General features: G+C 37.2%; 6 protein-coding genes and 1 pseudogene across 10 annotated transcripts; 4 read left to right on the top strand and 3 right to left on the bottom strand.

Annotated features, from left to right (window-relative positions):
* The first annotated feature begins 2,577 nt into the window (after nt 1-2,577).
* Nucleotides 2,578-5,788, top strand: LOC131796073 (uncharacterized; annotated as a pseudogene).
* Nucleotides 5,789-10,952: 5,164 nt separating this feature from the next.
* LOC131796077 (uncharacterized) lies at nt 10,953-13,428 on the top strand. The gene is made up of 4 exons (XM_059113725.2): nt 10,953-11,494; nt 11,627-11,669; nt 12,290-12,425; nt 12,759-13,428. The coding sequence occupies exons 1-4, from the start codon at nt 11,035-11,037 to the stop codon at nt 13,263-13,265; spliced, it is 1,146 nt and encodes a 381-aa protein (XP_058969708.2). The 5' UTR covers nt 10,953-11,034; the 3' UTR covers nt 13,266-13,428.
* A 707-nt stretch (nt 13,429-14,135) lies between these two features.
* LOC131796074 (cation channel sperm-associated auxiliary subunit gamma 2) lies at nt 14,136-31,052 on the top strand. The gene is made up of 24 exons (XM_066170357.1): nt 14,136-14,459; nt 15,279-15,472; nt 16,256-16,483; nt 17,119-17,338; nt 18,000-18,104; nt 18,399-18,453; nt 19,043-19,186; nt 19,342-19,425; nt 19,903-20,022; nt 20,773-20,838; nt 21,269-21,407; nt 21,791-21,908; nt 22,623-22,766; nt 23,248-23,746; nt 24,411-24,535; nt 25,280-25,360; nt 25,990-26,046; nt 27,204-27,345; nt 27,834-27,993; nt 28,460-28,543; nt 28,862-28,954; nt 29,067-29,172; nt 29,633-29,852; nt 30,169-31,052. The coding sequence occupies exons 1-24, from the start codon at nt 14,268-14,270 to the stop codon at nt 30,243-30,245; spliced, it is 3,453 nt and encodes a 1,150-aa protein (XP_066026454.1). The 5' UTR covers nt 14,136-14,267; the 3' UTR covers nt 30,246-31,052.
* A 30-nt stretch (nt 31,053-31,082) lies between these two features.
* LOC136282541 (large ribosomal subunit protein uL30m-like) lies at nt 31,083-31,466 on the top strand. Its single transcript, XM_066170195.1, has one exon. It carries the CDS (start codon nt 31,083-31,085, stop codon nt 31,464-31,466), a length of 384 nt encoding a protein of 127 aa, XP_066026292.1.
* Nucleotides 31,467-34,292: 2,826 nt separating this feature from the next.
* On the bottom strand, nt 34,293-46,213 carry LOC131796075 (polypeptide N-acetylgalactosaminyltransferase 2-like). Its single transcript, XM_059113722.2, has 15 exons — nt 45,948-46,213; nt 45,508-45,701; nt 44,212-44,313; nt 43,673-43,740; nt 43,037-43,102; nt 42,309-42,430; nt 41,636-41,723; nt 40,935-41,022; nt 40,330-40,433; nt 39,003-39,129; nt 38,038-38,130; nt 37,585-37,668; nt 36,546-36,675; nt 36,139-36,258; nt 34,293-35,497 (listed from the first exon to the last, which is right to left on the bottom strand). Exons 1-15 carry the CDS (start codon nt 46,131-46,133, stop codon nt 35,348-35,350), a joined length of 1,722 nt encoding a protein of 573 aa, XP_058969705.2. The 5' UTR covers nt 46,134-46,213; the 3' UTR covers nt 34,293-35,347.
* Nucleotides 46,214-47,432: 1,219 nt separating this feature from the next.
* Nucleotides 47,433-50,495, bottom strand: LOC136282279 (uncharacterized). The gene has a single exon (XM_066169684.1). It carries the CDS (start codon nt 50,183-50,185, stop codon nt 47,747-47,749), a length of 2,439 nt encoding a protein of 812 aa, XP_066025781.1. The 5' UTR covers nt 50,186-50,495; the 3' UTR covers nt 47,433-47,746.
* Nucleotides 50,496-54,995: 4,500 nt separating this feature from the next.
* Nucleotides 54,996-58,543, bottom strand: LOC136282275 (uncharacterized). 5 transcript variants are annotated; one of them, XM_066169666.1, is made up of 3 exons: nt 58,292-58,543; nt 56,846-57,786; nt 54,996-55,552 (listed from the first exon to the last, which is right to left on the bottom strand). In XM_066169666.1, the coding sequence occupies exons 2-3, from the start codon at nt 57,655-57,657 to the stop codon at nt 55,384-55,386; spliced, it is 981 nt and encodes a 326-aa protein (XP_066025763.1). In that variant the 5' UTR covers nt 57,658-57,786; nt 58,292-58,543; the 3' UTR covers nt 54,996-55,383. The 5 variants fall into 5 exon arrangements, with proteins under 5 accessions (XP_066025763.1, XP_066025761.1, XP_066025762.1 ...); XM_066169664.1 differs by having other exon boundaries at nt 54,996-56,951; nt 57,039-57,786; XM_066169665.1 differs by having other exon boundaries at nt 54,996-56,951; nt 57,063-57,786.
* Between the last annotated feature and the right edge of the window lie 2,405 nt (nt 58,544-60,948).

Here is a 60,948-nt window from a genome sequence, read left to right as displayed (position 1 = left end):
CCTGCTTTGTTTGATGAACATCAAGAAGCAAACTTCTTTAGGTAAATTCAAGTACAATTTGAATTAAACTCCCATGCCGCTCCTGTTTTGTAAACCTTTGAATTGAAAGGCTCGGCAGAAGAAACTTTGGCGAACCAGAATGATCCGCGTATGAGTTCAAAAATTCAGTCATTGTTATTCTTTAGCCGAGTTGCTAACAGGTTCTCCTTAGTGGTTCAAACACGAACGCACAAAAGAAAGAAAAAATACATTTTCTATCTTTCTCGCGCATTGGCTCACCTCCAGGCCCCACACACCGCTCAGGTTAGCCATGTCATTTCATTCTAAGTACCCAACTCAGGGAGCTAAATTTGATTCGGTTCTTCAAACACGATTAAAACATGCGATGCAACATAAATGGTGTGGCAGAATCAGTCTCTAACTTTATTATAGAGCAACACATTCATGGTTATTTTTGGGTAACTCATGAGCCACAATAGGGGAAACAGGTGGAATGTACATGAGCTAGTTAATCTCCTTCCAATATTCCCTTTGTTTACGTAGGAAAATAAAAAAAAGAAATTATCGTGGTTCCTACTGTATTTAAATATTTTTTTAGATGTTGTCAATGTCGCCTCAGTTCAATGACATTTTTACAGTATATACCGATGTTTCTATTCTCGTGATGTAGCGTAGACAAAGCGTCAAAGAAAGAAAAGGTGATCACCATTTATTAACATAACTTTAGCGACAAAGAGATAATCAAACAGAGTAAGTGGTAACTCTGCCTCAAATAACAATATAAGCGAGTAGCATTTTTATCTCCAATATAACAATTTTAATGGAGCTATTAGAATTAAGTCTAGCCAAGAACAAAATGTTCTCGCAAACCAAAGTAACGCAACGAGAGTAAGGAACTTTCACTTACAAGAATATGTTCTGAATAGTTCATGGTTTCATATTTTTACTAAATTTGTTATTGATTTCCTTTCCATTTTATAAATAATGACGCCTCTTGGCAAACCGAGTCGTATACCATTATATTGCAAGTCGGCAAATAGACAATAGTTGTCTGTTGAAGAAAAAAATTCGTAAACAAAATTCGGAGAAAAAAGCAAGAAGTAAATTATTTCCTTTTTGTTTTGTAAGAAATTGTTACCCTAAGTCTTCCGCTTATTTTTTTTTTTTTTTATATTTTTAAGTTTCACTGAGCATCAGTATTTTTACTGAGTAGATTTGTATCTACAGGAAGACGACTTATTTTCTAAAAACTGACTGAAATTGTTACTGAGCATGCTCCTATGTGTCTTGGGTAACTTCAGGTAGAATGCAAGGAGAAGAAGGGAGCGAGGCTTTATGTCAATAAGGAAGGAGAAAAAAAAATGGTTAAAATTGTAATTTGCAGCTTCGAATAATTTCATTTGTTACATGAGTCATAATAAAAAACGATATCACTCCCTTTTCTGAAACAAGATCCTGTCATTACCGCCCACGTTGAACATATATGCTACTAAGCACGATGCCTTCATTTTGACCGGGTGGATCAACATGGTTCTTGTGCTTTTCACAAAAGGCTTTTGATAATTTGCCTTCATCACAAGGGTTTATAACACTTTTTTTACTTAGCACAGGTTTGGCTTGCCTTATTAAAATAGAAATCCGAGAACCACTGTCACTTAACAACATAGTGTCTGAACTTGAAACAAAAGGCCTTTTATAATTTTCATTCATCAGGAAAGTTGAGAGCAGGTTTTTTCCTTTGGTTTTTATATTTTATTCATTTTTTTTGGATGAGGGACCGGTTTTGCTAGCTTTATTTAAATGTATGAACCGGAGACCACACAAGTAAGAGACTCGTTCAGCGTTTATTTACTTAATTAATTAAAAAACAAAAGCAAAACACTTTCTATGGAGCTCAAAATTACTTCATAAAGTCGGCATTAACATCAAATTTAAGTTACATTCATTTTCAGCGTCGTTGTATATTAGAAGGATCCCTAAAGATGCTCAACTTCCTGGCCCCTCAGGTGTGCGTCTTCATCTAGGAGAATCTGTTTGTCATCGAGCCGTCCAGCAATGGAGCGGACACTTCGTTCCCGCTTTCCGTTCGACTTACCGTTACAACTCTATAAAATTTAAAATAAAGTATAATTGCAACCATACCTTCTTGAAACATGAAGAGCTCCTAAAGATCAGAATAATTTTTGCTTTTCAAATTAAGCTAGTTTTTTTCGCTCGTGATTAAAGGGCACCAAGTAATTTTTTGCTATAATTCAGTTCTCTCTTTACCAATTTTACTTCCTGCTTTTTTTAGTCCAGATTAAAAATATAAATCGTAGTTTCTTATGTATTTATCGGCTTACCGTCCTTGTTTGTGCAGGACAGTACACCTTCGGTTCCTTCGATCAGAAGAAGTGACAAGAGAAAGAGAAAACCCAAAGACATTTTTGTTTCCATTTCTTTGTTGAGGTATTTTCGGATTCAGTTTGCTCGGTGCGTTCGTTTGATGTGGAAGGGTAGTACAATAAGTTTTTATAGTGGAAAGATCTTGGATCATCTGCGCGATATGCGATATGACACGCCCACAATGAGAAAGCAATGACGCTGGTAAGACTACATCTTCGTCGTTGTAAAAAGTTCTCAGCATGCAGCTGAACGGGATCAAATTCATAGCAGCCTTGGTGATAACATTAAAATTTTGATAATTAACCCAAAGAGCAAACCAGAAAAGTGATACTTCCGTGGACTCTCCTCTCGCTTCTCCTTTCGTTTCTTTGCTCTCTTTTACCTTTTTTTTTTTCATTTTTTTTTTTCATTATTACATGATTTTAGGTCCTTCCTTCACTTTTAGTGTGTCTGTTTTTGTTAGTTGTTTAATGGAACTTGATATAACACTACTTAGGCATTATGAAAAAAAAATTGAAAAAAGTTTTTCCTTCAGCTGGATCAGAATTTGCATGTTATTCCAACTGCCTTGTCTTAAAAAATACCAATTAACGACTTACTTATTGAAATTAAAAGGTTTTTTACACGTGCGTGTCAAAGTCTCGTGGCACTTCCGTTTAGACAATTATTAATTTAAATCGCTCGTTTCGACCATGTAGAGGGAAATTGTCGAACGAGTATGATCAGCGCAAGTTTTCTCTTTACCCGAGCTTTGAACTGATCCCCTTCGTGGTTCGGACGAAAACAAACTGTGAACGGGAGAAAAGACTCAACTTAAACAAAAGAAGGAACAAAATTTGCTCCTTCTTCTGCCTGCTTTGTTTAGTGAACATCAAGATGCAAACTTCTTTGGGTAAATTCAAGTGTAATTTGAATCAAACTCCCATGCCGCTCCTGTTTTGTAAACCTTTGAATTGAAAAGCTCGGCTAAGCCATGCAGAAGAAACTTTGGCGAACCAACATGATCCGCGTACGAGTTCAAAAATTAAACCATTGTTATTCTTAAGCCGAGTTGGTAACAACTTTTCCTTAATGGTTCAAACACGAACGCTAAATTTGATTCGGTTCTTCAAACACGATTAAAACATGCGATGCATACATAAATGGTGTGGCAGAATCAGTCTCTAGCTTTATTATAGAGCAACACATCCATGGTTATTTTTAGGTAATTTATGAGCGACAACAGGGGAAACAGGTGGAATGTACATGAGCAAGTTAGTCTCCTTCCAATGTTCCCTTTTTTTTTACGTAGGAAAATAAAAACAAGAAATCATGGTGGTTCCTACTGTATTTAAATATTTTTTTAGATGTTGTCAATGTCGCCTCAGTTCAATGACATTTTTACAGTATATACCGATGTTTCTATTCTCGTGATGTGGCGTAAACATTCAATTCAATTCAATTTATTTTCTTTCTTAGCTCACGCGTTAGTAAAACTGCTGACACACGCCTCGTAACTTTCATTTCATTTCATCGTGATTTCTATTTATTCAGTAGATTTGAGAAAATTAAATTTCCTCACGGCGGTAATACAAACAGGGACATAAGTAGTCGGGAAAGTGATCAGCCTCAAAAATTTTAATTTCAACGCTTACTGAAAAAAATAATAAATCAGAGCTTAAAACCTGTCTTTTTTTTCTGTCTCTTAGAAATTCAAGTCAACTCCCTCCAGCTTAAGCTTTATATTTTCCAAAAATGGTCATCCCTGAGTCTTTATAGTTTGGAGCATATAAGTGCTGAACGAAGACTAGCTATGTCCATGTAAGAGATCTGGAACTACACCTAAGTCAGACAAAGCTTCAGCAGCCTGTGCATTTTTCGGCCATGATACAGTTTTCTTGCTGTTCAGTATAATTTCATCCCTGTCAATTGGCGAAATTACTGCCAGCAAAGTCAATTACAAGAAGATGAATGTTTCAGACTCTGAGGGAGCCTCGTCTCACGGTCCGCACATTACTTACCGTTTAACGCGACTCATCGCCCTGTTCATTCTGCAGAGGAAAGTTAGTACGTCATCGGTCCGTCGCGGTGACGATTATAAGAAGCAAGACGAAAGTTTAGAGCAAGTGAACGATGGATTAACGAAAGTGCTTGGCTTGTTTCAGGACATCGCTGGATCTTCGTCGAGTATGAAGAATGACGATGTTAAGAAACTCATCAAAGACAAAACAAGGCTAGGATGGCATGGATCCCGAACAAAGGTATGAGATTGTTTTTCAGCGCGCAATTTCATTCTTGAGTCTTGAGTTTTAAAGAAGGTTGTTTCCAATAAAATAAATAAGGGAAATAACTAAATAATAAGATTCGGATAGTTACCGTACGTTTGTTCATGGAAAATTATATTAATGTATATGTGCGACCTAAGTCCAATTTGTGGCATAAAGAGATGTTCCGTAATATATCTCAGGAGAGGAAAAATCGAATTATATCTTAGCCAAAAAGACATATCATGCCAAAGGGGAGCAATTAAGGCCCAAATGAAATCGGTTATCGTATTTTATTTTATTTTATCGTATTTTAAAAGACCAGAGGTTATTAAGGTTCTCCTCTTCAGCTAAAGCTAGCATTTTTCCCTTAAAGCCAGCTTCAGCATTTTTTTATTATTATTTGCCTGTTCCGTTTGATTTAAAACATGAACTTTCGTTCAGGTATCTATTCAAATACTACGCTTTGATTAACCAACTGTCAAGATCGACTCCAACTCTGTTTCCATATCAGGTTTCTGGAGGACAGTGCTTACCTGCTTCTGACGGATTGTGGGTATGTCCCTATTTACTGTCACATGACCAGCTCTGGCATGAGCGCATGTAGAGGAGGTGGATGGACGCTGGTCATGAAGATTGGCGGCCAGAAGGTAGGTCCTTTGTAAAGCGCAGTAAAAGGAAGGGAACTATGTTTGCTGCCGCCTAGATTCATTTATCGTAGGGAGGCTGCTTCACTCAGGATATTAAAATTTATCATATTTTACTGAGCACAAAAGTTCAAACTCCATGATCGCACCCATCAATCGGAAAAACTGTGATCAAAACAAACAACAGGATAAAGGATATTAAAATCCGATAATGGCAATACGTGAAGTTGACATTTTTTATCCTAAAGAGTGTCCGAGCGAGCCTGAAACAGTATTTGTCGACTACAAAACTGTTTTTGCGTGACGAACTTACTTTCTTTTGTTTTGTTCTCACAGCGGACTTTTCACTACGACTTAAATTACTGGAGCAACAAGGAAAGCTACAATTTAGAAGGAGGAATGACTGGATTTGACAGACAAGAGACCAAACTGCTAACCTACTGTAACACACCCTTCTCCCTTCTCATGAAGTTGACATTTTTTATCCTAAGAAGTGCCGCGCGCATTTTTTGAGTGGAGGTAAGTTCAACATAATTATTGGCTGAACTTAGAACATTAGAACGAATATATTCAAGTCAGCAATTGCCACTCAACATTGTCCTCTACGACAGAATTAACTTTTCCTCGCAACGAAAGAAAGATTTCGAAGGAATATCCAACAAGAAACAAATACAGGATAAGATTTAGCATTTACCAAATGTAGAAAACTAAAGGTCGCTCTTCGATCGTTCATCTTCAGAAAATGTCTTTTTAAACTTCCTTTAAAAAATCGAGGATCCATTTTCTGGCTTTGGCGTTCAAGAGTAAAAAGGTTTTCGGTTTCTTAAAAACCCTCATGCGCGTCGGTGAGTAAATGAAAACAACAACTTGGTAGTAAATCGATACTGTTATCAAATATAGCTTGATAACGCAAGGCAAACTACCGAAGCTAATTTGAATTTTAAACGGTTTTTTAGTCGTTTTTTTGCTCAGACCAACGGATTACACTCAAAACGATAACCTTAAAAAGATGGATGACAGATGGTAACCTAACTTGATCTACTTGTTGTTGATAATCACCTCATTGTTTGTAAATCAACTTAGCCAAGCAGCTGATGGAGGACGGTATCTTCAAACCGGGTTAAGTGGTAACTCTGCCTCAAATAACAGGATCTGCGAGTAGCATTTTTATCACCAATGTAACACTTTTAGTGAGCTATTCGAAGTAAGACTAACCAAGAGCAAAATGTTCTCGCAAACCAATGTAACGCAACGAGAGCAGGGAACTTTCACTAACAAGAATATGTTTTGAATAGCTCATGGTTTTGTATTTTTAAAAAAATTGCTATTGATTTCCTCTCCATTTTATAAAAAATGACGCACTTTGGCGAACCGAGTCGTATACCGTTATATTGCAAATCGGCAAATGCACAATAATTGTCCGTCGAAGAAAAAAAATTCGTATTTTATTCGTAATTTCACGCGCGCTATGATAGAATAAGAATTATAAAATAATTCAAATAGTACGCGCGCTCTGATTGGCCATAAAAACCATTTTACATGAGCGTATGCAAACCCGATTTTCGTTCCTCTTTCATTAGTTATTTTATAAAAGAAATGTAAAATGGTTTCCGTGTTTACATAGCCTGATGTAAACACGCGGGAGGTTGGGAGAACACTCGATAAGCTGGATAAACTAGATAAGTTTGGAGAGCACTCAAAAAGATAGAGTTGCTCTCGGCTGCGCCTCGAGCTACTCTTACGCATTTTTCGTGCTCTCCAAACTTCCCAAGTGTATCCATAACTCGATATACGCACGCTAAGCATGGACAAATTCTTAGTTTTCCTTGGTTTTTACTTTTTATTCGTTTATTTTGGATTAGGGACCGGTTTGGTTAGCCTTCTTAAAAGGTATGAACCGGAAGCAACCGAAATAAAAGACTCGTTCAGCATTTATTTACTTTATTAATTAACAAACAAAAGCAAAATACTTTCCATGGAGCTCAAAATTTCTTCACAAAGTCGGGCATTAACATCAAATTCAAGTTACATTAATTTTCAGCGTCGTTGTATATTAGTGGGATTCCTAAAGAGTCTCAACTTGCCAGCCTCTCAGGTGTGCGTCTTCATCTAGCAGGATCTGTTTGCAATTGAGCCGTCGAGCAATGGAGCAGACTCTTCGTTCCCGCCCCTTGTTCGAATTACAAGCCTATAAATTAAAAAAAGAATTTTAATTGCAGCCATACCTACTTGAAATATAAAGAGCTCCTAAAACTCAGATTAATTAAAAAGTTAAATCGAAGTGTCTGGCGTATTTACCGGCCTAGAGTCCTTATTTGTGCAGGCCAGTACACCATCGGTTCCTTCGATCAGAAGAAGTGACAAGAGAAAAAGAACACCCAAAGCCAGTTTTGTTTCCATTTCTTTGTTGAGGTATTTTCGGATTCAGTTTACTCGGTGCGTTCGTTTGATGTGGAAGGGTAGTACAGGGGGTTTTTATAGTGGAAAGATCTTGGATCATCTGTACTTTAAGCGATATGCCACCCACAATAACAAAGCAATGACGCAGGTAAGACTATATCTTCATCGCCGGAAAAAGTTCTCAGCATGCAGCTGAACGGGATCAAATTCATACCAGTCTTTGTGGTGACCTTTCAATTTTTACAATTAACCCAAAGAACAAGCCAGAAAAGTGATACTTGCGTGGACTCTCCTCCCACTTCTGTTTTTGCTTGTTTGTTTTCTTTTGCCTTTTTTTCTCTCTTTTTTCCTCTTATTTTCCATTATCATAGGCTTTTAAGTCCCTCCTACACTTTAAGTGTGTAGGTTTTTGTTACTTGTTTAATGGAACTTGATATAACATTTCTTTGGCATAATGAAAACAAAATTGGGAAAAGGTTTTCTTATTCCAAATACATTCTCTCAAAAATACCGATGAATGACTCACTTAAAAGTTTGTTATATGTGTTTGTCAAATTCTGATGGCACTCCCGTTTAGACAATTATTAACTTGAATCGCTCGTTTCGACCATGCAGAAGGAAATCGGCGAGCGAGCATGATCAGTGCAAGTTTTCACTTTACCCGAGCTTTGAACTGGTCCCCTTCGTGGTTCGGACGAAAACAAACTGTGAACGGGATAAAATTACTATGATACGGAGACTAAACTTAAACAAAAGAAGGAACAAAATTTGCACCTTCATCCACCTGCTTTGTTTGATGAACATCAAGAAGCAAACTTCTTTAGGTAAATTCAAGTATAATTTGAATCAAACTCCCATGCCGCTCCTGTTTTGTAAACCTTTGAATTGAAAGGCTCGGCTAGGCCATGCAGAAGAAACTTTGGCGAACCAGCATGATCCGCGTAATGAGTTCAAAAGTTCACTCATTGTTATTCTTAAGCCGAGTTGCTGACAACTTCTCCTTAGTGGTTCAAATACGAACGCACAAACATGCGAAGTAAACTTTGTCGCAAAGTGAGTGCTCAAATAAACGTCCCTAATAGACTGGAAAGTATTTTATCACTTAAAACCAAGGAATCGCTATATCGTTCGCTCATACTACCAAATTTTTATCACTGTAATCACGTTTGGTACCACTGCGGAAAAAGAAACACTACTAAAATCGAAAAAGTCAACGAAAGGGCATTGAGATATGTCTATAATGATAAAACATGCATCCTATCAGCATCTCTTGGAAAGGATAAGACTACCCTCCATGGAATCTCGAAGAATTCGAGACATGTTATTGAAAATACATAATAGTATCTCGAACAAAGCACCACAGGCAATTAGGAATCTTATTAATTTACGCTCATTTAAGTACAATCTCAGGCGCCAAGAATATGCTTTTATCTTTACCTAAAGTTAACACTACCAGATATGGACTCAAGTCATGGAGATATTTTGCAGCTAAGAAATAGAATGAGCTATCAAATGACATTAGAACAAAAGTAGGCGCCAATGAAAAAGTAAACAATTAGATTGTTAAATTTCAGGGATTAGTAAATTTGTAATATTAGTTTTCACTAGTATTTTGACTGCGGCGGTAACGTTGTAAGAATAGTTTTAAATAGTTTTAAATCAATATTTAATTCGTGATTTTGTATGTATGTGTGTATGTATGTATGTATGTTATGTATGTATGTATGTATGTATGTATGTATGTAACATAAATGATGTGGCAGAATCAGTCTCTAACTTTATTATAGAGCAACACATTCTTGGTTACTTGTAGGTGACTTATGAGCGCCAAAGGGGAAACAGGTGGGCTGTACATGAGCAAGTCAATCCCCTTGCAATGTTCCCTTTGTTTACGTAGGAAAATAAAAACAAGAAATTATGATAGTTCCTACTGTATTTAAATATTTTTTAGATGTTGTCAATGTCGCCTCAGTTACATGACATTTTCACAGTATATACTGATGTTTCTATTCTCGTGGTGTGGCGTAAAAATTTAGCGTCAATGAAAGAAAAGGTGATCACCAGCCGCTAACATAACTTCAGGGACAATGAGATAAATTTAGAGCGAGGAAGTATTTTGCTTTTCATTTTTTTAGCATCATTACTTCATTAATAATACACATGAAAAAATTACTCGGTTCTGATTGGTTAAGATAAATGCAGTTTTCAGGTTATTTAGTGTAGAAGAGGGTTAATTCAGTACAAAGAAGTAACAAACCAGACATTCTGATTGGTTAATAGTCAAAGAAACCCACAGATAGCCAATCAAGTGCGAGCCTTGGATGTCGCAACATTTGGATAAGCTGAAAATTTTGCGAGCGAAACAATGGCTGGCGTTTTAAGTAGGTTTTCTTTCGCCACCGCAACAACAATGCAGCAGCTGAAAAACAGCTCTAACAACGGAAACACTGTAAAAAGCACTGCTCTTTGCTCTTGTAGATGTTTAGGAAAGGGAACTGCCAATAAAATCGAAAATTACGAGCCGACCCAGCTTAACACTTTACTCGAGCGACTCTACGCCGAAATTAAAAATAAACATGGTAAAACCTCGCAAACGGCGATTCCATTTTATCGAAAGTGATTCAATTCCTTGAACTGTTTAGCCGAACTTTGTACTTTTTTTAGTCTTAAAGATGTGAAGATATCAATGTATATTATTGTTTTGATCGTGCGCGGTTGTTTTGACCGAACGCACTAAGTCTGCAGGGTTTGAATAAATTAATGCACGCGCTTTGCTTCTGCATAATCATTATAAGCCATCTCGTATTTTTTCATGTACATTATTAGTACGTAATCACATGATTTTTCTCGTGCAGTTTGGACTTGTTAATTTTTTCAAAGACCACAAATTGCACGTGCCCGTAGGGTGAGTGCAATTTTGTTAGTCTTTGAAAAAATTTATTATATTTTTCTTCTTAACTCACGTGTTAGTGAAACTGCTGACACGTGTCTCGCATTTTTCATTTCATAGTGATTTTTATTTATTCGATGGATTTGAGAAAGTTTAATTTCCTAACGGCGGAAATGCAGACAGGGACGTCAGTTGTCGGGAAAGTGATCAGCCTCAAAAATGTTAATTTCAATGCTTACTGAAAAAAAAAAAGAAATCAGAGCTAAAAACCTGATTTTCTCTTTACTGTCGCTTAGAAATTCAAATCAACCCCCTCCAGTATAAGCTGAACATCTTCCAAAAATGGTCTTCCCTGAGTCTTCATAGTTTTGAGCATATAAGTGCTGAACGAAGACTAGCTATATCCATTTAAGAGATCTGGAACTGCACCTAAGTCAGACAAACCTTCAGCAGCCTGTGCATTTCGGTCATGACACAGTTTTTTTTGCTGTTCAGTATAATTTCATCCCTGCCAATTGGCGAAATTATTGCCAGCAAAGTCAATTACAAAGAGATGAATGTCTCAGACCCTCAGGGAGCCTCGTCTCGCGGTCCGCACATTACTTACCAGTACATAGACCAAGCGACGTTCACCAATGAAGGGACTAAGAAGTTGGATGAAAAGATTCAGCGAGTAGACGAACGTTTAACGCGACTCATCGCCCTGTTCATTCTAAAGAGGAAAGCTGGTACGTCATCGTTCCGTGGTGGTGACGACTATAAGAAGCAAGACGAAAGTTTAGAGCGCGTGAACGATGGATTAACGAAAGTGCTTGGCTTGTTGCAGAACATCGCTGGATCTTCGTCGAGCATGAAGAATGACGATGTTAAGAAACTCATCAAAGACTCTCTACAAAACAAGGCTGGGATGCCATGGATTCCGAACAAAGGTATGAGATTGTTTTTCAATGCGCAATTTCATTCTTGGGTCTTAAGTTTTAAAGACGGTTGTGTTAAATAAAAATTTGGAAAATTCATGAATGTTCAACTTAAGGGTTATCATCCTTTCTGTCTCCTTTCAGAAAAGGTAGCATCGTCTTGCAAAGAGATTTATTCAAAAAACAGGTGAGAACTGGTTGAAATGTTACAAAATTAAAGGCCTTTGGGTTTTAGTCTTGAGAAAGTCTCCGGGATGCGCGGTGATAGTTTTAAGCGCAAAGCTGAAGACCCTCAGCAGACCTTGAGAATTAGAGACAGGAGATAGCAAAAGAAGAACATTTTGTCCCAAGGTGTCTCCAGGAATAAGGGAAATAACTAAATAAAAAGACAGCTACCGTTTGTCCATGGAAAATTCTTTAATGTACGTGTGTGACCTAAGTCTAATACGTGGCATAAAAAGATGTTCCGTATTATATCTTAGTAAACGAAAAATTGCAAAATATCTTAGCCGAAAAGAAATTTCATGCCAAAGAGGAACTATTGATGCCCAAATGAAATCGGCTATCGTATTTTAAAAGAGCACAGATTAATAAGATTCTCCTTTTCAGCTATAGCTAGCATTTTCCCCTTAAAGCCAGCTTTAGCAATTTTTTTTTTTAATTTTTTTTACTTGCCCGTTCCGTTTGATTTAAAACATGAACTTTCGTCCAGATTTTTATTCAAATACTTCGCTCTGATTTATCATCTGTCAAGATTGACTCCGACTCTGCTGTGGTCATTAATCATTTTGCTCCTTTCGAGATCAGGTTTTTGGGAAACAATGCTTACCTGCTTCAGACTGATTGTGGGTATGTCCCTATTTACTGTCACATGACCAACTCTGGCATGGGCGCATGTGGAGGAGGTGGATGGACGCTGGTCATGAAGATTGACGGCCAAAAGGTAGGTCCTTTGTAAAGCTCAGTAAGAAGGAGGAAACTGTGTTTGCTGCCGCCCAGATTCATTCATCGTAGGGAGGCTGCTTAACTCAGGAAATTAAAATTCATCATATTTTACTGAACATAAAAGTTCAAAATCCATGATTGCGCCCATCAATCTGCAAAACTCTGAGCAAAAGAAATAAAAAGAAAAGGGAAATTAAAATCCGATAATGGCAATACGTGAAGTTGACATTTATTATCCTAAGAAGTGTCCGAGCGAGTCTGAAACAGTATTTGTCGAGTACAAAACTGTTTTTGCGCGACAAACTTAATTTCTTTTGTTTTGTTATCACAGCGGACTTTTCACTACGACTCACAATACTGGAGCAACAAAGAAAGCCACAATTTAGAAGGAGGAATGACTGGATTTGACAGACAAGAGACCAAACTGCCAACCTACTGGAACACACCCTTCTCCAAGATCTGTCTCGGAATGAAGGTCGGCCTCCAACCTGTTAGATTCATTGTCATGAACACCCACGCCAATTCCTTGCATTCATTGATTGCCAACGGAGGATATCATAACACTTCGTACGGGCCTGACAAGTGGAAGGCATTGATTGGCCCCGAAGCCTCATTACAGAGGACCTGTTACAAGGAGGGTTTTAATGTTCAACCTGATTCTTCTAACTCCAAAGCTAGAATTGGCATAGTTGGTGGCCAACAATGCTATTCATGGTATATGACTTCCAGAGTTGGTTTTGGTACTGGAGGTCAGCCTGATGATAGCAGCTCGTGTGGCAACGAGGATCAGCGCGGCGGTAAACATCTAAAAGCGATGGGGTACATCTTTGTTCAGTGACATATCGACTTATAAACGCTCGAGCCTTTTAGCACTGTTTAAAACTGGTTAAAATTTAATGAAGCAAACTGTTCGATTGAAGATTTACACCGAAGGGAAATTCGGAGATGTATCTATAATGATAAATTAAAATAAACGATGAATGAATGAATAATCAAATAACTAAAACAAATCAAATGCGTTGTTTGATTTAGTATCTGTTTTCTATCTTTTGAGTGTAGATCTGTGGAAATTTTTTGGCAAAAACTGATCACTTAAGGTATCACTTCCTATGTGCTGGTGGGTTCTTTCATTAGCTTTAAAGTGATGAGATATTACGAAGAAATCAAAATTTCGCTGTTTTCGAAAAGTTTTCGAATAAAAAAACGCAAATGTTCATAACCAAGGTACTAATATTTGAGGCTCTCTTTGGTAAGAAAGGAAACATCTTACAAAAATGAATACAAAAACCACTCGAAACTGAAAATAATCTAAAGTCATCTCTTCCTCGACTGGAATATCGCAAGAAAAAGTTTCATGATGTCATTACGAGGTCTATTTAATTTCATAACTTCCATTTCAACTCCACTTTCGATAAAGGCACAAGCCATTTAGATTACATGGTTTGGGATTTCTGGACATCGGAGAAGTTCTCAGAAACCCATAGCTTTTACAGTTCTAAGGAAAATTAGCCCGTTTGGTGATCAAGAGCCGCAAACACCGGAAAGTACTGTACAGTTGTGTGACATGTCCATAAGACACTTGCGTTACTGTGCGTGAAAATGCACTAATACCGGAAAAGCCTGGAAACTATTATATAGCACATTGACAATAATTACGAAGAAACGTACATCACCCTAACTTTACAAACAAGGCTGAATGGCTCTTTCTAGAAAATACCAGGTTTAAAGTACGACCCACTATTGATGAAGCTGTAGTTTTCAATATCTTTCGCCACTAAAGTAATCGAGCTCAGCCATGAGACTATCAAATTAAATGGTCAGGACATGAAAAAGTCATAGTATGATGGAGAACTGGAAGTACTTTGCCATCTTTATCGTCCTCGTGCTCAGCTTCACACCCTGTTCTGCCTCAAAAAACCCATGTTGGTGGGTGCTAGATGCAGTGAATAAAGAAAATCCTGTAGAGCCGACGCCTGTTGTTATTCCGGGTGGACAGTATTTGTTGAGGATTCGAATTAAGTGCGACAACATGGTGAGAATCTTGATTTTCAATCTATTTGTTAATTCTTGACAAACTTCTCTTGTTTTCTTTTAAACCGCGATGACACCCCTCGAAATGTCATTTTGATAGAATTAAGCAAAGAATATATAAATAATTCTAAGGGAAACTTAATAGATGTATTTTCAATGCCCCTAGGGCGCCATCATCACCAGGTTAGGGTCGACTCTACAAAACTTCCTGAAAATGGAAGGAAATCGCAATGCATTAACCCCATTCATCATTTTTGACACTCTTTCTGGGAGCAGCTAGAGATGAAAGAAAAAAGAATTTCTCCATGCAAGTGGACCCTGATATTTTATCGGATTGGAATTTTTTTCCTTATTTTTTTTACTGAATTTTAGACCCACGATTGATTATTGAAGCAACTAGAGAAATCAACATAGTAATAATCACTTGATTCATTAAACTTTTAATCCCTTGGAGTGACTGGCTTCTAATTTCTCCATACATTACCCCTTTTGAATCAAATGCAAAGCTCAGGAGAATAAAGGAAATAATCACTGATATAAGAATACCTTGATTGTTAAACAAATTCTCCTTGTCAGTCCTTTGGAAATGTATCAGGAGCAGTGTGGAGGAAATGAATACTGATGTTAAGGGTGTAAAGAGTTATGGCAAAATGGATTAAGTGATCATATTGGATTAAATTATTCCTCTTTTTCTTTATTGTACTCTAGTGAGTATTTCACTAAGGAAGGAAATCAAATTTCTTACTTAATTAATTTAATTTCTTACTTAATTAGTGTTAGTACTATTTTTGGTTTGCATTAATTTTTTTCCTCCATACAGATTGACTCCAAGATGGTGAGGTCATTGATAATGACAGGTGTCAATCCCACTGTTCGCATTGAAACAGAACCATTTGGCCCAAGCCAGCATAAAGCCAGGAGATTTTCATTCTTGATATCATCATTGTTAGTAGAAATGGGAGAACAAGACACTTGTGGATGTTACTTCATCAATAGAACCAAAAACAATGACAGGTGCCTCCAAAACTACATGTAATAATACTACTCATTCATTATTATCTTCATTACTTTTTTAAATAAATCTTCCACCCTGGAATGCAAATTCAAGGGCTGCAGGTACAGCTGTCAATAACTTCTAGAGCATCTATTAAAGTTACTTTGGAGATATAACCCATAGCATTGCAATACATGGCCAAGTGCATGGTGACAGCAAGCGAGGCAAGATAAAGTGAGCTCAGCCCTGACAGGTGTTATGGGTTACAGTCCTTACTGGCAGTCTTGGCACAGATAGTGGTAACCTGAATATTTTCGAATTCCACATGAGGCTCTTATGCTTAAGTTTAATGCCCAATTCCAAAAGTATGATTTAAGGGCTTGTTTTCACCTGGGAAGTGTGTTTATCATGATACCTCTGGCAGCTCAGAGAAAAAGAGAATTCAGAGAGAATGTGTATTAAGAAACAACCCAATAATGTGCATTTTTTTCTTTAATTTTTATACATTTACCCTGTTGATTGATTTTAGAGCTTACTTGCCTGCTAGATCAATTGACAGATTGACTAAATAAGTTTAATTATTGACTTGTGTTGCTGCAGTCAGGACATACAAAGGTCTCCAATTGAGATCACTGTCTCTAAAGGATCAAATATCTGTTATTCTGCCGGAAAGGTTGAAAATACAGTTAATAATGAAGACAAAAAAGAGAATCAAAGTATGAAGTGCTGTAGACTGGCCTATTGTGGCAGTCTGTCAGCACTTATTTACATAAGCCATAAAAAACTGCTACATTGCATTCCAGGTTAAGCCAATGCAGTTGTGATGGTGCTCTGCCCAGTTGTTTGTACTCAAAGGATGTTCAACTAGTAGAAGCTGGAGTTGAATGCTGCAAAGTTGAAACTAACTGTTCAAGTTTCATAGAACTGTGTAACCCAGCCTGGCTAGTTCCTCTTCACATCCCTGAAATGGTACTAACTATGCACTGTGAGGTTGTCTACAATGGCATAGGACCATACTTAGAATCTCACAGGTGGGGAGATAGTTTTACTGCTAAATAATTTTTTAATACAATCAACTGTTGTTTTATTACCAACGTGACCAGCTATCTTATTTTTCTATGGAAACAAAAGAAAGAATTTCCAGTTTAAAAAAGTTTAATCCCCAATTGGTTTTGGAACACCAATAAGGGCAACTCTTCATTTTTTTGGAACACCAATACAGCTGCTGTGATATCAAGTGAAAACACTCTAGCTAAAGACACATCTATGGGCTGGAATTCTTTTTAAATTGGGCTCTTGATTTTTTTGGTCATTTGTTTACAACTTACTAAATAAATTACTTTAATTTGATTACCTCTCAATGACCCTTGTTTGGTGGCTAAGCTTGAAGGGCCTTTTGCAGGAGCTACTGCCAACTGACTTGAACTAAAACTAATTTTTCTATTTTCATACTCAACTAAAAACAACTTGAATTTATATGAACTGCTGTCCTCTCAGCCACTTCAAAAGGTAAAGGTTTTTTTGATCATATTTAACCTTTTCATAAGTACCTAGCAGTTACTTTCTTTCCTTCCATTTTCTCTCTTCTTTATCAGATAGGGATATTAGGAATATTTTAAATTCTCCAAGAAATTGAAGTTGGCAGTTATCTTATATCTCACACTAGGCTAACTGTACATCTGGATGGATTTCACTACCTTGTTAACAACACAAGACTCCGCAACAGTCTTGGAGAGGAGGCACAGCTACCATCAATTTCCCAGCAAATGCCAATCAACTGTGTCCCACACCTGAGTCCCATTTGTGTCACTGGATCCATAGAAATGTCCAACCATGTCATCTATACAGCTTCTGAATTTGAAAAGATGACATTTTTAAAGATCAAAGTGAGTGTAAACTTAAAACACTTTAATACTCTTCAATTCACTTACAGTTATAACAGTGCCTGATTTTCATAACAATGTGAGATGTTTCATCTAGGCAATTTTATGGAAAAAAAGGTTTGTTATAATTGGACAAAGTGTAGTTTGAATTAAAATAAGCTGAGATAATTACATACATTAAGATTCTGATTTACAAATTATTCAAGATTAACCCTTTAACTCCCAGAAGGGATTCACATTCGATTTCTCCCTCCAATATCCGTACATTATCCAGGTAATAAGAATACTCAGACCATCCAGGTTTAAGTCGTTATCTTGATCTAACACCAAATTCTTGTAGCTATTTTACAGGGAAATGTGTAGTAGATAGAGGGGAGAATTAGCAATCGGATCCTTGGGAGTTAGAGGGTTAATATAAAAGTCACAAGGTATAAACAGAGTCAATGTAACCAAATTTGTTCCGTGAAAAGCATTTAAATTAAGAAGAATTCTGCAACAATATTTTTCCTTTGCACTGCATATTGTGGACTGTAGTAAGGCTTACATGGCAGAAATGAATTTTGCTTCATTGTTGTCAGGAACATATTAACCCTTCAGGTTTTCTTTTTGTTTCTGGTTATAGAGGAGATAAGTTCTGAGTCCATTTTATTGTATCTCTCATTAGTTTGGAGACACATTCAATAATAGATGTGTATCAAGACAGTCTGAGAAGCTGCTGAAGATTAAGGGAGCACTGTCACTTCCAGACAGAGTTCTTGTGAATACTGGTGTAAGAATGAATATTTTTTACTTTTTAATATTTTTTTTATAGTAAAAGTATAGCAACTAATATATTTTTTTTTATTTTTTTATAGCAACTAATATAATATGACAAGTATATTGCTATAAAAAGGTCATGATCTAAAAACCAGCCATTTCTATGATAAAAGAGCCATATGTACTCTCTCATTTGCAGATGAAAGATGAAATTTAAACATTTTTTAGGTAACTGTACTTAATTAAAATGAAATTTTAGGGCAAAAGAGGGGTAAGGAATAAGATATTACTGATTTTTCATCCAAAGGCTGGTATATTTGAGCTGCAAGCAAATCGCCAAAAAAATCCTGCTGATGTCACATGTAAGTATGTTGTTATTAAGTATTTTAATGAGCAATATTTCTGTATCTTTGAGTATTTTTTTTCCCTTTTACCTCCATCTCATTAAACTCAGCCTTTATAATTTTGACCTGCATTGACATTTTTGGATAATCCAATGAAATCTGTGCAGTAAAACTTGTGTAGCACTACTGCAGTGCAGTAACCCATCACACTTTCTACTTCCTTACCAGTAGCACTGTGGAGAAAACTGGAGGCCAGACACAAGCAACCTTCAAGTTTCTCCAAATATTTCATTATCTTTTTTACCTGAAATATTACCATATTGTAGAATATTATGATCATGTCCAGGTAGAGTAGTTAAGAGGAAGAGTGATAATAACTATTTTCAGTTACATTGACTGATGCTTTAATCAGTGGGATGATAATTATCATAATTATCAATGAGAACCTCTCCACCAGCTGTCGAAGCTTGACTCTGTTATGGACAAATGTTCTTTGTAAGCCTTCCCCTACTGAATGGATCCTACTAATTCACAAGCTGATGTTAATTCATTAGGCTCAAACCACTCACTTTACAATTAGAAACTTGACTGTATGATTACATTATAGCAGCAGATGGTTTTACGCTTGTATTGGATGCTTGCATTAGTCAAATGATTGGTCCAGTTCAGTCATCAATCCATACATTGACAGTATTGGGTTTTGGGGATGAACAGGACAAAGAGAGAGTCTTCATGGCAGTGCTGCAGAAAGGTTACCTCACTACGGCCTTTAACACATCAAAGTTTTATTAATAATTTCTGACTAGCGAACCATTCGTGTCATCTTCGTCTTTTGATGAAAAACGTGTCTATGCTTGTGTAGTTTTTTATTTAATCAGCTTTTATTAATTTTTGTGTCTAATTTAGGCAAACCTGCAAACTTTACGGAGCAGAGGGATTCAAGTAGTAAAAATGTCTGCCAATTCGTAAATACTCTTCTTGACAATGCAGGTAAAAGATAACTGTGCTTCACTGCGTTGATGTCTAAATAAGTCGTAGACTTCCTAACTGTAACACTGGATAAGTTGAGACGGCTGGGTCTAATTGGGATTTATCTATCCAATTTCCGACGACTCGTCCGATCCGAAATGATTCCGTTCAATTGTGGACGAGTACCATTACATCGGACGGTTCCGTTCGATATTGGACTCATTCGTCTGATATTAGACGGTGTCGTCCATTTTCAGATGATTCTGACCATATGTCATTGCATATGTCATTACGAGCAGTTAATCTGTAACTTTTGCGTCTGGTTCTGGGCGTTTTATGTGACGGGTAACTTTATAATCATGTCCGAAGGACGTCTTGAGAATCAAATATCGAGGATTGTTGATTGAAAACTGACTTTTAAAATTGCATTGTAAAGTGACAAGTGAATTTAAGTACTATCTCTTTTTCAATTTGTTTTGTTAATTTTTTTTTGTTTAGTAAGTTATTCGTGTCAAGTGATTTCAGGCAGCATTAATGGTGTGAAGACGGGATCATTTGTTGTTCTTGTAATGCTTAAGACTGTTTATACAGAAACATTTCATGTCCTGCAGTTTGAAAGTAAGTATTTAAAGGTTAAAATTACGTTTGATACTTGCAATATTGGCGCAGTTTTACGGGGGAACATTCCAGAGGCATCTAGTTGTTCTCTAGCTGAAAACAATTTTAAATGAAAACGAAAGTCCCTGTAGATGAGATGCTCATTCTGATTTTTTGTCAATTTTTTCTCATTATATTCTGGTAATTAGTCTACATTTCTTTATTCATTTCACGGGAGGAAATTTTTTACTGAATTCAAAATAGGCGACGGCCAGTCACCACACTCGTTTTATGAGGAGGTTAGGTTTACTTTACCAGAGAGCTCTGACAGTAAAGAAAGAATCCCTACTTTGGTAATGTCCGAGCACTAGTTACTTCTAAACTTATGCTCTTTAAGCACGACTACCAGATCACTTATTATTCCAATGATCAAACTCTAACTTCGTCAAACATCTACCCTCGTAATTTATCTACACAGTGCATTGTGTATCTACAGTCTCTTCAACTCTGCAATTTCGAATCCTGATTTTGCATTAAGGGAAGTAACACAGATCCGACACATTTGTTATGACTCCTTTCTACGGAATCAGGGCCTCACTTTTCAAATGAGTCGCAGAACCAGGCGTTTGAAATCATGATAACCATCTCTTGTGATAACCTTTGCTTTTACAATCGTTTTCCTGTTTGTTTTGTGTGCCAGGTTTGTTTATCTCGTTATGGTTTATTTATTTTTTTTGGCAAATTTGTTTTTTCGTTTGCGTTGTGATACAGCAGATTCCATGGAATGGAAAGCACTTTTTCACTTCCCTACATCGCTTGAGTCTCTTGCGGAAACGGGTGAGTTCATCAAGTTTGTACGAAATGAACTGGCGTAACAGCTATGTGCCTTCGTTTAGGGGGGTGGGGGGGGGGGGGTTGGGGAGGGAGTACCAATGGGCCAATTTTCAATTTAGTGATGAAAATAATCCGGGATTGCATTCGCTCAGTGACTGGTCCAGAAAACGCGCACTATTCTCTCAACCAATCGGATGCAAGCCTAAAATCGATCACGACTTGATTTTTCGTGTGTTCCCGCACTCGAGGCATTACGGTTGGGTTATTGTTGTTTTTCAATGTTTATGTTGGCTTCGATAGAACTGAAAGCTTGAAAGCTGTCATGAATCGACAACAGTAAGCTTCACAGTATTTAAGCGTGTCAGTATGCATCAGTACTCTGTGCTGAATGAAGTTAGATCATTTTTATGAAGCCAACTTTGTTTCTTTCCAGAAAGTGAAAATTGGCAGAGAATCGAATCCAATTTAACCGCTGAAGGTTCTGAGGCTGCCTCCCTGTCACTTACAGGCATATCGTTCACTGCAATCGCTTGTGACAGATTATTTATTTGGGGAAATGCTCTATTTTTCAGGTATCTTTGATATTACTTTTAGTCCGCGATTAATGATTAATCTATAACCATCAAACTTCCTGGGATGAAGAAGGAAAGAGCTGTGGCAAATAATGAAAACAATGGCAAAACTTCGGTGTAATATATTATTATTATCATTATCATTATCACCATATAAATCACCACCACCATCATTGCTATAACCACTAGTACTGTAATTGCTTTTGATTTTTATACTCTTGTTATTAATATCATTGAATGTGTTGGTGTTTTTGTTCTTTTTCTATATTTTAATTATTTAGTCAACTGCGACCTAGACTTAACTCTTTAAAAGGTTAGGCACCAGAGGAAACCGTGATTCTCTGTGGTCAAAGATTTGAAAGTGTGTTTCAAATATTTTCCAGTCCAGACAGCGGGATTACAGTTCATTGGCTGATATCCTTTTCTGGCAATTCCACTATAACTGTGTTCACGACATCTCTTTTCGATGGAACTTTTGCATTCCTTACAGACAACCAGGAGGTGAGAATCGATCAGAATAGTCTCATCTCATGTTCTGATTTATCGAGCCGGGGTTACTTCCGAAAAAGGCGAAAGGATTCTTTTAAGTTCCAGTCATCTGCTTTAAAAAACTGTTCATCCTCCCATCACCCTTTTAAATCATAAGAGTGACCAGCCTCTAAATTCTCCTGCAAGTGCCACTGGTGAATCAATCCCTGAGGTGATTCCTCAGTATTGCACTGTGCATCCAGCTACTTCAAAATATGGCGTGAACCGATTAAATGACGCGCATGTTTAGTTTCAGAACAGGAATTAATGGGGAGAATTTGGTTTATCATATCACTTAAACAAGCACGGTGATCCATCTTTTAAAATTTATGTGTCGAAGCAGTCATCTGCAGGAAACATTTAAGTTAGTTCAAAAAAAATTTTCCATATCTTTTTTTTTTCTGACGTAGCACGTTAAGATCATGCAAATAAAAGGAATGATTGCCAATCTAAGAAGCTTTCAGAGTTAAACTAGTTTGCCTGGTCAGTTACAAAGGCAATTTAAAGCAAAGATATGGTAGATATGGAGAATATGAATTCTTATGTTGGGGTGAAAGGTCTAACAGCGATATGGCAAGTGTTTATCTTTTTGTCATTTGCTTCTGGGCGTCTGTACATTAGAATTGTTAAGATGGGTCACATGTACACAAGTAATAAAACTTTCCTTCTGATTCGTTACAATCATAGCTGTGGGTTGGTCAGATTGGCTCGCCAATTGTCCAGCGGCTTCACAGCAGCGTAGGAACCAAGGGGCTAACTCTAGATTTCCACAGCCAAAATAATTCATTTGTTGTATCGATATTCTTTGACTCGTCTGGGAGGTTACAGCAGGTCAGTGCTCAGCGCATAAGGGTCACGTTTGACAAGTTAGTATGTGAGTGAATTTATGTACAGTAGTATAGGTTTAATGGGTGGTAAAAAAAGATCCAATGAGTGCGTGAGATTTCTGTAAAAAATAAGAAAGATATCAGTGATATTAACTTAATTCCCAATAGCTCTCCGGTGTTTTACTATTTTGAAGGTGACTCAGCCTCTAAAATTGACAGCAAATGATTTATCATGTTGAATGAAGTTTTACTTTTAATACTAGAAAGAGCTCATGATAATCAAATACGCAGAAGGTCTGCAAGGACTAGAAAATAGTGAAGTTCTCCAGACTTTACTTTATATCTTTAGCGGTAAAGCACGAGGATATTAATCTTGTGTAGCTAGCCTTTTGTTATTTACCTTGATACTAAAAGACACAAGTAAACAAATTTTGAGTTTGATTGTCGAACAGAGAACGATGTTTAGTACTGATTTGATTTGACAGATTGTTGCTGATAAAGGCAGTGATGGACATGAAACAATGTGTATCTTTCTGAAGGAGATCCTACTTGGCCAAACCATATCTAGGCAGTTATACTCTCAAACGCGAGAGGAAAATATTCAAAAATATAAAAAATCCAAGACCTATTCAGCATTCTGCCTCAAAAAAGCATACGTCGATCTGAAGCAGCTCAACAGTGTTGTACGCACATGTCCTTTCTCGCGCATCACATTTGAAGCCAAACACGACGTGCTTTATACAAGGAAATGTTTTTACAAATTTGAGCCGGCTGTCTACAACGCCAGCGAAGTAATTCAGAACAATACCATACTTCGTGAATTTTTCTCTGAAGTAGAAAAGGCTGTGAATTCAGACTGCACTGGTATTAGTCAAGAAGAGGCACTGGATATCAAGGACGTTTTGCCAGATTTGATTCATCTTGGACGATCGGAGTGGTACTCGTTTGTGTTTTATCTTTATTTGGAGAATGAATTTCAAGTAGGTGAGCTGTGATCTGGGCAAAATAAGGAAGTGAAGGGAAACAAAGGTCAGCTGAGATATGCCAGTCTTAAATGGACGGGAAAGGAAGTATTCCCAGTTGTGTACCACATGAATATTTTCCTCTTTCGAAGTTGTTTCTTCTCCACGCTTTCTGCCTTTTTGCTGCCCTCACTCAGTTCGTGACATCGAGATTAGGCCTCATACGAACGAAAATACTCTTGTTCGAGAGATATCTGTAGATAACCGTAGTGAGACTGATCTAGCCTCTCTCGCTCTGTGTTCACTCGTCTTTTCTCTCTCTCTCTTTGCTTTTTCAATTCAAATTTTCTAGTGCCAAATCAATTTTAGAGTGATTTCATTAAGCGTCTAAAAATAAGATTTCCAGTGGGTGCTAAATAGTCCAAACTAAAAGGAAAAAAATAGAAAACAGAATGAACAGAAATTTCCCGGATTGGCGATTTCTTCTGCTGAGTAGGTTTGATCTAGCCGGTATTGAAAATTTTCAAGGAAGGAAACTTAATGTTTGGTAGTTTAATTTTTCTTGGTAGTAGCAGCAGTTAAGACAAAGGAGTGGTTTAGCTCTAGAATGTTAAACTTAGTCTCAGTCTCAGAATGTTATCGCAACTTAAACGACTCACCAAAATCAAAATATCTTTGTTACACAGACACTAGTTCACATTCTTGGAGTCTCGATCATCTCCACGCCTCGTTACACCTCTCAGACGCTACCATTTTAAATGTGACTTCTCGAAGATCAGAACTTATCCCTCAAAAAGCCGTTAGATATGAGGTAAGAGTCGAATAGATAGATGACCATGTGGTGAAGTGTTGTCATGTTCGCGAATAGACTAGTTGAAGTCGATCTCGGATTAAACATGAATTTTGCTTCACAATGACGACGGAGTTGGATCATTGTATGGTTGGTGCTTATTTCATGCGAATGTTGAATTAACATTGATATTATAATCGTAAACGTAATCATAATTTCCCTTACCATTGTTAATGAAATTATCGTCATCATTTTCATTATCATCATTTTTACCATGCATAGCCTGTGGCTCGAATGTCGGAAGTTTATACTGACTTTGTATCCTTGCGTCGCAAGGGAAATGAAACGGTAAACCGTTTTAAAACAAGTTGATGACTAAACTTACTTTTCCTAACCACACGACAATATTCTGTTAACTAAACGCAACAAGATCGCACACTAAGTTTACTGCGTCTACAAACCAAGGCAATTTTTTTCTAGCGTATGAGTGCAATTTCTCTTATAAGAGCATGTTTTCATAGAGCAAGACCCCAAGTCGGGGTTGTAGGGTACGTGCAAATGATATGATTAAATTTGGCAAATACATTCAGAGAGATGATGACATAATTTTGATTTCAGCCATGGAATAGAAGAGAGTATGGTATGAAGAAGACTTCTCAAGAAGGATTCGAGCCGCAGACATTTGGATTTTGTAGTCCCACAAACTACCAAAAGTAGATACTTACCACTAATAAATTTATTTAACTACTTATTCCAATCATGTAGGTGACAGTGCAGGATTCAGGGTTTAAACTTCCACAATTCCGCCCAGGCGAGAGACTCACTCCAGCATCTTTACATATTCAGGTAAATAAAAACCATTTAGCAAGGAGCCAAGAGTAAGTGAAAAACGCGTTGGTCTAGTGATTAGCGCGCTAGACTCCAGATAGGATGTTCTGGTTGGTGTTTAGGTTCTTGGGCAGGAAAGTTTATTTTCCCAGCGCGTCTTTATACTCAGGAGTACAGGAATAAATGCTTACTGGCAACGTGGCAGTGAGAAGTTGTATTGCTCTCAGTGCAGTCACTGTGGAAGCTGGAATCGATTTTAAAAATGCGTTGACCAAGCGATTAACCTGCTAGATAGGAAGTTTTGGGTTGTGTTCTGGTTCTTGGGCATGATATTTTCACAGTGGTTTTTTGCACCCAAGAGTACAGGAAGTTGTGATACTCTCAGTGGAGTCAATGTGGAAACTGGCGCAAGTTATAAGCGGTAATCGCGCGCATTAGTGTGACTCAACATACAGACCATTCATTAAATCTTTATCTTGGTCATCTGGTGAAAGAATATTTCATAGAAAAGCTTGTGTTTTTGTGGACGTTTCGAAGCGCACTCCGTACGCAAACAGAACTGCGAGCCAAACAGACCATAAAATGAAGTTGATTTCTCTATTTTCAGAAGTCCATCGCCTATCTAAGTTTGTCATCGTCTTTTTCAGATCTGGAATTCTGGTCTGTCTTGTAGCACCAGTTCTGGTAGTAGGGGATCCATTCAGGTAATGACCATAAAATTTCCTGACAAGAAATAGGATAACGTGAAATAGTCGGGCGAGATGGCCGCAGAAGGAATTCCTAGAGATGCCTGTCTCACAATGGCCTTCATTTTCGGTCCCCACTCCAAATAACACGACGTGGCTACCGTAAAGAATGAAAAAGCTGACGTTTCGAGCGTTAGCCCTTCGTCAGAGCGATTGGAGGAATTGTTGGTTGTGTGTGGGTTTATATGCCGAAATTGAAGCGACGCTATTGGTGGGAATATAATGACGAGAAAACAAGAATAAATTAGTTGAAAAAAAAGCGGAAAGATTATATCAGTCTCTGAGACTGGTACTATCAGAGAATGGTACTATCTTTTCGCGACCTCTGCTAATTTCATGCAAACGTAACAAAAACATAGGGACATTTTGGTCAGAAGTTCATTTTAAACCAATGACCAACCAGGAACTTTCAAATACGCTCGCTCACGATGTAAATCTTGTCCTTTCATTCATAACGAGAAAATTTTGGGACCCGAGAGATTCATTAAGATCACTGATCACTTCGGGTGCACCTTCGCCAGCGTCATCTTCTGCATAATTTGCACTGGTTGCAAAAAGTTATACATTGGTGAGACGGGAAGGCGACCAGGCCACGATTCCGAGAACACCTTCGGTACGTAGAAAGAAATGACAAGGACGCATCCAAACCAGTCGCTAGACACTTAAATCTCCCTAATCATTCTAAGAAGCATATGGCAGGTTGCGGCCTTTTCCTACATCTAGGCAGTGCGGAAAGCCTCAAAACTCAAGAACAAAAATTTATCTTTCAAATCGGCACTCTTAGTCCCCACGGTATCAACGAGCGCTTTTCATTCAACCAAGTTACTCTTGTTTTCTCAACAACAACCCCAAAATTCCTCCAATCGCTCTGTCGAAGGGCCAACGCTCGAAACGTCAGTTCTTCAATTCTTTACGGTGGCCAGTTTACGTTATCAACTCAGTTACTAATACAAAATTACCCCGTTATACGAGGCGTTGATGCAGGCCGTGTCTAAAACAGCATCCTTGCCTATTGAATTAAGATGGGCACAACGGTACCTCCTCAGCTCCAGACTAACATTCATCTAGCATCTTACCTCTCTCTTAAAACTTGCTTACACTGATCTCTTGTCAAGGGCTCCTACGTGATGACTGTGCTCCTCGGGTGTCCCGCGGGTCGGAAGATTTACTTTGATCCTGAGGCCTCAAAAAATTCTTCGAGTAAAAAGCACTATTGTTCTGCCGTTCACGGGGTTCCATGCTTTTATTTTTACCGAGGTAAGGTTACAAATATTGGCATTCAATTTTAGCCAACTTTGTGTTTTCGTAAATTTTCCATCTCGCCTTGAGTTGTTTGATGCTCTAAACGCACCTGAGACACAAGTTATGTTATATCATATCATTCACGCAGTTGATTTACTAGACCATAAAACTTGAAAGGTAAGTATTTTTATCGAAACTGAAATTAATTCCAATGATGAAATGACCTTTGCAGTAAATTCTAAAAATTTGAATCGCTTTTAGAAACCTGAAATAGAAACTCATTCTTAGCTAGCGCGAACCACATTTTCCTAATTCAATGCAAAGGTCATTCAATCGTTGATTTAATTGTATCGCTCCATTCCCAAACATTTGATTCATTTCCAATTAAGATACATTACTTTGTGTAAGACAACATCATATAGATTACAAGGATTTCTGGTGCTTGCTTGCATTTCTTATTTAATATTATCAGAAGAGACTGATGAATGCTTTCTCAATGGCAGATTTTTCACCAGTGTTTAGAGTATTAGACTCAGCCACAGGTCAGGTTAACCAGTTCTATGGAAAATATTATCTAAAAATTGTGGGAGGAGGACCAACCTATCAGTCAATAACAGATTACTCACAAGAGGAACAGACTATGTATAACTACCAAACGACAAGGTATCTGCGGTCATTTTCTCGCGATCAAAAAATCAAATATTTATCAAGGGGCTTCCCAATAGGTGGCGAGTGTCATTAATTGTAAAGAGCAGTGTTAGTCTAAGTGCGATGAATCAAAAACCAACATTGTAACAGCAAATCATAACAAAGAACGATACCACCTGCAACTGGGGGCGGGAGTGGTGCAGTCAGGACAGCTCTCGTCCCCCACCGCTGTGGAAAACACGCGTGAAAAACACTAATGGCCAAATTCTGATCGGGTTTAGTTTTGTAATAGGATAGCTCGAGATTATGTAACCTACCTCATGATTTAGTTAAGCAAGACCAACAGAGTCTCGGATTATTTTGGTCGTACCACTGGAAATTGCTCTCTATTTATACCGGTTACTTTATTGTCTGTCTTCGTGCATTGTAGATATAAGTTGCTCCTATATTGCAAGACTTCTTGATCGCATGTCTTTTGTAGCTCCATGGCATCTTTGATCTGGGCATCTAAATTAAAGACGCTGGGAGATATTCCCGTTTTTGATAGCAAGACAAATGGTATAAGGTTAGTGAACTGAGTTATGATAAACGTGCGATAATCTTCCATCAATATGTCCAGGTTACCAAAGCAGTAACAGTGCTAGTTTTGAGAACCTTGAAATAGACTTCGAAATTATATTGAAATCGACATCGACTTTGACATTGGCTTTGACTTTGACATCGACCATGGCATCGCTATCATCAGTAACATGGACAGTGATAAGAAACCAGCCTTAACCTAAAAAATGAATAGTCCTTTACATGGACACTGACACAGATACGAACGAGAATACTTAAACTGACTTACTGACTGCGTGAATCTGTCTTCTTACGATCTTTACAGCTGGTTGTGTGGTACACAGAGCCCTTGTGCTGATATTGGCCCAACCTTTCCCGGGAATGCCGAGTATTATTTCAAGCTGGAATTTTCAAACAGGTAAGCTGCATCAAAGTCTGGTATTTCGCCGCTTTTCCTTTTTGTTTCATTAGACGCCTCGGTTTGTTTTAAATCAAGGATGCGTCTAATTTTTCTTGTCTCTAATTTTTAGGATCGTAGATGCTGATTCATCAAACTGTGACTATACTATTCGATTCCTGATCCGAGTTCACGGCTTACCCCCGGGCTCACTCAACCCATCATCCCTTATTGTGCTGGTAAGAAATTCAAAGCATGCGTTTCCCAGCTGCCCCATCTCCTCTCCCTCCTCTTTCCTCTCCCCTTAGTAAGAAACTTGCAAATTATAGTTGTTGGGCTACTTAGAGTTGCATACCAAAGTTTCCTCATATTTTAAATCCTTTAGTAGTTTACGTTTTCCATGTTTAGTACAACTAAATCAGGTCTTCAACCAAAGAAAAGCATACTATATACGTTATATATTGAAACTGGGCGATATTACAGAAAAGAGAATAAATTAATGATCTTTCGCATTTTAATTCGCTGTGAGTTTTAGATAAAGGCCTCACTCTCCTATAATCCCCTTGTCTACAGGCTAAGGAATTCCTCAGCCCAGGGACCTAGCGTGTTAACGATAAAACTTAACTGTTTTCCTGTGGTGTTTGTTTTTATTGGACATGGACAGTTAGTTACATGTGACTCCTTTTTCCTTTTTTGCAGTCCTGTATTGCAATCCTGACCGTTCTCATTTTAACCTTCTTTCTGCTGAAAAGACAGGACTCCAAGGTCTGGAGGCATATAAAGAGTGGGTTGTCTGTGGTACGTCACGTGCCCGGCCTCTGTAGGGCCGGGATCTGTGGCAAAGTCATTAGCATGCGCAGGAACAAGATAGACCATTTGGAAGATCAAGATCAAGTTCAACTTCAAGTCATTAATCGAGGTAATATGCTTATTCAGAATGAGGGCCATGCCAATCTCTTTGGTTTGATTGTTTTTCTTAGTTTTGTTTTATTTGTTCGTTTGTTTTGGTTTTGTTTTTATTTTGTTTGTTTTGTTTTTTTCTGTCTGTGCTCGTTGGTTTGTTTGTTTTAACGAGTTAGCTTGTAAAAACTGTGATCCCTAAGCAACCCATTGGAACAGTCTCTTTCCGTGCTTATGGAAAACCGAAGCCCGTTCACTCTGTAGTAAAGGACACTTTGACTTTATTCCAATATGTTAACAGTACTTTTTTTTTTTATCTTCGGCAATGAAAACAGATTCTGAATACACCATTGAAGCTCCCATCGAAGTCAGTGGAAACAGACCTCAACAACTTCACACTACGAACGTTTAAGAATCGACTATCCCTCTTTAGGGTTGAGTAGTATCGTAAGCCACTATAAAGCTGCTATTTTGCCAGATATTCAGCACTTTCCAAATTTTTTGTATTTGTTGGAGCTTTTATCTAGTTGTAAATAATTTCCTTACTTTTACAAATAATCTTGATCAAAAGACGTTCTTGCAAACTCGATTTGGCGATCTCTTGAAATCGAACAAAACTTATGAATAAGGGATTTGTGGAATGTTCTCTTTGATAAAACAGAACGGTTGTAGAAACACACCCCAAAGGTCTGAAAAACGATAGTTTCACTAAGCTGAACCATTTTCATTTTTTAACATTCAGCAGTCAGCACCTTGAAAGCGAAACTTCAAATCAAAACTTGCCATTTTTTCCTTTTTGATATTGATCCATGGCCAATTTAAGTACGAGTAAAAATTAATTAACATTGTTCGATTTTCGCTGGTTTATTATCGATAATAATCATTTATTGGTCGTGGATTGATGCTAAAGGTTCTTGACAATTTTCTTTGACATACCTTTGCTCTTAGTAATGATCCCTGACTGAATTCTGCGCATAATTTTGATAAACAATGTCTGCGGGATTTCAGGTAGTATTCCCAGCAAGATCCGAGCACGATTGCTGCTGCTTTTTGTTATCAAAGCCATCCTCTTCGTTAGGCAGCTTTTATATAAACTCTTTGACGGGGACGAACAATGAGTGTGGCAATGATCTTAAGAGGTGTCCGCTGCATACTGATCTGTTTCATGCGGACAATAGAGCAAGGCATACAGTGAAGAGATAGTTGTTTGAGAGGAATCCGCTATCTTACTGAGCCTGCATTCTCCAACATGGCGTCTAAAGGGAGAGCCGTGGCACATAAACTTCACGCTGTAACTCAGGTCAGAAGCTGCATTGGCCGACCATGGTGGGAAAAAAGAACCATCAAGGCGCTTGGACTAGGAAAGTTACATCAAACTGTGATTCAAAAGAATACAACCACGATCAATGGGACATTACGATCTGTCAAACATCTACTCGATATAAAGCCGATAACGATTGTGAGCGAAGAATTGCCCAAGGAACAGAGAAATGGCGACGAAGGACTATTTCTAAGACAAAACGGGCAGTTTCATCTCAGAAAATTTCAAAAATTCCTCGAGGATAACCCAAACATGGAGGAGTTTATCAGGAAGAGAAAGAAACAGCAAATTTGGCAAAGGAGGAGACCATGAATTGGAAGCGTGTGCTTTGCAAGTGCAACTGGTTACTTATGCCGTGCATATTGCTGCATCGTTGCGAATACATGCTGTAATGTCTTCACTTATTTTCTTGGGATTTTCATTTTTTTTTTTAAGTGGATGATGTCGATGGACTAAGGCTTTTTTTTTTTTGTATTAAGACTCCCATTTTAATAAATGTACGTCGTTGTTGTGGTTCGATGTTTACTCGGTTAATTGTTCCATTAAGTTTCAACTTAAGCTGCCATTGCTTTAGATTACGATATTGAACAGCAAAGAAAGAAGTGTGAAAAAAAATCATTTTTTTTATTAAGTGTATTCACTCAAGATTTGGATCACCTTATATACTTAGTAGCACATTTAAGACCTACATGTGATCCACTAATTATTATTAATGGAAACTGTATTTGTTTTGAATGTGTGGAATGAAATTTTTATGATAATGTCTTTTCAACTGAACTTTCATTGTTAACAAATAATGAGCCCTTAATACAACTATCATTGAGAGGCATGTGGTAGACTAGTTTTTTTAAGACCCGAGTGCCCTGAAGTCATGATTAGTTGTCTCTGTTCAACAACTGACAAACTGAATTAAAAACCTTTCCCACTTCTTTGTAAAGGTCTGCAACAAGGGACAAGCAAGGTGAACAGTAAATGTTTTATATGCTTTCCTCTCCTTATAAAGCTTTCCCATCCTATGCTAAGAAAATCAAGTTTTTAAAAAGCTCACATTTCTGAAATTCTAATTCTTCTTTCCCTGATAACAACACTCCAAAGTAATAGTTCTACTGCCAGTAATTTGGGCTAGGTATCACAGCACCACTAACTAGATGGTAGCTTTAGTGTATTGTACTTAAAGGCCTGAATCAGTCTCCAATCAAATCATATTGTGAGTTTTCCATCAAGGAAATACTCTTAATACCATATCCTGTAGCTTTGGAGAACAATTCAGACAACTTGGATATTAAATCCTAGTACCCCATCCCCCTCAGAAACTCCTCATTGTTTTTCCTGCAATATATTTTTTACAACTTTGGCAGAAAACAGAGTTGAAGAAGGCAATATCTCCTAATCTTATGTCTATCTCTCCTCTGACCACCTTTATAAGTGAAAATATATTGATAAAAGTATACCTTACTGATTGGGGTATTCTTGAGACAAATTAGCTCGTCTACAGCCCCTCACTATGTACTTAAAAGAAGTTTCTCTTACAAAGATCAATGCTGAGGTGTGGAACAGCCTATCCTAACGACCACATTCTGTTGCTTCCTCAAATTAATTCAATTGCAACACAGCTCTTAATGAGTCACGGCATCCTTGAAAAGCAGCCTTAGGACATGACAGGTTAACTTTTATCTTATTTTGATGGTAAAATTACCACTAGCTGCTCGTCAATTAAGCAGAAGGAATTTTTTACCAGGTATAAATAAACTTGTCAATCAATCAATATTGTAATGAGAAATTACCTGTTAGTTGCTGATCACGGGAATGAAAAGGTTAATGTGCCCCTGGAAGAGGTGGGGCCTGGGGTTGTGTGCTTTTTCATTTTGGAAATGCATGACTACCCGCTTAGTAAGATTGGCAGCAATCTGTGGCATCTAAGGCTAGAGCTTTTGACAACAGGATGGATCAAAGCTCTAAGATTTCCTTAACACACCAAACCAGACCAGCAGTATTACATTGTGCATGCACCTACATCCTTGAATGATCAAGTATCTCTTCTTATTTGAAGGGAAATTTTTACAAACATATTTTCAAGTTGAAATTACACCTCTGGCCCCTTTCTCCAACTGCTCGTGAATAACGCGTTATTATCAATGTTTAACAGTTTTCTTGACTCAAAATGTTTAGTTTAATTTGTTTTTGAGGAAAGGAGAACCAGCTGTGATAGACAAGAACAAGGATCATAATCAGACCAGCAACTGACCTTTAATGTGGATTTTTCTTCAGCTGTGTTGTTTAGTCCTCAGTCAGCTTTCAAGATAATGCAGGTCAAGATGCCATCTTGAAAACCCTTCATCATCTTGAAAATAAAACTGACCAAGAAATCCCTGGCGTTTAGGTTGGTCCATGGGTAAGAGCACATCCCAAACGTTCCACCTTTTTTCAGTTCTGCATTAATTTACCATTGTATTGACTATTATAATAAAGTTTGGATATAACACGTGCTGCCATTGGTTGAAAGAGCACGTTCTATCAGAGTATAAAGATAGAGCTGACCTACAGCTGATATCCTTTCCAGTGCACTGAGTGGAAGGCCACATCAGTCACAGTAGTGCTGTCATCCCAAGCAATATTTATGTTCCTGTGAATTAAGCTGTCATTCATTCAAAACAAGTGCCTTGAGAAGTTTGTTTTCTACTTGCAATGTGTAAAAAATGTGTGTGTTTTTATGAGCTTCAATTTGGCCAGATTTCACTGACCATTCTTACAAGAATCAACCATTCTTACAAGGATTCTGATTGGCTTATTGTAGCATGCTTTATGAGAGTATAGAGCATCAACCACTCAAGAAGTGAGAGGTGGGGAGAAACACTCAACTATGTCCAGTGTTTCTTCTTTCACTTCTTTTGTGCTCCAGCCCCTTCCTGTGGGCTTTACAAAGGTGAAATTAAATTTCCATTTGAGAAAATTGCAGCAATTTCCCAAAATTAGCGAGCAAAGCATTCACTGAATCCACTCGTACTACTACTGAAAATACTGCTTGTACAATGAAGCTGTTAAATCACACCAAGCTCCACAACAGTGACTTCACACATCTACTTTCATGGTTGACAATACAATAATGTTACAAAATTCATCATAAAATCAGTTCTTCCATAATAGATTTTAATTTTTTCAAGAAAATGTAATTATTTTAATACATTTTTTTTAATGTCTTCTAATTACTTATTACAATTTTTTTTTAAATTTCAGGACAAATCAATGAAAATCCTGATGTAAATACATTTTTTACAACTGAATACTGATACAATCTTTTTGCTCGGCAAAATTTACACAATGGTGGTGATAACATGTGATGCATGTGACTTTCTGGTTCAATAAAAATTGCAAGTTTTCTGTGATAATCATTCCACTAGACCATGGAAAAAGTTCTCTAAGGGTAATAATTTAACCATTGGAGAAGAAATATAAAAATGTAAAGTTCACTTCTGCACTATGTAAAGAAACAGCTGACAATTTGAAATTATTTTCAATCTTAGAAATAGAGGGATACAATGTAGGTGCAGACCATAATAGGGAACTTTAAGCTTGCCCACTGCCAGATTTTGTAAAATCTGCATCTCAAGAAATGTAAAATCTGTAACTGGCAAAATTGAAAACCTACATTTTACCTACAGTATAAATTTTCTGTAATCAATCATTTTTCAATAAACATGTGTACAGATTTTAAATCTCATTTTGATATATTTTGTTTAACCTCAATTATTCTGCAAATCAGAGTAAGCCTTGAAAATTTTGGGGAAAACTCCAAATTCCTTTTCCAAACCCTCTTTCAGATGATCCAACTTGTCCAAGTCTTCACTTATTCACAATGTACTAACATGTAATCACACTCCTGCACTCCCCCAAATGAAGGATTGGCTAATGACATGTTAAAGTGCGCAAGACAGTACAGAATGTTACCAGAATATGAGTTCTAACATTTTACTACTAATAGTTAAAAATTTACAACCATCATTGATAGGAAAAACAAAACATTTCTATATAAAATCAGCTTAAGACAACATACAAAAATATTTTCTACCCTACAGTTGATTTAAACGGCCAGAACATGAGTCAATTGCTAGTTAGAATTGAAAATTCAATAATTGTGCAAGTCAACTTCATATAAATTAATTTTAAAATTCATATCCTAGGTAATGGAACCTTTGCTAAAGATTCACCTCAAATGCCCAGCTTTGAGTAAATGAGTCACTACATGAGTTTAAAACAAGTCCTTTCTCCTTCTGATCTTTGCTATCCAGGCATTTCCCTGAGCCAACATGTCTAATCCTGTTAGAGCCCTTGTCATACTCCCAGTGCTACAGAGAGCAGAATCAAAAAAAAAAAAAAAAAGGCAAAAATAGAGAAACAAAAAAAATTTAATTGCACCCCATAAATCTCCTTCCAAAAATGATATCTTTGGTCTCACTTTAAATGCCATAAATACATTTTTAGTTGAAAATAGAGTTCAGGTCTAAATTTTTCTTAACTGGTTAAGCATAGTCCTTTGTTCTAAATACATTATAATATCCCATACATAGGGAAGATTCCAAATGAAACTACTTACAGATCATTATTTTGAGATCATTTGCACCTGAACTCATTTCAAATTACTAGTACATAACCATGTTTTGCTCTGTACCATTAATCCTCTGATCCCTATGAGTGTCTAGCTAGCGTCTAATTTCCCCTAACAACATTACCCCTGAATCAAACATTAAGGTTGCGAGAATGAAGGAAATGATCACCAACTAAAGAAGCTTTTGATAGATAACCAAATTCTCCTTGTCAGCACCTTAGAAAATATAGGGAGAACAGATTGGGGAATATGCATACTGATGGTAAGGTGTAAAGGGTTAACTGCTAGACATGAATAATTGCATTCTACATTTCCAGCTAGACAGCATTCATCTGGTATATAAGGATTTATATGAACATAGCAAACTTTTTTCAACTATACCTGATTGGAATTCTGCTCATCACATTCAAGTAAAAGTGCTGGGGTCCCTTCTTTTTCATTGGCAGTTTCCAGACAAAACGAGTCATGTTTCAACATCTTGTTCTTGACAAAATTCCACAACTGTTCAGTGAAAAATTTCAACCAATACCATCAACTCTCTCTTGTCTGACTTAGTGAATGACTGCTCTCCTATATATTCAATTTGTTTCACATTTGCTACTTTTATTCACCTGCATGTTTCTACCAGTTAAGATCTATTTTTGATGATTAATACATACATGTAAACAAAGCCCTTGCAGCCTTTTCAGGCAATTCACATCTGCAACTCAGTTAGATTCAACAATCACTACATGTATGAGCCTGAGTATATCAAAGATACAGGCTTTGTATGTTAAGTAGCCACTAACCTGATTTCCTCCAGCTCCGTGACATTCAAACAGCCCCACAGTACCCCCACTAGTATGCCCTAGGGTGTCCATGCAGTCTTTGCCTTGCTTGACCTCCCCAAATGCTGTGGTGTCATCATCCTCAGGAACTCTATTGACATAAAATTCTTATGATAATCATGGTGATAAATATGACATTGTTTCTTAACAGCACCATCTCAGAACAGACTTGCTTTGTATTAAAGTTGTAAGTTATTGATGGAAAAATAATTGGAAAAAATGGCACAAAATACTAGTCACTATGAACATTTCTGTGATTTTCCCTTGACTCAGGTTCCAATATAATTACAATTGAACATATTTGAAGTGTTTTTCTTTCATTTTTGTTTTTTGAATTTGGATGATGCGTCTACCATAATTATATTGTGGTTTTTGGCTCTTTTCATGTTTCTAGGAAGTCTGACAAAAGTGTTTTGTAGGAAACTACTTGTAAGAATTCAATGATCATTTCAGCTAAATATTATGGTATTTAGTAAAAGATGCAAGTTACATGTAGCAAAGCAATACTGTAACATATAATGTACTTTGTAACACAGAATTGTAGGTAATCCATAGGTATGATTGTTGTGTAATACAGTGTAGATTATAAAATTGTAATTAATAAACAATAAAAAAGTTATGTGATTGATGTTATTTTGAGTTAATTGTGATGTAAAGAGTGCAAACAAGTTCATTCCTTAACACATGTACGCTTGCAATATGTTTACAAGTACATGTACACTGTACAGTGTGACTACTAAGTTATTTCTGAAGTGCACTTTGATTGATCATCATTGAAAAAAAAAAAACCTTAATAATCACCACTACTAATCAAAACAAAGGTAAAATAAAATGCCTAGGATGTGGAAAAATGCTACATAATGATCTGGTAGCAATTGGTTTTAGTTCTGCATCTGATTGGTTGAGGATAGCAGGTGTTATCTGGAGAAATCTCAGGGCATACAGGGCAGAAGGGAAGACTACAGCAATCCTTGATTACTTTCAACCTTACCCTACCCACCTGAGTTCAGGATACACATTCTGGACATACCACTTGAAAGGCTTACATTTCAATTTCTTGCGCAGTGCAAGTCGGCTTTGAATGCTGTTAAAAGAGATGGAGGAACAAAAGTCGTAATAAGGATCAAGAACATCCACCGCAATAATATAGATTTTACATAGTAGAGAGCAGAAAAACATTCAAAGTAAAGATAATAAGGAAAATTGATCAAGAAGATTTGTCTACTCCCTAAGTAGACCAAAGCTTTCATCTCTAAATAAATAAAATGACACACTGGGTCACTGTTTACATATTGTCAATCCAAATTATCCTGATGGACACATTAAATCATACCCAATCATTAACTTTTTACATCTTCATGGACTTTTTCAACTGAAAAAGTCATAACTAAGGATAAAATAACATCAAGTACAACTTGCATAACTCCAGAAAATGCTTGAACAGAAAACTCACTCTCCAAAAGGTGTGTTCTTAGCATAGGGGACTGCTGCATAGTAAAACTTTTTATAATCATCCATCCAAACTTCCACAGCTCTTCTTGTATTTCTTGAAAGCAGAGGCATAGTTACAATTAATAAAAGTAATTAATTAACAATCTAGGCCCAGTTGTTCAAAGGGCAGAAAACAATTTCTAACAGATAAATCATTATCTAGCGAATAAGTGTCAACAAAATATACTGCGCTATCCACAAGTTAACAACTGCATCGCTAATTCGAGGTTGGGTGCCTGAAACATCCAGGAGCTTCCATTATTGGCAGCCAGCACCTAGATGGAGACTTCTCCCTTACCTGGCAAATCCTGGCAACCAGCCATGAGCCCCCACGCAGGAAAGGGAAACAGGCACCCATCACACTGAATAAACAGTGGAAAGAGGGAGGGAATGGGTGGGGAAAACTGCCTGGACAAAGAGTTGCCATTCCTCACAGCGCTTCAAGTACACGCTCAAAGCACACACAAGAATGCCTCCAACGAAGAGCACATGGAATTCCAATGTATGTGTATATGCAAAAACCACTGACTACTAGAAAACGCTGACACTCTTCATTGTTGACTCCATTAAATTGCATTTAACTGCATATAAATTATTTAGCATTGATATATTTAGGGTTATCCACCTTTAAAACAACTGGGGCTCGATGACTTTCATTACATTATTGCTACAAAATATTAATTTCCACCAGTACAATACACAGTACAATACAATCAAACAGAAAAATGTGAGCACAAAAATGATTGTAACCTAAGATACTCATGTATGGCTCACTCAAACAAGGAGCTTCTTTTGAGTCCTAGGTTTTAGAAATTTTGTTATAAATCTTGATACAAGAATTTAGTTATACTTGTAAATTAGAGAAAGGAAAAAAAATTGATGGCATTTATAGGAAGTGCTAAAAAACACTGAAGAATCATGACTTACTTTTGGAAGACATTCATACTTCCTCCTGGAAATTTATAAGGATGTCTATTTCTAAACACATGACCAACTCTTGAACAAGGAATGATTTCCATGCTTCCTCCACACTGCCATGCTCTGAAGGAGATTTCTGAGAACAGAGAGAAAAATCACAACACATCAAAGGATATACATCTATGGTCACTTTGATGAAAGGAGATAAATGCTGTCAGCTTCTTAACCCTTTCACTCTCATGAGCGGTCATGAAAGAATTTCTCCTTACAATAAATTATTGATACAATATCAAACACACATGTGCATAGAATAAGGAAAATTATATCAGTTTGGGTTTTATTAGTGATCCAATACCATATTATCCAAACCACATTGCACATGTAACATAATAAGAATTGTATGGCAGACAGTTAAGGTGATTTACATGCACTAAATAAGATATTGAGAGTGAAAGTTTCAATCTCTATCATGATGGTGTCCTCGCAATCACCAACTGTAAACATATAAGAAGACAGTCACACAGCTACCTACATGTATTACATACATGTAAACTACATCTAATATAATTAATATCAATTAATTTGCTAGTATTATTTCCTGGTTAATTTAGATAATTATTTATAATCATTTTAATTGTACATATTGTAAAGTGCCCCGAACTCTAGAGTGAGTGCTACAGAAATCCTATATTATTATTATTATTATTATCTCAAGGTGTAACTTATATCCCATCCACACTAGCAGAACATGTTTAGTTGCACCTGATTTAACCCTTTAATTCCTATGAATAACTAGGACAAAATTTCTCCATACAATATCAATACAATATCAACCAGATAAGTGATGAGAATAGAGAAAAAATTTAATATCAATTTGGGGATAATTAGTTGATACAATACTAAATTGTCTGAACTAACATTATAGGAACTGTATGGCTGACAGTGAAAGAGAATTACAAATTTGATCTGGGAGTTAAAGAGTAAATTAACTGAATGAAAATCAGAAACAGAGAACTGAAAAACTGATTTTTTTGTAGGATTCAAATAACTAAAAATGTTTTGCTGGTGTAAATGGGGTATACCTTACATCTTGAGAGGTATTCTCAATGTGCCACAATTAAATTCAATGACCAAGGGTCTAGCACCTTTTATAATGAAAAAAAAATTAACCCAGGTTTAACAAAACAGCTTTAAACATGTTTAAGCTTTGGTGTGACTGGGTTATTAGCTCATTACAATCCACTCCATGTTTAAAAGTAAATTCTAACACACAGTAACCATACTGCGCAACTCTAAAATTTAACTTAGAGATTAGCTTCATGTATAGTATACAAACCTAAATTCTCTCCTCCCCAAATGTCCATGTCCATGTCATATTTACCGATCCTTTCAAACCATTTCTTGTCAATTGAAAATAGCCCACCAGCTATAACAGGAGTTCTGCAGATAAGGTGATACAAATCAAATTTAACACACATCTCCCACTGAATTACTATAATTGATAACTTGCACACTGTAGAGGTCTGTGACTGAACGAACATCATCGAAGACTCAGATCAATATCAGTATCTGGGCAACTGCTCACCTACCCCTCCCCTAACCCAACATTAACCCTAACTTGTTATCAATAGACTGTTAGGGGAGGGGTAGGTGGGCAGGTGCCCAGATACTGATATTGATCCAAAAACTCAATCAACCCTTTGGACCCTTGGCATACTATTTCTCCTTACAATACCACCCCTGATTCAAATGTTAAGGTCATGAGAATAAAGGAAAATGATCAAAAGGAACCTCTTGATTGTTAAACAAATTCTCCCTATCAGCACCTTAGGAAATGTATGGAAAACAGTATGGAGAACATGCATACCAATGTTATGGTCAGTAAATGGTTAAAGGGCAGAATAGGGAATAAATATTATCATGTTCATCTGGCACACATACTTAATTGGAGCCATTGGTTGACCAGATCTCTCAGCAAGCACATTAGGTGGAAGAAAATCCCACTTGAAGTTCAAGTTCCAGCCAAATCCTGGAAAAATTTAACAGCCTCATTCAGTAACCTGTCACCTGGATTGTTAGCACAACTACAAAAATTTGCTTCACTACAGTACAATGCAATAGATGCAATTTACTTTAAGAAAATGAGTTGTACTGCTTGGCTAAAAAATCAGTTGTTTGCAGGACAAATACATGTTGAAGTAAATGAAATTCAGTCAAAATTGTATTTAGAGTACAGTTTGAAAGAAGGCACATCAGGATAATAACTGTAATATACTCTGCATATCAAACTATTTTGCAGTCTTTTAATTTGGTTTTATGATTTTCAGCTAAATTTGATTTTGATTTTAAACAGCAGTTATAAATTACATACTCTACATACATGTATAGCAATTGGCAAGTCATAGCATTGTTTGCTGGAGTATCATTTCACCAATATTTGACTAGAAATACCAGCACAATTTCATCATGCAATCCGAATTGGTCCAGAAGAAAACACCCATACAATCAGACTACCTGTGTATATGTACATACGTCCTGATCAAAGCATTTAACCAAACAGTTATGATTATAACACCTGCTATGAAAATATACTTTTACATATTATCAAACAGTACAGAACAGGTGTGTGTAAAGTCATGTACCTCCTCTCAGATCTGATGAGGACCCTAGGTACTCAAATGTGTCCATGTTGATCACATCAATGATTGGACTCACAATCATGTTGCGATTCTAAACAAACAGTAAAAGTCAAAATAAGTAGAATTCATTAATAGGTTGGGTTCCCCCTTTCAAAGTAAGGAATGTAAAACCATTTAGTCAGTGTGACATACATTCTTCATAAACAAACATTGCTAAGCAAAAAGGATATGGGAGAAAAGGCAAACATCAGTCAAGACCTGTTATCTTGGAAAAATGTACACTCGTATGTAACACCAAATTGATTCCTACACTGTAGTCTTCAAGAAATACAGAGCAGAAAGGAGGGGAAATTGGACTACTAATCAGGGTTTGGTATCTACCGTGGTTTACAATGTGAGTACAGAGCAAGATGTAACCGTACATGAACATTATCAATCTTAATAAATGGATCTTCCATTGGATATTCAAGTACATGTGCATGTCCACAAAAAATTGAAAATATCAACATGCTTTGGGTATATATATTTTGGCAATTGTAGTACAATTTTTTTCTTGGATTAAAGTTTTACAAAGTTCTAAAGAAAAGAAAAACGACTATGTGTAGGTTGGCCATTTGTGGAAGGGGTTTATGTAAATAAACTATTGTCAAAGATTGAGCTACAAAATTTAAATCACCTCTTTAATCCTCTCCAGGAGTGGTTCCAGCCAGTTCTTATTGCATTCACAATGGCTGTCCAAGAAAGTCAGCACTTCACCCTTAGCTTCATCTGCCCCTCTCACACGTGACCTCATAAGTCCTGTATAAAAATATTCAATCTAAAGTTATTTAAAGGAAGGTAAAGACACTGCACTTTCCAACAGCCACAATTTTTATTTTTAAACTGAGCCTTCACATAAGCATTACATCGAATCCAAAATACAGTCCAGAACAGAAAGCAATTTACAAATTCACTGAAAAAAAACAATAAATGTAACAATGCAAAGAATGGTTGTTATTATGACTAACAAATCTGGTACCAACACCTTTGTTCCCATGGAGACAATTTTTGACAAAGAATATTGTTAGCTCTGTGTATGTGCAAAATAACTCTCTAATTTTTGTTAGATATTGAGTTTAAAGGTATCCAGGTAAAATAATACATGTACCATAATTATCAGTCATGACTTGTTCTGTTATATGGTATATGTAAATAAACTTTTCAGTGCCTGTAAGTAGAAGTTGTGTTAGCTGTAAGTTGTTTGCTGAAACATTCAAGATAACTCTTGAGGAAGTAAGAAACTTTTGCACTCAAAATTAGTATTTGTGAAGTTTGTTCACAATCAGATTGACTATTCAAGTGAAATTATTGAAGGAACTCCCAAAATCAGGGCAAATAATTGTGACAAAGTTGATATTAACTCACCTTCTCTTTGGTCATTTCGGAGTACTCTTACTTTAGGTAGTTTCTCTAAAAGCTTTCCATCCTCAGCTATAGAGACAAATGATTTTAAAATTTACGTCAACTCTTGAACCCTTTAGAATGATAAGCATCCAATTTCTCCCAAGAGTATCACCCCTGAGTTGAACCTCATGGTAATGAGAATAAAGGAAATGATCATGAAGCTCTTGACCGTTAGACAAATTCTCCTTGTAAGTAGCCATCCAATTTCTCCCAAGAGTATCACCCCTGAGTTGAACCTCATGGTAATGAGAATAAAGGAAATGATCATGAAGCTCTTGACCGATAGAAAACAGTAAGGAGGACGTGTAAACTGATGTTTGGGTGTAATAGGTTCAACAGTTTATTACAAAAATTTGTCTAATTATTATGCTTATGAAGTTTTAAACACATTGCACTTTATTACAAAACTACAAAATTTCTGGCATATTTATTTTAAACCAATCAGTGAAGTTGAATAAATGTATGTTCCATATAACCACATTTCATACTACATTTCAAAATAGTTGCACTGTAACTTTGATCCTATACAATGAACAACCAAGATACAAGAACTACAAGCTATAGAAAAAGAGGCACCTCAGAACATTGAGAACTTACCATTATCACTAAAGTCATCTACAAGAATTATTTCTTTTAACAAGTTAGGAGGACTTCTATTGAGAGAACTGTAAAAAGTAATTACAACGATAATTAGTACCAAACTAAAGTGAGCCCAACAGAAAAAAAAAGTCAATTTGTGGCACCAAAACTAATACATCAGTTTACAGGGTCTCAGCAAATGGCACCAATATGTACATGAGTGGAAATTAATTAAGCAAAATATTGGTCGCTAATGATTGATTAACAAACTTTCCTCAAGTTCTCCAAACATCCTAAGTGGGTTATTAAGCTGGTAAATTGATAGAAAGAGCCATCTATTTCTTTTATAAAATACATGTTAACTTGAAACAAGGGTTTACCAGTGCAGTGAATGATAGATTTTGATCAATGAGGGTGCTTGTGGTGTCTCGCTTATTAGATAATGCTCACCAATGCACATGCTTACCTGTACATAAACTAATTAACTCAAAATTGGGTAAAAGTTGTAAAACAAAGTTAAAGAAGCAATATTAATTTTTATGACAAACATACAGTACCTTATGACTGTCCGTAATAAGGCAGCTCTGCCTTCATTATGGAAACAAATAATAATACTTGTTGTTGGTAAATCATCACTTATCCACAATCTTTCTTGGCATCTAAACACAGAGGAGGTATGTAACTACTAAGTTTTGAAATGAGTTCTTGATAGCCATGTACCTACATGGACATGTGAAGCAAATCAGTGGATCATTTGCAAACATTTTCCTCATCTCAGTTTGACAAGAGCTTCAATGTAAATGAAAACAATTTTTTTCAAGAGGACATGATAGGACAGCATTACAAGGTGCAGGGGTCAGAGACAATCACATGTGGCTTACTATTCTGCCAATATCAACTGAACGTGTGTGGAATAAGCTCAAAGTAGGTTTGGATGAAACATAATGAAGCAAGACCAAGTCCTGCTCCATAAAAAAAGGAACAATGCTAACTGAATATCCAGTCATTTTGACCTCACACTTGATCATTAAGGAATTCATTACATAGCAAAAAGATAACCACTTCATTAAGAATCTAGACTTGCTTATTTTAAGAGATGGAGAAAAAAGCCAAATGTTTTTAAAGCACAATAAGCCCGCAAGAGCTGTTTTGGCCCTCTTTCGCCACTTTTTGCAATTCTGTGGCCGAAATTGTCCAAAAAAACTATGAGCTTAAAATGTCTGCAGCAAGTAATTTTTTCCTTCATGGGATCAAAGCAGGCAATCCCCAGCAGGCAAGATGGGTCCATCTTTTTCACTCAAGTAGCAAATCAGAAGACAGGATGCCCTTTATACTGCCCATGGCCACTGCCAGAGATGTCATGAATAAAAGTGCAGTATGACTGTTTAAAGATATACTGTATATAAATTAAAGTATTAAATATTATAGATTGAAGTATAAAATGTTTAAAAAAGACATATACTATATATTGCATTAGAGTAATTTTCAGAAGTAACTAACCCTAAGCAATAATTATACAGTCTATAACATAAGCTCTCAATACAACTTAATGTCTTGCAGTGTTCCATTTTGCAAGGGGAGGGACAAACTTTCATGAATTCCTGATTAATCAGTTGAAAATGCCCCTTGCTAAGACCATCCTGACCCTGTGGATCCTGTGAGACTAATACTGCAAGATGGCAATTTCCTTTGCCTCCAATATATAATTATTCATAATCATGACCGGGAGACAAAGCAAACTGTTAGGTTTTTTTGCTTTTAACCTAAGATTAAAATTTACCTGGCAAAACTGTATCTATTTAGTCAATATTACAGGTAACTGTGTGTATCTTTTAAAAAATTTTATTACTTACTGAGAGGCTCTCACATCAGGAACATCTCTGTTAAAGGGAGCTTTGTCGCTGGCTTCTTGATTATATGCATTACTGGCATAGGCATCTTCACCTTGCCTCACCCTAGTGACGCTTAAATAACTTTCCACGTCGAAACCTTCTATTCTTCGAGAGTCTGTTTCAACTGGTTTTCCTCTTAACCCTACAAATTCATTCTAGGATTAAATTAAAACAGAACAGTGAATCACCATGGTGAAAATCCAAGGATATATTTCCTCAAAATTCTTTTTAAACTCGACATTATATAGGGCTTCCTTTTAAAGTTACGGAGACGAGGTGTAAAACACTTGACGCCACATTATACAATAATTTATCAATTCCTACAAGAATTACAGTTACATTTCTAAACATTAGCCTTGGTAATTTACAAATATACGATCATAAAAATAATTCAAGCTTACCATGTCATAATAAGTGTCTCGATTGTCTGTATTCTGTTGAAAGTTTATGTGAGTGTCTTCCTGATCTCCGTTAGATCGAGTGTCATCCCTTGATCCTGTCAACGGTGCCAGAAAATAAATCATACCCCCGAGCCATATAAACACTAAAATAACCAGAATTGTTTTCCGCCGCCTCAGTAATTTCATTTCTTTGAACAATCAAATCAATTAAGGGCAAAACATTATCGACAAGTTTACGTAGTCTGCCGACGTGGAAGCCATGAAAGGATACCTTGGTAACCACGCAGAAATGGGACGATTACAAACTCATTTGGGGGGAGGGGGTGGGGGAGGAGGGACTGTTATGACTTATCACGAGGTTTTTTTCCTACTCTAGTCTAAGTCTCATTTACTGCAACAACAAGAAATTAGGATTTTAGAGACAATTGACAGCTGTATCGCAGGCTATAGGACTCAAATCTCCAAATAGCTCTCGTAACTGGCGATTTTGTGTACACTTTGAAGCGATGAAGAACAGATTTGAAGCGATGAAGAACGGAGAAGTCGCATGAGGCCTGGGACAGAATCTTTCCGTAACAAAGAACAGAGTCGTCTTCGAATGCAACCTTTAAATTCATTTTAAAAGACCACAACTCACACATCAACAGGGAATTCAGAAGAGAAGAAGCAAAACATCGAGAAATATACCGGTTCAGAAGGGACAATTATTAGGGAAGCCAAAGGCTGAGGCAAATAATTGATCTGCGAGACAATGACGCGTTGTGATATTTTGCGAAGCACAGATCGATATTGTTTCATCGTTTCATTATTACACAAGCAAGTTAGTGTTTTATAATTATGTCTGGTAATCTATCTGAAGCGGGAACACAATCACGCATTAGGAGAAAAACATATTTTTTGCAAAACGAAGTTGAAAGAAACTGCGAATGACCAGGCCATGTACAGCGACAAAATCAGTGCGCAAGCTTCTTACTCAAGAGAAGTTGGAGGCACGTGAAGGAATGGGTACGACTATTTCTATGGTGACACTATGGCTGCAGTTATAATATTCCCATTGATTGTTTTCATTTTTTGGAGATAAGCATAAACCAAAACTGACAAGGTTTCTATTTTCAGGAAAGTTTCTGTCAAACCTCGTCTCTCACTTATCTAATTCAACACAAAAAATGTTGTAACAATACGTAGGGATTGAAGTAGAGCATCTGTACCACTGTTAAAAATTCGTAGCGACTGCTTCCGCTCAAGATGTCTGGATAAGTTTAAAATAGCGTACAATGAACTATAATTAAAAGAACGCTACCTTCTCTTCAGTCCTCTCCATAAGAAAACTACATTAAATTTTCCACTTGGTTCACATCAGTAACAGTCCCTGCTCAGGAAAGGGAAGAGGGGCAGAATAATGATCTGTGAAATTATTTTCGGCAATACCAAAGGAAATACAAGATCATGAATGTAATTTACGAAATATTTATTTCAGTACTGAGGCCTTGAAATACATAATACTCAGTCAATAACGATTAATGAGCAACAGAACACAGCACACCTAGCATGAAGACTGAGATTGGCAAAAATCCATGAGATATCTAATCTTGCTTCTAGTTCGTATCTTAACAAATGATAATGTCCTTTTAGAGTACTTACAAGAACTAAGGAATGAATATGAAAAATAGTAGTGGCTGGGAAAGCTGATGCGCCCTTCCTCAAGAAACCAAGCAAAGGCTGAGAAAGGGACGCACTTAAGATCGCGACACTTTCGAGATATCAGAACCCTTTCTTGTATATATTGGTCCAAAGCCAGTTCATTCGATAAATTCAGCATCATTTTGCAACAGATTATACAACTCTACCGCGGTATTTTCCTTGTATTCTATAACCGCCTCCTCGATTTCTCTAATCATTTTCATCCTTGTCTCACCCGTAAATCGCTTTTCATTTGTCAATCCCTTGAAAAAAAACCCAGGAATAACTCCGCTTAATAACACAGCAATCGTTGATGGCACTGCTAAAATGCTGCTCGCATCAATTACCAGAAATACAGAGCAGAAAACCAAAAAATGAAATATCAAAATAATAGCCATATTGCTAAGCATGCGGTTTACTTCACCCCTAACTGGTAGAACTGTGTTATTTGAATTTGACGTTTCACTGCAAATGCGCCAAAATAGATCTTCTGGAATTGCACCGTGCTCACTTTTTCCATCAACAGTCTGCCACTTCTCCGAAATCATTTTCTTCACATCTTGGTAGCGCATTTGGAGATTGTAGTAGCATAGATAAATGTTTGTTAAAGCAACGATAGAGAGTGCTACAAATGGGCCCACTACTGATGCGTTTAACACTAGACCTAAAGTAACTAAGCCACACATGTTAGTGATATGTCGACAAGACAGGCCCCCTACGACACAGCAGCTTGTTATTGTTGCCGCATCGAGTACAACAGAAAAATGCAGAAATAACCAAACAAAAATAAACTTTAAAGTCTGGTTTTTGTTGCGTATCCTTGATTCTTTTAACATTTGCTTTTTTTTCCTGCCACCGACATGTATGAGACTATGCCACGGTGAATACCAACAAATGAGCAAGACCAACCCTAGTAACAATAGAAAGAGGCATATTCCTCCAAAAATGACACCCACAACTATGATTAAAACAACATCCCAGAATAACACCCACAAAGCAATGAAAGGAGTTTTAGCTCGTTTCCATGGCGGACCCATTTTCTTAAGAGCCCAATGTGTAAATAACTTTATAGACCCTGATAGTGCTTTTTGGTGAAGGGTAATTAAACATGAAGCTAACTTGTAACTGTTTACTGCTAATTTTCCTAAGTGTCGAAGCATGTCATCTTTAGCAGAACCCGTATTTTCTCTGCAAACAAAGCATATGACTTTTCTTTTTATGTCCTCTGTGACGGTAATCAGGAAATCCGTAGGACTTGAAAATAAAATAAAAATCAAAGGAGGGAGAGCGATTAACGTGTCAGATGAGCTTTGGAAATCGAAAACATATGAAAACAACGGTCCCACCAGAGATGCCTTTGGTTTTTTATGCACCTCCTCCATAAAATTACTTTTTACAATGTAGTTTAGTACTAATTTTAGGTACGTAAAAATTGAAATAACGCCGTACAAGAGAAAAGCAAGTTTGAAATGAAATGAAAATAATTCTGTACATTCTTTAGTATAGGTTCTGAGAAAATAGGAGAAGGTTATTGGATTTGGTTCGTCTAAATAAAGTAAACTTTGCACGTGTTTGTTTGATTTATCTTCGCCTATTTGGGAATTAGCCTGTTGACTGTGAGTCGGAGTAAGTAAAGTTACACTGAGAGGATTTGAATTGTTTTCTGCATTGACATTTGCTGAAGTTTCAGCGGTTGATCCGCACCTGCATCTTTGTTGATTACTCTGTCGATGATGGCTGTCTTCTGATTGTTGTTCATGGTGGCTGTCTTCTGATTGTTGTTCATGGTGGCTGTCTTCTGATTGTTGCTCGTTTTCGCGTCGCTCTTCTCTTTTACACTCGTCTTGAAGATTGATAATGGAATCCGGCAGGAAAAGGAGAAACGCTGGACAATAAAGCATCATTAGCACAGTCAAAAAGTTGAGGGTGCCATTAAAAGCTATAAACCAACCGCTAACTTGAACATCCAGCTCACATTGAATGTAAGCAGACCCCGTGTTTTCGTCTTTGCTCCTCTTACAACACTGGAATTTAACATTTCCATCAAAGAAGCTCGATGAAACGTCTGTAATAATCGCAACACAAACAACATTCCTATCTGGAAGTTCACCCGAGTTTAACTGTGTCATACTCAGAAGTGCTCGTCCAACTGCCCTTTTTGGACAGGATGAGTTGAAGTTCGCAAGGCATCCGCTTGGTTGATCTTCCAGCAGCACATCCATACTTCTTGTTTGGTATTTAAGGAGGCCCAAAGACAAAATATCATAGTCATAGGACAAAGACAACATTGGCTCGCTGATCAAACTCGCCCAAACCCATCTATTTGGGAGAAACTCGTTTTCTGACTCTAATGGACGGTAGCTGTCGTTACGGAACTTCAAATCCAAGTAGACTATTCTAACACCCTTCTCGGAAGCCTTGACGCGGAATTCGGACGCTGTCCCTTTTCTAACCGGTAAGACCTTGCACTGAGCCTCACTGCAGTTCTCCGGCTTGGCTTGACAAGAAGAGAGAAAGAAAAGAAACACAGAAAGAGGAGCGATAAACTTGACAGCCATGCTTTGATTAGAGTCAGACGGTAATCCAGGCTATCTGCTTTTTTTCCTGTTCTGGAGCCACGAAGATCTAATATTACATTCACTTTTAGCTGAATCCTATCATGAGGTTAAATCGGGTCATCGTCTAAAAGTTATCGTTTTCAAAAATCGATTCATCGTATACGTATGGACGGGCAGAAACGATGCGAAAACGCCAAGTGAGGAAACGAATTTTTTTTTGAAAACAGAGTTGCGTTTTCAAACGAATACGGATAAGTGTGGACAAAGCCTCAGACTTTGCACCTATACCACATGTAGAGATTAGATACCTTGTTGATTGAGTAAATTAACGAGCGAAAACACAACCGCAAGCAAAACTGCATTCCAGTGGTGTTGAAGAATGTTCTATATAAATAGGCTCGGGCGCACTGGGCTATTAAACTTTGTTTATATCCATCAAAAACCTCGACAAAATTTCCTCCGCTAAATTTTAAATTTGTCAATCGTGGCTGCGCTGAAAAACAGCAAATTTTCAATCACAGGGATATACAAATTGAACAGTAGTTGAACTTGGAGACGCAGCTGAAACATAAATTTGAGAGTCATAATAGTTGTTGTCCGAGTACTGCTGAATAATGATTGTCAGGTACCATCCCAAGGTACAAATATTCCATCTTCACCAATTGATTGCTGGGTTAAAATTGATCATTTTGGCATTTGAAAAGTGAGTTCAGATTTTCTTGATTGACGGTTTCCTTTTTAAACGAATTAAAAATCACGGCGTGCAAATTAATCAAAGTGCTCTGTGAGCAAACTCGTGAATTGACACATGATTTTTTGGATTATGTTTAATGTTATCTGATTTAGGGAATTTTGTGGTTGATTGTTATATCTAGAGTACGAGCAGTAGTTCAGTGTTCGCTAATGTAACAAAGAAACAAAGTAACGTTGGGATAAGAAGGCATTACAATTGAAATGATCATGCTATTACATTTGACAAGGTGGATGATGTCATGTGTTTTAAACGTCTATCATTTTTTTTCTGGTTCAAAAGAAAAGGTTGGAAGTAAATGTGGGTGAAAAGTGAAATTTACTGTCTTTCGTTGTAAATATTAGAAAATCAAGGCAATACTGTCTTAATGAAAACATTAACGATTCCCTCTTTATCAAATGAGACAAACGGGAACGAGTTTTGAGTGATATAACTAAGCCAAGCCTGCCACCATCATTTTGGATCTCACGTGCTAGGCAACGTATAATCAATAACAAGATCAAATTTCATTTCAGGCCTATTTATCAATTTTGTGGTGTGTAACTTTCGCATTTTATTACGTTGTATGTATGTTGAATCTTCAAATTGTCTTGAAACTTAAAAGAAAATTGTTCTTTAAAAATTCACTGAAAATCGGTAGCTAAAATTGTTTGTTTAGGTGTTATTTGATTTTCGTGTTAACTTGTTATTTCGTCAGTCGCCGGCATCTTCTGTTGCTTCACACAGGAAAAACACACGCGACGAAACGTAATGATCAATTTTGTCCTCAATCTCACGCTATGACAGAAAAAGGTTTTGAACATCTGTAAACTCCGAGCGCTTCCCAGTAAGTGATATTTTCAATGAATCTTTAGATTGTTTTCAAGTCCAAGGATTGTAAATTACAATTTTATGAAAAATCGAAGGTTGTTCTGTTATTTCAGTGTGAATCCTTGCATGCCTGCCAGTCGCTGGCGCCGCTTGTTGAAACTAAAACCAAAAAAAAAACTCTTTTAAGATTATCATTGGCTTTTTTTTTCACCCCACCACTATTCTTAGCAACAAAGGTCGCCATTTCGGCTGTTTATTGCTCGCCAAAAACTATCAAATGCACTCAAAAGCCTAAAATCTAAAAAAAGTTTACAGGAATCGACCAATCGAGCGAGCGAATGCCATTCCCCACATCGTATCTATAACTCGCTCTTGCGCATGCGCGCAATTCACGAGTTAAAAATAGGTCGGATTTCATGCCCGACAAAAATATTTTCTGCTCTGGGAACACTTCGATGGCGCCCTCGAGTAAGGCTTGTCAAGATTTAGTCAGGAAAAAAATCACACTCTCACGCAACTGATGACAGATTTTTGCGCAAAATAAACACAAATTTGCCCAGTGCCCCCGGGCCCAATGAAAGGAGAAAAGAAAGTCCAGAGTCTACTCGGAAGTGTAAAACGTTAGTTTATCTCATGGTTTCTGATTTAAGTCTGCTTGATTCACGCAATTATCAGCTGCTTTTGCGCAAATTGTTCCTTCATTGAGAAACATGTCGTCAGTTGATAATTAGAATCATTTCTAAAAACAGAGTGGATTTTAAAAAAAATTCTTAGTAACGATCAAAATCAAAACATGGCCCTCAGTGTAATTTCGCTCTTTGTATAATTTGCATTTATTGCACTCTTTGCCAAGCACAATTTGACAATCACAACGACGATTCATGTCAAGTTCTTCTATTTGAAAAACGCTTTGATCCCAAATTTCACCCCAGTGATTTGGAGAAAGGTCTTCTTGAGTTTGAATATCGGGAATGACAGCAACCATGCGCTGGGTCACAAGACCGTTTTCTTCAATAGTTCTATATGACTTTTTCCCCGCATTATTCACTTTGGACGTCCATTCAGTAAGTGCTATGAACAACATAAGTTGCTTAAACTCCAAACACTAAAAGACATATTTCATTGCTTTTCTTTCCTTCCTTTGTTTGTTTTGTTTTTTCTTTTGTTTGTAAATATCAGATATGCCCTGGTTTAATAAGCATTTCATAGTGGTAATTAGTTTCATTGTAATCCTTTTTTTAAATTTCAATTCTGCTTACAAATCTGGCGAACAAGACTCTAGTTTCCTTTAATTTCGATTTATTCTCACAAGAAATTAAAGCGGCGATGAACACTTGACTGAATGCATCATAACAACAGCAACTTAAGTCAGTTCAGATGGAAACTGTTCTGTCTAGACAGACTTGTCTGTTACTGGTAATTGGTTTGCGGCACAATCATTTCGCACCATTGTTGATTACAAAAACGGATGAAAAACCTCCGTGGATCATCAAGAGAAATATGACTCGCCGATATCCGTAAGAATCGCGACCGCGCTCACTCAAAGACAGCATACTCGATTAGTGCTCTGGTACGTTTTTATCGAAAAGATTTGAAGATTCGTTTCTTTGTTTAAACTTTACTTTGTAAAAGGCAAAGTGCTGAATGCTTCACATTCTTTTGATCAAAAAAACTTGAGATCGAGTACAATCTGACCACTCCATAAGCAAACGTGAGCATTTAGCACGAAATACATGCTAATTAAAGGTTGAGTGGATACTAGCGACAGTCCCGTAATTTTAGAAGTGATATTTATTATATACTTATATACTCAGTTTTTGTCGCGCACACAGTTTACATTGATCTAAAACACAACAGAAGAGATAGCCTGCAGAAAAAAAGTAATTTCGGCGGCCGAGTTTCAAGTATCAAAGCTGCCATCCTAAATTTTTACAGCAGAGAAAGGCTGGGGAGAGAAAACAAATTGTACCAAGAGGGTGAGCGAAGGTCAAAAAGAAGTAGGGGGGAGGGGGTTGGGCAATGAAAAGTACGACTTTCCAGGCCCCCTTCCCTTCACCGTCGACTCTAACTCCAAATCAAACATGGCCGGTTGAATAAACGATCGCAAGCTCTATAAAGTTATAATTCGCCCTAATAAGACGCCTGCACTGCAAGCAACAGAAGAAATCGTTAGGATAAATTTTGAAAAATCATGGCTTGGCCTTAAACCTCGAAGTTACTGGGACTCTCGTTGGCTCGCACTACACTTTAAACATTAATATAAATTACGCCATAAAAACAGCACATGAAGGAGTATCAACGTTTGTAGGGATCTTTGAACAAGGGACTGCTGTACTTTATCACTTGTCAGAGGAAAATAGGCAAATCATCGAGATATCTGGTCAGATGGGACAATCATTTGGGAAGCCAAAGGCTGAGGCAAATAATTGATATGCGAACAATGACACATTGTGATATTTTGCGATAGCACAGATCAATTTTGTTTCATCATTTCATTAATATACCAGCTACTTACTGTTTTAAAATTATTTCTGGTAATCTCTCTAAAGCTGGAACATAACCACGCATTAGGAGAAAAGAAAACGAAGTTGAAAGAGATTGGGCATGAGCAGGCCCTCTACAGCGACAAAATGAGTGACGACTATTTCTATCGTAACACAATGGCTGCATTTATAAATTCCCATTGCTTGTTTGTTTTCATTTTTGGGAGATAAGTGCAGACCAAAACTGATGAGGTTTCAGTTTTTAGGAAAGTTTCTGTCAAACCTCGTCTCTCTCTAATTCAACACAAAAAAATCTTGCAGTAACGGATGTGAATTTAGGGATTGAGGTAGGACATCCTTAACAGTGTTGCAAAATCCATACCGACAGCTACCACTTAAGATGTCTGGATAAGTTTAAACAACTCACGATGAACGCTACTTCCTCTTTAGTCCTTTCCATAGGAGTAAAATCTATTAAATTTGCCACTTGATTTAGATCAGTAACTGCCCAGAAAGTGTGAAAAGATGTTCTGTTCGTCCCCCAACAAATTCATTCACGTTGGAATCACTAAAAGCTCCTCGAACGCGCCAAATCCGTCGAGCATGCGCACTCACTTTGCCGCTGTGTCTGCTGAACCTCCGATTTAGCTCCGAAAGCTAGTGGCAGGTCATAAGTCGGGCTCCCTTCCTAGGAGAGGGTAGAGGGGAAGAATTATGATTTATGAAATTGTTTTACGCAATACCAAAGAAAATACAAGATCATGAATATAATTTAAGAAATATTTATTTCAGTACTGAGGCCTTGAAATACATAATACTCAGTCAAGCAACGATTAATAAGTGATAGAACACAGTACGCCTAGGATCAGGACTAAGATTAGCAATAAAACAATGAGCTATCTAATCTTGCTTCTTGTTCATATCTTAACAAATGATGGTGTCCTTTTAGAGTACTTAGAAGCACTAAGGAATGAATATGAAAAGTAGTAGTAGCCGGGAAAGCTGATGCACCCTTCCTAACGAAACCAAGCAAAGGCTGAGAAAGAGACGCACTTAAGATCGTGTCACTTTCGGGATATCATGACCCTTCATTGTATTAGTCCTAAGCCAGTTCATATGGTAAATTCAGCATCATTTTGCAACAGATTATATAACTATACTGTGGTATTTTCCTGGTACTCCGTAACCGCCTCCTCGATTTCTCTAATCATTCTCGCCTTTGTTTCTCCCGTAAATCGGTTTTCGTCTGTCAATCCCTTGAAAAATAAGCTAGGAATAGCTCCGCTTAAAAACACAGCAATCGTTGATGGCACTGCTGAAATGCTGCTCGCATCAGTCACCAGAAATACAGAGCAGAAAACCAAAAATAGAAATATCAAAATGATGGCCATTTTTCCAAGCATGCGGTTTACTTCACCCCTAACTGGTGGAACTGCGTTCTTTGAATTTGACGTGCCACCGCAAATGCGCCAAAATAGATCTTCTGGAACTGCGCCGTGCTCACGTTTTTCATCAAGAGTCTGCCACTTCTCCGAAATCATTTCTTTCACATCTCGGTAGCGCATTTGCAGATTATAGTAGCATAGATAAATGTTTGTTAAAGCAACGATAGAGAGCGCTAGGAATGGGCCTACGACTGACGCATTTAACACTAGACCTAAAGTAACTAAGCCAAACATGCGAGTGATACATCGACAAGAAAGGCCCCCTACCAAACAGCCGCCTGTTAATATTGCCGTTAGGGCTAGATGAAAAACAACTATGATGATCCATTTTTTTGACATTTGCCTAAGTTTCCTAAAGCAGATAAGGATCAGACTACACCATGGTGAATACAAAATAATAAGCGAAATTGACCCTAATAATAATAGACAGAGGCATACTCCTCCAAAAATGACACCCACAACTATGACTAAAACAACATCCCAGAATAACACCCACAAAGCAATAGAAGAAGTTTTAACTCGTTTCCGTGGCGGACCCATTTTTTCGATAGCCCAATGTGTAAAGAACTTTGTAGATCCTGCTAGTGCTTTTTGGTGAAGGTTAATCAAATACGAAGCTACCTCGTAACTTTTTACTGCTAATGTTCCTAAGTGTCGGAGCATGTACTCTCCTACTGAAACCGTATTTTCTTCGCAAACAGGGCATACGACTTGTCCAATATCTCCTCTGACCGTAATAAGGAAATCCTTAGGACTTGAGAGTAAAATCAAAATCAAAGGAGCGAGAGCCATTAGCCAGCTAAGAAAACCTTGAAAATCGAAAAGATATGAAAACAATGGTCCTACCAGAGATGCCTTTGGTTTTTTATGCACCTCCTTCATAAATTTACTTTCTACAATGTAATTTAATCCTAATCTTAGGTACACAAAAATTGGAATAACACAGTACCAGAGAAATGCAAATTTGGAATGAAATGAAAATAATTCTGTACGCTCTTTGGTATAATTTCTGAGAAAATAGGAGAAGGTAATTGGATTTGGTTCGTCTAAATAAAGTAAACTTTGGGAATAAGCTTCCTGACTCTGAGTCGGAATTGATAAAGTTACAAGAGGAACTGAATCGCTATTTTCTGCATTGACATTTACTAAAGCTTCATCGGTTGATCCGTACCTGCTTCTTTGTAGACTGCCCTGTCGATGATGGCTGTCTTCTGATTGTTCTTCGATTGCGCGTCGCTCTTCTTTTTTACACTCCTCTTGAAGATTGAAAATGGAATCTGGCAGGAAAAGGAGAAACGCTGGACAATAAAGCATCATTAGCACAGTCAAAAGGTTGAGGGTGCCATTAAAAGCTTTAAACCAACCGCTAACTTGAACATCCAGCTCACATTGAATTGAAGTAGACTCCGTGGTTTCTTCTTTGCTCATCTCATAGCACTGAAATCTGACATTTCCATCAAAGAAGCTCCATAAAAAGTCATTAAAGTAATCTTCAATCATCGCAACACAAACAACATTCCTATCTGGAGGTTCACCTGAGTTTAACTGTGTCATATTCAAAAGCGCTCTTCCAACTATCTTGTTTTGATAGGATGAGTTCAAGTTCGCAAGGCATCCGCTTGGTTGATCTTCCAACAGCACATCCATACTTCTTGTTTGGTATTTAAGGAGGCCCACGGATAAAATGTCATAGTCATAAGACAAAGACAACATTGGCTCGCTGATCAAACTCGCCCAAACCCATCTATTTGGGAGAAATTCGTTTTCTGACTCTGATGGACGGTAGCTGTCGTTACGGAACTTCAAATCCAAGTAGACTATTCTAACACCCCTGTCGGAAGCCTTAACGCGGAATTCGGACGCAGTCCCTTCTCCAACCGTTAAGACCTTACATTGAGCCTCACTGTAGTTCCCCGCCTCGGTTTGACAAGAAGAGAGAAAGAAAAGAAACACAGAGAAAGGAGTGATAAACTCCACGGCCATTTTTTTGGTTACAATCACACGCTAATCCAAGCTATCTGCTGTGCTGTTTGTTGGGGGACTTCGCTTCATTATTCCCTCTACCATTTTTTTATTTCAAAAAAATCAATTATTCATTTTTTCGTCGAGATACTGTAAAGAGAACGGAAATCATAGCAAAAATAAGTTTTATTCACGCAGAATTTAATATATAATACAATTTTTCAACTGTATTTCAGAGTCCTAATCGTGTAGTGTCCAACTTTCATAAGTATAATCACTGCTTATATATGGGCTTACATAAACATGTAGTAGACAAACTTTAGCAAAGCGTTTTGACTTCATATCTTGCCAAAAAGGAATCTTGCGAGTGAATCAATCGACTCCCATTGAATGTTTCGATAAACCGTCGAGAGCTTTCTTTCTGTTTCTGAGACGGCTCAATTTATCATCGCGTTATCTGGAGTTTCTGTTCTTCCAATACGAAATTTTCAAGTAAATCCCGCAGCCCTAAATAAATGTTGTTGACAAATTTGACACACCACGCCACACCAAGTAATTCCTTCGACACTTTCGATGCTATTCGCCAACTAAGACATAGTTTTTACCCCCATACACCATTTGCTTATAACATGACTTTGCTGTCGAAAAAACTTACCTCTTCCTTTCCTTCCTTGAAGCGAATATCTTCGCGTTGTATTTGGAAACGGATTTGTAAGCGGTTGGAAACATAAAGGGGTAAGTTTTAAGAGGAACTGTGGTGCTGCGTCGGTGGGAGAATATAACAAGGTAAATAAGTGTTATCAACTGAGTTGATATCATAGATTGGCCACCGAAAAGAGTTTAAAAGCTGACGTTTCGAGCATTAGCCCTTCGTCAGAGCAATGGCGAAATATTCTTTGTCGGCGTTTCTGATGTATGCTTCGTAAGCGTTTATTATGCTGGGAAAAAACCGACAGGTGTCTCGGAAAGCGAAAACAAACGTATCCCATAATTGATCTCTCTGTCTCCAATTTCATTTGGAGAAAACAAAATTCGACTAAAAAAGGAACGAACGGATAGAACACAAAAAAGTATCACTGCTTTTCTTATTTAAGAAAAAGGAATTTTTTCCGTGTTTACATGGCCTCATTGATTCAAGAAGTGACGCAGTCGAACGCTTGCATGACTTTCGAGAGCTCGATTAAAGCTGCTTTTATAAAATACATCGCAAAAATAATTTATTCGACAAATGACGATTAAGTGACATACAAATTCAACACACTTATCAACAAATGAGAGCGCAGGTGCTATTTTAAATATTTTGTAAATAGGATATGCTATTGTACTAGGGAAGGTATCTTTCCCTAGGGGTGAGAGCGCAGTTTCACAAAAACTGTGCGCCAACCACCCAACTACTATTCTACTGGGGTGATGTTCGATATAACCATGTCACGCCAACGTGAAATACGCTCACAAAATGGTTATAGTATACTGAATAATTTCCTGGAAAAATATGTCATTAAAGTTCTAAGAAATTCTCATAGCATATTTTCTGTCTGATGTTTGTTTATAATATATTTAAGAAAGATGTTCGATGTTTTCATGTCACGCCAACTCAAAATGCGCTCATAATATGTTTATAGTATATTTAAAGAGAATGAATTCCGGGAAAATTAAAGACAGTTGGACTCCGAGGAATTATACTTCAAAGAAAATTGACATACTGCCCACGCGTTGGCGTCGTTCAAACAGGACGTCGATGATGCAATACGACAGGGACTTTCCTGAGGATTTGAGTCATTGATGGTCTGATTTTTTAATCAATCATAAACTTCACATCTTGTCTACACAATTGTTGAAATCTGTTTTATTTGTGAAATTTATTTTTAAATTAAAGTTTACTTGAAAAGTTTTGTTCTGTGTTTGGTAGTGGCCATAAGCATAACTCGTCACGCCGTCTTGATTAATGTAACGCTTGTCATCGAAGCGAGACATTGACACATTGTTTGGTTCGTAGTTATCATAGATGTCTTTTCTGATAACATTCTTCTTGATGCCTTTGGCAGTTTTATCACCATTTTAGCTCATTCATGCTGAAAGCAATGAATGAGGTATCGTGGTGGAGCAGATGTTGACGGAAGTTGTCGACCGTGGACAGAAGTTGTATTCCGTAAACGGAAGTTGCATTGTGGACCGTGAACGGAAGTAGTCTCGCAAGCTACCCATCCCCTGTTAGTGAAAGTCAAAATTAATTTCGATGAAGCTCAGAAATTCATGTGGAAAGAAATAACATGTTTATATGGTTTAATAAAAAAGATAACCTCAAATCACATTTGCGAACTTCTGAAAATGCAACTTGAATCGAGAAGCCGAAATGTTCACACCTAAGGGACCCGTAGCGGGTTCATTTCAACACACGCTGCCGAAAGAGCATTAGATGTGCCCATATTGGCAAGCCGTGCATTTGCGTTCGTCTTCAGTTGGTAAAAAGTAATCATTGCTCTATCACTGTACTTTTCCTCGTGAGCTTTTCAACATAAAGTCCACATATCAATCATAGAGGCCAAGATAGTCTCACTAGAATTTTTTTCGAGCTCCAATTTTCGGTTCGCACCAAAGGTTCGCTCGTGCAAAAACAGCAATACCAATCCGGTCAGTACAAAATGCAGACTGTAGACTGTGGACCGTAGACTGCAGACCGGATATAAATGCAGACTAGGTAAAAAATGCAGACTACAGACTGGGTACAAATTGCAGACTGAGAATTTATATTTATATTTTCATCAGACCTTATGAAGGCTTGAAATTCTTTTAAGAAAAATTGTGGCAGCTTTGTTAAAACCCAAATAAAATGACCGCTTTGTCAAAAACAAAAAATATCAAGAAACGGGAAAGGAATATTTCACAATAGTGCAAATGATCGTGAAAGATGAGGGTTACTAATATTTTGCCCACCCAGCCCACCCTCCGCCCCACAAACATACACACACCAGCAAAAAGGACACTGTCTGCCTAACGATCTCTGCCCATCCTACCTCCAGCCCTACACAACCTTATTTCCCATTCTCATCACGACGAACGCGCAAGTCTTCTTATCACATAACTGCCCAAAAGTAAGAGAGAATTCATTCCATAAGTCTTGAAAGTTCACATACACCAATTCAACTGAGCCTATATTCAACAAGTCTAAGAAATCGATACAAACTTAAGCCATAACATGAATGAGCTGGCTCCAAGAGCCCTTTGATTTTTTTTTCTTTCATGTACCTTCATATCTTTGATTGGTCCGGAGATGCCCATTTACCTCGAAGAAGATCTACAGAGAGTGCAGAA

The sequence above is a fragment of the Pocillopora verrucosa genome, chromosome 7 (assembly GCF_036669915.1).
Source record: "Pocillopora verrucosa isolate sample1 chromosome 7, ASM3666991v2, whole genome shotgun sequence".
NCBI lineage: Eukaryota > Metazoa > Cnidaria > Anthozoa > Scleractinia > Pocilloporidae > Pocillopora > Pocillopora verrucosa.
The sequence above is the reverse complement of the archived record's forward strand: the minus strand, read 5'-3'. Positions and strand labels throughout refer to the sequence as shown.

Coding starts and splice junctions, on each gene's coding strand:
- LOC136282541 (XM_066170195.1), top strand. CDS start 31,083: ATGGCGTCTAAAGGGAGAGCCGTGGCACATAAACTTCACGCTGTAACT.
- LOC131796077 (XM_059113725.2), top strand. CDS start 11,035: ATGACACAGTTTTTTTTGCTGTTCAGTATAATTTCATCCCTGCCAATT. Junction 11,670..12,289: donor GAGATTTATTCAAAAAACAG/GTGAGAACTGGT, acceptor TTTCGAGATCAG/GTTTTTGGGAAACAATGCTT. Junction 12,426..12,758: donor TGAAGATTGACGGCCAAAAG/GTAGGTCCTTTG, acceptor TTGTTATCACAG/CGGACTTTTCACTACGACTC.
- LOC136282275 (XM_066169663.1), bottom strand. CDS start 57,657: ATGGCCGTGGAGTTTATCACTCCTTTCTCTGTGTTTCTTTTCTTTCTC.
- LOC136282279 (XM_066169684.1), bottom strand. CDS start 50,185: ATGGCTGTCAAGTTTATCGCTCCTCTTTCTGTGTTTCTTTTCTTTCTC.
- LOC131796074 (XM_066170357.1), top strand. CDS start 14,268: ATGATGGAGAACTGGAAGTACTTTGCCATCTTTATCGTCCTCGTGCTC. Junction 16,484..17,118: donor CCATACTTAGAATCTCACAG/GTGGGGAGATAG, acceptor ATCTCACACTAG/GCTAACTGTACATCTGGATG. Junction 21,408..21,790: donor GGAAATGCTCTATTTTTCAG/GTATCTTTGATA, acceptor AATATTTTCCAG/TCCAGACAGCGGGATTACAG.
- LOC131796075 (XM_059113722.2), bottom strand. CDS start 46,133: ATGAAATTACTGAGGCGGCGGAAAACAATTCTGGTTATTTTAGTGTTT. Junction 37,669..38,037: donor AAGAACACACCTTTTGGAGA/GTGAGTTTTCTG, acceptor CTCTTTTAACAG/CATTCAAAGCCGACTTGCAC. Junction 35,498..36,138: donor ATGAGCAGAATTCCAATCAG/GTATAGTTGAAA, acceptor TGCTCTCTGTAG/CACTGGGAGTATGACAAGGG.